Genomic DNA, 61,581 nt, shown 5'->3' on the forward strand with positions numbered 1-61,581 from the left:
ATCTACCAGCTGCGAATGTAGCCACATAAAAGAATCGCTAGTATTAAAGAAAGGGAATAGCCAAAGAGGGATAGCGTCATCGAATACCCTATTATACTTGAAAGTATCACAAATATTGAGAAACCGTTTAATGTGTTGATTTGGAACCTTATTCATAGACCATCAAAATTAATGGTTCGATTGTATCATTTGGATAATTTTTGGTTTAATTTCAAAGTTTTTAGCATTAACCGTTGGGTAATTAATGCTACACCGAACAGCATCTAAAATGGGCATCACATAGTCGTGCAAAGTTCTTTGCTCCATGGGTGGTTGTGTGGTGGTTGTCGAATTTCTTATTGTAGATTTACGAAAGGTGCTCTCTCAGTGGAAATGGTATGTCTATTGGATACTGCGTATATGTAAATTGTAATTTTATAGTGTTATAATGAAACACCGAAGTATTCCAATGATTGAACCTAAATGAAGAGGCGATTGAGAAATAACTAGCATACACAATAGAGTCTAAGTAGCTACTAATATGATTTTATAGTACGGCAGTCCAAAAAAGATTACTTTTTCAAAAAAATTAAATATTCTACCCTAAGGACTAAACTAAAAAAAATGTAAACTAAAGGGACTATCCAGCAAATAAATAATGCGGATTATTTGACTTCGATGTGGTTCACCAAATTTCAGACTCAGGACATAAATCGCTTAAATTACTAAGTGACTCCAGTTTATCTTCTGAACTTAATTTTACCAACTTAGAAAAATTAGGTTCGGCTTATCTTCCAACCTCACCGGTTGATTTGAGAGTAACGAATGAGTGTGTAACAAAATTACCTTCCGGTCTCACTTTATCTTAATATTTCCTTAAGGGCTTCACTACCTAAGTTCTTAGCCTATCCATATTAGTCCAATTTGTTACGATTTAGTCTTTTGTCCAAAGAGTTTAGTTTCTCCACATCTCCATCAACCAACCTCCTTGAAGGTTTAGCTACACATTTTCAAAGTGAAGAAAATAAACATTGTAATGGAAAACAAGGCAGTCATGAAAGTAAAGCTTGAGAAAATATATAAGTTGAGATTTTTATGGAAGAAAACTTAAATAGAATGAAACCAAAAGCATTTAACAGAGAAATCTAAAGTAATAAAAAATAACAAGCTTTAACATATTTAAAGTAAAATAAAATAAAATATTTTAAATTAAAGTTTAGGTAGTCTTCAAAAAGAAGTACAGGGACTGGAAATGTAAATGTAAATAAACATTAGCTACAGTGTTAACCAACTTAACTAACATAAAGAACAACAAAAACAAGAGTTAAATGCAGAAAAATAAACTCTAATCTAAAGTAGAAGAAGAGAAAAATAAAATCCTAGAAAAAGTGTAGAGAAAACTAAAGAAAAACTAGAGAAAACTAAACCTAAATTAAGCTAATGTGTGTGTCTCTCCTCCTCAGCAATTTTTGGTTCTTTTGAAGTGATTTATAATGTGTTTTCGATGCCAAAAATGCCCCTACATGGGCCTTGTATGATTGGTGGGTCAAGTAGACAAAGGTTGCCCCTTTTGTCCAAGTTTGTCCCCTTGACGAAGGTGATTTTGCAATACCAAAAAAAGGATATCGCAATATCTTTAGCAGTGTTGAAACTTGGGGTCTTCCTTGGGAGGTGGATGCCACGATACCCAAAGGGATATTGACTCATATTCGAAGTAACCCGTACTCGACCTATCCTATGGCATGTCAACTATATCCAACTTTACCTAAACAAATAAAAGGGTAACCTTTTATTCAATTGTCATAATGTTCAATTTGTATTTAAACAATTCAATTCATGTAACATCCCAAAAATTAGGGGTTAGTAGAATTGAGTTTGTGAATTGAGAGAGAGTGATCATGCTTTAATTTTTTTAAATTATCTATGCATTTTTAGGAAATAAATGAGGTATTGGTTTTTTGGTTAAGTGTTAGTGTAACGTTTCTTGAAACCTAAGTTCAAATCCCTTCTCTCACATCATTTTTATTATTTTTCAAATTTTGTCTTAAACCTTAGTATGTGACATGCCTTGTATTTCAAAATAAATATTTCAAATTATATTAAGAAGGAGTTATTGGTTTGATGGTTAAACATTATTTAATTTATCCTTGAGGTCCTAACTTCAATTCTCTTACCATGCAAATAATTTAATTTTTTTGAAAATAACCACTTGTTTTAATGTGTGGACCATCAAAGCCTAGTTAAACTAGGTATAAATATTAATTTTTTAATAATAATCAGCCTTTAATCCTCCTCATCATTGCCTTAGCCATTCCTCTCCTCCTCTCCTTCTCTTTGATTTTAATTTTTTTTCCTTTCCTCTATTGTTGTCATCGCCTACACCTAGTTTTATCATCTCTTTCTTTTCTTTTTCTCTTTCTTTTCTTTTTGCCACAAGATTTGTTAACATATTTCCCACGATATTTCTATCATTTTTTCTCATTAAAATCAGCCCCAAATATGAAATTTTGAACTCCAATATCAATCCCGAACATTTCCAAGAAAGTGGCATTGCTTTTCTCTCGACTAGCTTGGGTAAGGTCTCTTCTCTCTTCAATTTCTTAATTAATCTTGTCCATGAAAAACATAAATTTCTAGATATGGAATTTTCTAGATTTTAAATTATTTCAAATTTATTTTTCCAAATTTTAATGAAATCTCAAACCGTTTTAAAATTCAGCCCCAATTTTGGCCACCGCGAGTAGTGGTGTGTGCACCTATGGGCAAGAAAAGGGGTTGTTTTGTTTCTTGGTTCTTGCCTATATTTTTCCAGAATTAATTTGAGTTCTTTAACCCTCATAATCAGATTTTAAACCCATTTCAATTAGGGAAAAAGGTTCCTGATCGATTGGGCATTCAAAACGCACAAAAAGTGAAGTGTAAGTGTAATTAAGGGTAACTAGTTTGTTATTTTGACATAGTTTTTGGGTAAAGGTTATAAATTGATTAAATAAAGGAATTTAATCATTAATTAGCTACTGATATTTCAATACATTATTGAATTAGGTCCTGACCCAAATGCCCCAAATCATCCATAAAGGCGAAGAACGATTGTATGTACTATTTGCATCGATAAGTGTAAGGAATCTAACTAGTTTGGATTCATAAAATAGTTATAATTTCAACGATTGGTTTGAACTAATAATTGGGCTTTTGGTGGTTGGTTTAATGGTAAATTGATTGAATTTATACTGAATTTTTGTATAGGTTCGTTTAAGGAATTATTAAGGAAAATTGGAAGATTCGCTAGTGTGCTGCGAGAAAGCGAAAAATAAGGTGTGGATCCTGAACTCATAAAATTGTTTGAAAATGTTTAATATAATGTTATATTTGATAAATTATCTTGTTGATTGGATTGGCTTAATATCCAAATTATTTATTTTTTGAGTGGCCGAACCAGGTATCTTTCGAGCCTTAAAAGACTGACATGTTTGTAAAATTGCTAGTTTGATAGTATGAATGTTTGATTGAGTTTGTAATTGCATATTTGAGTTATGAGATATTAAATGTTTGACTAAATGATATAATGTGTTGAGATATTAAGCTTATGTATGATTTAAACGCATGAGATATTTGTTATATTGAGTACTGAAAAAGGTGTTATTTATGCACAATAAAAATCCGTAAAGTATGTGAAATTGAACGATATTGATTGATACCAACACAATGGTAATTTGAAAGATCGGAACACTATTTCCATTTACTGAAAGTATGTGATTATTGAGGACATGTTGAGCATGTCAAATGAATGTGAAAAGTATTGAGATATGATTATGTATGAGATTGTGTGACATATTGCATATGCATTGGGTTGGGATTTTCTGGTTGACGGAGGAGTTCCGTGGAGTACCGGCGGCATATTAAGTCTGCATTATTTGTAGTCAGTGCACTGCACTTGGAGTACCGAAGGGATTGCCGATTTTATCGCATATTATATGTTATTGGCGATTGTATCGCACTATTTGATATCCGACAAATTTTTTGCATTATTGATTATTCGGTGGTTTTACCACATCGAGCTATGCTCATAATGTTTTGGAGTTTGGCAGACGGGTTCTTGGGAACTTGTGGTGTGTAGTGGATGGTATGGGTAGGAACCTTTTTTTCATTGCATCATGTGCACGACATATTTGAATGTTACCGATTCATGCTACGCATTGTATTTTGTTGTATTGAATGGTATCGAAATTAATGATTGTTACTCGAATGAATGATGACCTATACTCATACACCGTTCGACATCAATTTGATAATGGCTATGTAATGATATGAAATTCCTATGATGGTTCTATTTTGTCCTCTTAATGCTAATATATTTCACTGTATTTGATGTTTTTTCCCGTTTAAATAATTATTTGACTCACACTGAGCTTTTCATAAGCTCACCCCCCAATAGTGTTTAACTTTTTAGGTAAACCACAAAATTAGGACTAGACTCGGCATTTGGAGAATCAATTTGGACCTCAGATTATTATTATTTTAATTAAGTATTATTAAGTCTTTATTAGTTTTGGCTTGTAATTTTTAATTATTTCTGGTCTGTGTCTTGGTAACTGTTCTTTTAGGGATTTTTGTATGCATGGATTACTCAAGCATAATAACCGAATAATGCATGATATTGGAATTAAATAGAATTTGATACTGTTCCCTGGTTTCCACTATATTGCAATGGAATTGTTTTTGAAAAACAAATCGATAAGGCAACTAATTTTCCAAAATGACTTGAAAAATGGTTTTTCCATTGGATTAGTTTAACTTCGAGTTTTTTTTAAAAGAAGAGTGACAAGCAAACAATTTTTCTAAAATAATACTGTCAGCAATAAAATAAATCCTATGCATACATGACCTAATGAATGAATGCTTTTAAGCTAACTCAAAGTACAACTATGGTTTTCTCTAAAATAAGTTTATTTAAAGTCTTAAAAAGTAACATAAGTTAGCTTAGCCATTCAGTGGCTAATGTAGCCTTTTGAATCTAGCCATAACGTCTAGGCCGGGTTTGGGAGGTTACAATTCATATCTCAATTCGTCAATTTATCACATAGCATGTCCTATTTCAAACCAATTCAAGGTCAATTCCATAATTGTAATGCCGCAAAAATCCCTTATATATTTATTTTCGTATGTTTGTGACATAAATATCTGTCAACTTTAGTGGTTATGTGTTCTGGGAGTGTTTTGGAGGTCCCAAGTTCAAGCCTTAGGTTGGGCAAAATTTTCTTTTTAAATGAATAAACTTCTATCTCTAGTCAGTAGGCTTATAAATAAATATTGGTAAAATATGTCAGGATGGGCTTGTTGGTCTGGTGGTTAAGTGGAGTGTAATTGAGTAGGAGGTTTGGAGTTTGAGTCCTTGCACAAACATAGGATTTATTTTTACTGCTTGTGCCGTGAGGGTGTTATAGTTTGACCGAAATTCTGAAGAGTTTGAGTGGGGTTTGAATTCAGTGGTTGAGGGGATTGTGGTGAACGGTTGGGGAGTGAAATTAGGGATAAGGGGAGTTAATTAAGGGATTTAGGGGGTAGTGGTGATTGAGTGGAATTCTATGCTTCCCAAATTTTTACTTTTCAGAGAAAAAGGTGAGCAAATATCCCCCTCCTCCCTTGGCTGAATCTCCTCTATTTTTTCATCCTTCCCCTTCATTTTCTTTTTTACCGATTCTTTTCTCTCCCTTGCAGCCGACTATTTTTTCTCCTCTATTTTTTCCTGGCCATTATTCTTTCTGTGAATTGTGCCATTGGCCTTTCTTTTCTCCTCTTTTTGTTTGTTGTCGACTACTATTGAAAATTTTCTTCTCTCACTGCTTTGGGTTTTTTAGTAGTCCATTTCTTTCTCAAATCCTTGTTGCCGCAATTTGTCATCTCCGTTTTGCCTTTGCGCATTGGTGGTAAGTTTTGTAACTGTGGTGTTATTTGGTTTATGGATTTTTGGTGATAGGTCGACTGTTTCATTGATGAAGGTTAAGGACTAGAACGATTCGGTTAGCATTGGAGCGGTGTGGTTCTACCGTTACTCGTTTAATAGGTAAGGTGATTGTGTTTGGTGAATTAAAGGAAGCTTTTCTATTCTTTTAAGCTTTGAAGATGTGAATTGTTGTCTTATTGGGTCCTTCAGATTTGTCAGTAGCGAATTGTGGGAGTGGTGACCTATCTCGTTCGGATCCGTAGTTTGGGGGTGCTCAATTTTGAAGGTAAGTAACGAATGGATTGAACAAATCATTATCAATATTTTGGTTTCGAGTTAACTAGGAATTAGGACTGATTGTAGGGTTTGGTTGTTGACCATAGGTGCTGAGGATCTCGGAAGTGTTTTTAAGTCACAAACAAACCAGGTGTGTAAACACAACTCTGAAAACGTAAATCGGTGAAAAGCCGAAAAATGTGATTGTCGACGCCACACGGGCGTGTGGCCGCCCTTGTGATCGAACATGGGCGTGTGATCGACGAGGCTGGCCATGTGCGAATCATGGGCCAGGCCGAATTGGGCCGTTCGGGTCACCCGAGTGCATGGGCCCTACACAGGTTAACCACACGAGTATGTGGGAATATTGGGCCAATCCATGTGAACCACATGGTCAAGGCCATTTTGGGCCGTGTGGGCCTCACGAGCATGTGGGCCTACCTAGGCTTGCAACATTGGCCTGTGGTCCCATTTTCACTATTTGACTGCTAAGGTTGCACAGATCGTCCAACTCGACTAACTTACTGAAGGGTCGGTAAGTTTACCTAGACCCCTAATTGACTAAAATGACTAAAAGACTGTTATATGCCTAAATGAGATAGATATGTATGTTTGTACTTTGAGCATGCTATATACCATATATTCTTTATACATGATACCATGACATGACTGTATGATGCATTGCATTGGGTTGGGGATCGATATTGATTGGAGGAAGTGTACGAAAGGCTTCGAGCCTAACTTACTGGCAGCTCAGCTGCATCTACTGTCTAGTGCCACATTTGGTACTACTTTGGACTGTAGGGATGGGTGGGTTGATTATATCCCCACATGGAGTGTAGGGTTAGACGGAGATGGAGTGTAGAGGCTGGCTGGGTAGGACCTGTATACTGTATAATCTGTTTCTGTACTGATTATTGTTACTGTAATGGGCCAAGGCCCAAACTCATGATTGCTTGTGTGCTGAGATGGGCTAAAGCCCAAACTGGTATTGTCTCTGACACTGAAAGGGGATTAGGCCCAGACTGTGATTGCTTTCTGTCTGTTTGCTTTATATGGGATTACACACTGAGTTTTCATAAACTTACCCTTTTGATTTGACTGTACAGGTAATCCCCAAACATAGGCGGATCGGTGCGATAGAGGACTCAGCAGTGGCCACATGACCTATTTAATTCGACTTAGTACTTAATTATATTTTTAATTTTAATTTTAATTTTAATTTTAGGGCTATTTTACTGTAATAATGGCCTCTTTGGATTTTTATTTTTATTTTGAGTTTTATATCGTTTTGGTTTATAACTTTTAGTGATAGGAATAATCGAGTTTTCAAAATGAATCAAACGTTTTAACAAAATATACACAAGTACGCAAACTGTCTTAAAAGCTTCCGCATTGAAAAACGTTTTGAAAATTTTCGACATATTAATTAACACGACTTTAAAATTAATAAGAAATTCTTAAAAGTTCCTAAGTGGAAATTGTTTTAAGCAAAGTTACGGTTTTCCAACATAACCTACGGTTTTCAAACACACTACTATGTGACATCGCCAGATTCGGCCATAACATTCAGGCCGAGTTTGGGGTGTTACAATAATTTCATCGAATTACACTATTTTTAATTCTATTCAATTTAATCATCTATCTTGATAATTAGTCAAATTCATACCATTATAATTTTATCACTCATCATCAACTATTAACTCATTAATATTTCACATTGCAATTCATCCTATTCAATTTATCAGTTAACTTATAATTTTCTTTATGATTTAGTTCATAACTCACCTTTTGTACTAAATTGCAAATAATACAAATTACTATCAAACACACGTACATTCATAATTCAAATATTTAATAAATTAAATACAATTATATCATATGAACTTATCTAGTCAAAACAACAACCAACGCCTATTTAAGGACTAATTAGCAAATTTTGTCTTTTCTCCGATTATTTCTGATTGGTCCAATTTATGATCTATACAATTATTCAATTCAATTTATCAATTCTAAACATCTTATATCATCCTATAAGCATATGCCAATTTAGTTTCACTATTCAAATGCCCCTCAAGTTTTTAATTTCATTCAATTTAGTCCCTAAAACTGAAATTGCAATATCTTTAAATTTTGAGTTTTGATTTTGAAACCGACCTCAATTTCAATCTTCTAAAGCCGTATATTTTCAATAATTATAGAAATATTACACCAATTTTAAAATTTATGCGTTTTAGTCCCTAAAACTTAGTCATTTTTCATATCTAAGCTTAAAATCCAACAAATTAACACAAATTTCATCAAGCAATCATAAAAGATAACTTTTAAAAATTTTAACATTTTTTCAAAATTGGTACATGGGTTAGCTAAATCAAGCTTCTATGACCTCAAAAACATAAAACTACAAGAAAAGACTTAATTACAATAACTTACCAAGAACCGAAAGCTTAAAACTCAAAAGAATAAATGTTAGGTTCCTCTTGTTGTTTCAAGAAAAGAAGAAAAGAAAAAAATGGATGATAACTTTTACTTATATACTTATAATTAAACAACTTAATCTTAATTAATTTAACTTTAACTTAATTAATTAATTTTAAACTAAATTAACATGGTTTGTGGATGCTAGATGTATCCACAATTTTTCAAAATTAAAATGTCCAATTACTTAATTGGTCCTCCACTTAATTAAAATCTATAGCTATTAACTTTTATCACTTTTACAATTTAGCACATATACCTTAATTTGTCACTATTTCGAAAAAATTTCCTATCCAAAATTCAGTTCATCTATACAATACTAAGCTTGTTGAAGAGATGAAATATAACCAAGGTATATCTTTTTTATCAGAGGTTGAATCTATCATCAGAAGAAGAATTAAGCAAAAAATTAGGATACATTCTGGGAAAATAAAACTTCCATCGAAGAGAAGCAAATGAAAGGCTTTCATAAAAATTCTCGTAGAATCGAGAATGAAGTTTTCATTCTGTACATGCCAGATCGTGAATTAGTAACTGCATCCAATCTCCAAAAACAAATCCCAATTGTTTTGAAATTTCTAGTTTTGGAATGGGAATATTTACGGAATCCCCATGAATAGGGTCAAACCTTATTCCATGGTATTTACATGAGATTCCTCTTTCTTATTCTTAAGCAAGTCCCCGAGAGGCCTTAGTTGATCCATGATTTATGTTTCAGCTTTCGTTTCCTTTTCGTTTGTTTCAAGAAATATATCGATCAATTCTGATTCTTTCTTTTTCTATTGATTCTTTTCCGATCAAGATGTATGGATCCATGAATCTATGTGTCTATATCTATCCTATTCATGGATTAACGAAAATGTGCAAAAGCTCTATTTGTCGCTGCCATTCTATGAGCCTCTTCTTTTTTGCATATGGCATCGCCACTCCCTTTGGCAGCATCCACTAATTCAGAACTTAACTTGGTAATTATTTAATAAAAATATGTACGGACTCATTTTACGGAAATGAGGTCCTGATACCTCATTTTCCAACACCACCAACTTTAAGGTCATTACATTTGTACCTTAGTTAACTGTCCAATTGAGCAAATTAAAGATCCAAACTCTAATTAAACTTCAAACTAAACTCGTAAATATTAAATAATAATATTTATGGACTTGAACATTGAAAAACGGGCTAGTACAATACATTTCCATTTTTAGTAAATATTCATGATTTGATGTGAACTATCTAATGCAATGAGACATTAATCTTACCTGTTGAAGACAACCTCCAGTTCAATTCTAAAAGCATCCATTTCATTAAATTCATGATTTTATTATTACTTAAATAAAATCAAACCAAAGAAACAACGCATTTATCGTAAACAAAATCTGTTGATTTTGTATCTCTCTTTGGCGACAAAGAAGATAATGAAGACAATGAGCTCCTTTTGCTGCTTCTTTATATTATTAATAATTTATATTTTTGAAGATTTTTTTAATTGTTTAGAATTATTGTTAAGAATTTTAAAAAAAACCAAAATGATATTTTAGCTATAGTTCAAGGATCAAATTAGTAATTAACCACTTAAATTAACATTCCACATCATCATTTAAATGAAAAATTTTAACAGATGGACTAATTTGCAGGTTTCAAAATGTATAAGGGATAATTTGCCCATTTTTCAGTAGATGGACCCAAATGTAATTTGCCCCTAAGTACAGGGGTTTTTTGGTGGTTTTCGTAACATCCCTTAGCCTAGAAACTCGAGTAATGAATGCTACATTTAGCACTAAACATTCTTTACAATGTCAAATATTTATAATTTGGATTTTTATCAAGGTCACATTACACTTTTTAGAGCATAATTAGACTAATAATAAAGTTTAATTCCATTCCAATCTCGTTTCAGGTCTCTTTTGGCCCAACTAATTTTTTTTCAGTTCTATGTTTATATGTCTCAAGACAAAGGCTTGAATGTCTCGAAATAGTGTCATGTTACTATAGAACTTTAGCTTTAAAGTTATCCTATCTCGAGACAAATGAGTGTATATCTCGAGACAAATGGCCTTATGTCTCGAGACTAGACATGACCCTGATATTGTAGCTTTTTAGCTTCGAAGTTATTATGTCTTAAGACACATTTCATATGCCTCGAGACCTGAAACAAGGGACCTAAAAATTCTATTTTTCAACCTCCAAACCATACCAAAACTATCCATGATCATTCTAAACAATAATCAAAGCTCATAAACTATGTTATACCTCATATTTACCGTTCAAAACACATTAAACTCAAATATTAGAAATAGACACTTTCTTTCTTACTTAATTAATTCACCTATCTATATGCCATACTTTATACCGTGAAATTTATTTCATATCCCTTTTCTCTCAAGCCTTAATGATGTGATGTGATGTATCGAGGTCGCTACTTCAAATGAGAACTTCAATTCGATCTTTCACCTACGTGTTGAAAAATAACGTGTTAAGCTCATGAAAGTTTAGTAAGTATCCATGAATTCGAATCTTACCATTACTTTACTTTATTTAACATTAACAAAATTACTATTATAATTCACGAATATATCATAATAATCAATAGGTGTTCAAGATTTACAAAATTCACTAATATTTTGATTCATTATTTTATCATTTCACGATTTAATAGGAACTTTTATAAAAAAAATCACTTACCACGAACTTTTAGCCCATGATAGACGTATTTTAACCAGATGGATACACGGACATATCACAATACATGAAGCACAAAAGTGGTGGAAACAGGGGCTTCGAAGTGCATAACAAAATAGGAGGCTCTGAAGTGCAATATCACGAATAACACAAGAGCTCACGGGTTCCTATGGCATGCCAACTATATCCACGAAGTTCAACACTAGTTTAAATGGGCACTTGAATATCACTAAATTTACAAAAACTAATCACGAATACTTTATTCCACAATTTTCATGATTTCATTTAACTTTCTCATTTCTTTCATTCCAGTTTACTATTTAATATTACACGAACATATAATTTTAACATTAAAATTTTCAAGAGAATCTTCTTTACACTTCCATTTCATTACTAACCACGATCTATATACTAGTATTTATTTCAAAATTTTCACAATTTAGCTACAACTTTTGCACTTATTCAATTTAGTCCTCATTTATCCACGATTTAAAAAACAATTGTAATTTCATTTACAATAATTATGAAATTTATTTAGTAAATTCTTAATTCAAAATAAACCATATATTTTGTGTTCTCTACATAATTTTCATTTATCAAATAATAACACATAAAACTTTCACATACTTTTCAATTTAGTCTTTTTACCAAAAATTCAATATTCACTATCATATAGCACTTTAATCCATAAATTCATCATAATATTTTATTTCACATTTCTAATTTATATGCTCTTCACTTTTCTTATTTCAATCATAAATTTCACAAAGTTTATGATTTAGTCCTCAACATCATGAACATACAATATTTACTATAATATCACCTCAACATCACTTTATGCCAATTTCATTACCATATTGTACTTCAATTAAGCCATTTTTTTAAAGTACTATATTTCACGTATCCAATTATTTTACACTTTATTTTACTAATTTACCAGAACTTTCACAAAGTTTACATTTTAACCTTTAAGTGACAAGAGAATTCAAGGGGATTTACCTCTCTTCAACCTTTAATCACTTGTTTTTCTATTTTTCTTTGCCACTTAAATCACTTCCTCTATTTCTCTTTTCAATATTGTACCACCCCAAACCTAGCCTAGACGTTATGGTTGAATCTGAAAGTGTTACAAAGAACATTATAAAACTGACTTCCTTGTTATTTACAAATCAACGTAGCCGTTGTTACTTAGTAAGTCTGACTTGTTTGGAAAACTTATTGATATACTTATTTGATTTAAAATCTTTGTCCGTTTATGTCTTTCTATAAAATTGAATTTTTTGCAGTGAAGTTTCTTTAAAACATTATATTTTGGCAAATCCAAATGTTTCTAGAAAATCGTTATTTTAGAAAAAAAATCGTTTTATCAATTGTTATGCTAGAAAACCAAAATAAAATCTGAAACCAAAAATAGTCCCAAAATTAAAAAATCTCAAAACCAAAAATTGAACAAATTTTATGAAAATGAAATTTTACGAAAAAGTGGTCACAACTGAGCTTCCGTCACAACGACTCGCCTAAGTCTGAAGATTACCTGAACAGAACAGACAAACAGAGAGTGAGTTTTGGTAACTCAGTGTGTAACGCATATATAAATAGAAATTCAGATTCAATCTCATGGCAGAACAGACATAGATGTAAATCTTTTACAGAATTAGAATTATACAAAATCATATAAATATAGATATGTATAATCCTACCCCCATCCTCTAGACACCAACTCCAACCATCCCAACACACCACGTGGGGTATAAAACACCCACCCAGCCCTACACACCACGTAGTGTCTATACGAAAATTTTTAGAGTAGTCACAGCAATGCTACCAGTATAATGGTGAGATATCGTCACATGTAACACTTCTCCCCATAATACAAATCCCGCCCCATAGCCAAATACAGACAAAATATTAGATATAGCAGAATACAAATACCAGAACATATATCACATGCATACTCGTATAACGGATACTTAACATGCTTATACACAACAGTTCAAACATATCACATTTCATTACATGTATTTATGTATTGTTTATGCCATATTCATATTAACAGATTAGCAGCTTCCATGCTTTAGGGCTTATAATTAACACCCTATGGAAAGCCCATAGTCGATCAGAACAACGTGTACAACCCTAGGGAAAAATTCTAAAATTTGGGTCCACATCCCATGTAGGCCCACACAGCCCAAAATGGCCTAGGTCGTCTGTCACACACGACCTTACACACTGCCCATCACACGACTGTGTGTCGCACTTGGCCGGGGGTGGTGTCGACAGGCCCTATTTTCAACTTTCATCGATCATTATTTTTTTGAGTTTCTTGTTACACACCTTGCTCGATTTTGTGTTGAAAGCAACCTTGAGACCTCCTTAACCTAAAAATAGTAATGCAATGATTACTTAGTGCTCGATTTACGAATTCAACAAGAATAACCGGACTTGACCTCTTAAAATCGAACAAGCACACGAACTTACCGTCACCAAACACAATCACATACACGAACTAAACCGTTTGAGCGAAATCCACTACTTCACAATCTTCTCCTAAACAACACATTCATAGAAGTTATTTTTCCCAAACTACAACACCATTTCACCATTTCAAAATAAATATCCCAAAATGGACTTCTAAAAATCGAAAGCTAAAAATAAACACAACCCCACTTACCAAACCGCGTAAAGAGACTAGGGATTCGAAACGCAACGATGAGCAAAGAATTTGTGACAAAACCAAAGGAAGAAGAACAAAGGGAAAATGGCAGAGAAACGAAAAGAAATGAAAACGTCAGAAAAGGAAAGGAATTTTGGGAAACAAAATAAAAATAATATCCCAACTCCCTATCTAACCATCAACCCCACCAAAACCGACCCACTACTCTCATCCAACTACCTCAGAATTCTAATCCCACCAAAACTCTACCACACAATCTGTACACACTCACAGAAGCAAAAATTAACACCCTTCGCCCACACGGGGGTTCAAACACAGGACCCTAGAAAAGCTAACACTTTACTACTTGAACCAGCAAGCTTATTCTAATATGAGTTGACCAAGATTATGATATAAGTCAAGCCATAAAAATAATGCTAGAACAAAAATAACAGAATTTCCAAATGTGAGACTTGAACCCAAGACCTCAAACACACACACCAATCACTTAATCACTAAAGTAAATAATAATTTATGACAAAATTCATAAAAACAGGATTTTATTAGTCAGGGCATTACAAATATCATGTCAAGAACATAAAACTTTCTTTGAGAAATCTTAACTTTAACATCATTTATATACCTTTCTAACAAAATTAAACTTGAAAACATTATGAAATCGTAATATTCATACCTTGTTCTCTTGATTTCAAACCTTAGTTTGATTTTTTCTCTCTTCCAACATGAACATACATCTTCTTCACTTAAAATCACCTTGCTATGATGCGGTATTCTTGGTTTCACTAAGGATTTATAACGACCCGGTTTCCATTAGTGTCAAAAAAGACGGCTTTAGGACCCTGTTTCTATAAACCGAGTTTGTAAATATTTATTAGAGATATTTACAGAGTTATTGTATTGATGAATTGAAATTTGGTTTAGTGATTTAGCCAAAATTGTGAGAAAATATGGCTAAGGGACTAAATCGTAAAAGTCCAGTCGCTATAGATTTTTAATTAAAATAAGGTTGGGGGACTTAAATTGTAATTATTCAAAGGGCCAAAATGGTTAATTAACCATTTTAAATTATAAGCTAGTGGACAGTAACACATGTATAAATTAAATTAATAAAATAAAGGTTAAATAGTTAAGAAAAACATGATTAATTAAATTAAGCTTAAAATCATTAAGCTAAGTATAAAAGAGAACTTAGTGGAATGAGAGATGATAATTCATCTTCTCCAACCAGCCTAAGAACAAACTAAGAAGAAAACACCGTTTTTGTTAGGTTTGAAGCGTTTGGCCTTAATTCCAAGTAAGTCCCTAGCCATTTTTTTTTATAGATTTGAAGTCATGGGAGCTTAATTTAGCTAGCCCATATGCTAATTTGTAAAGCCTTTAAAGTTTTGAAAGTTTCCATTATTGAGAATTGAATGAAATTGGTGGTAAATTGTTAGATATTAAGTTTAGTTTACAAAAAAGGACTAATTTGTAAAGCTTAATTGTTAGTTTCGTACATTAGGGACCTAATCGCCTCACTGGACCCTGGTGCATAAACACCATGGCTGAGCGAGAATCAACACTAAAACAACAATCAAATTTTCAATGGAACACTCGAGTATTTCAAGGATTGAACCCAAAGGAGTTGGCACTTGAGTGAATTCTAGCTACAAACATACAAATAAAAATTCTAAACAACTACTCGTTAGATACTATAGCAAGTCATTCAAGAGTTTGATTATACTAATTAGTTACCTAAAATTCTCCAATGACTAAATTGTAAAGCAAACAAACTACACAACTATCAAATACGAGCAAATATGATAACATGGAGCGGTTGGTTGATTTCCATGTGGTTGGTTGACTTTCGAATTAGGGATCTAAATTGCTATTACTCCTAAATTGGCTCTATTTTACCTCTCAGCCTCAACTTTACCATATTAGACAAATTAGTCTAGTTTATCTCTCGACCTCACAACTAACTTGGGACTTATCAAATTGCTGCCCAATAAGATCTTCTCTCGGTCTCAGTTATATTGATTTTCCCTTATAGGCGTCAATCCTAAATTTTTAAGTTTATTCGGTTTAGTCTAGTTTCACAATTTAGTCCCTAAACCCAAAAATCAATTACCCAACATTTCCATCAACTAACCCCCATAAGGTTTAGTTACCCATTACCATTTCTAAGCTAACAAACAACAAGGAAGAAATCATGAAAGCCATTAAAATAAAACTCAATAAAAAGATGAAAGTTTTGATTTTTACTTGAAAAAGTGCAAAGGCAAACAACTAGAAACAAACTAAAGAACTAAGAACACTAAAGTTAAGATTTTTGACAAATGAAAAGAAAGAAAATTGAAATAGCATTAAATTAAAGATTAAAATATGATTAAAACAAAGTTTAAGGTACTAAATATGTAAATAAACCTAACCTACATTAATAACTAACTTAACTACCTAAGAAAATGCTAGGAAAATAAAGAAATTGCAGAAAATTAAGTGTTATAGCTATGGAGAAGACTAAAACCTAAAGAATATGAAAAGAAAAACTATGGAAATCTATCCAAAAACTTTTTTCCAATGTCTCCTCTATCTCTTTTCAACCAATTTTTCTTTTTTTAGCAGTTATTCTAACCTCTTTTTCTTGACCAAAATGCCCCTCAACGTGTCTTTTTTATCGGTGCTTCGGTTGGACAAGGATTACCTTTGACGTCAATTTTTCCCCTCACGATAGTGATATCGCAATGCCCAGGTCTGGATATCGCGATATCAAGGATAGTCTTAGAATGGGGAGTTCCCTTGGAAGGCTGGGTATCGCAATACCCAATGTGGATATCACAGTACAATTGTAGGTTGTCTTCATTCTTCTCTTCATTTCAAGACTATTGAGGATATCGTGATACTCATGCTTTGATATCGTAATACCCTCCTTGGTGATGTTTTTGCTCAAAATTGATCGTCATTGAATTCCTACAACACTCAATCGATTATTAGGGTCCAAATGGCACATTTGGCCAATTTGGGTCTCAAAATGAGTACAAAAACACATTAAACACTTGTTAAATGGAAAATATAAAAACTACACTAAACTAAAAAAAATACAGTAATTTACTAAAAAAAGCCCCTTAAGTATAACGAAGAAGTCTAATTTGACAAATCAAACTACGGTAGATCAAGACCAAATTGAATAAAATGAAAAAATGTCATGAAATGTTAGAAGGGATAGAAAATATTAAGTTCCTAATGAGTTATGGTGAAATTGGATTCTAATCCAATGGCATAAACTAAAAGTTATGCTTGTCCCCATTTTAGGGACTAAATTGAATAATTTCCAGAATATGTGAAATTTTGTGTTTGATTTCGATTCGACTAGAATTTGATAATGTGATATGATTTATGATTATTCGTAGCTAACTACAACATCGAAAAGTCGAGAGGGAAGGAAAGGTGAAAATCGTCAACGAGTGATGCATAAAATCTTGGTTTGTACATTTATAATTTAAGGCTACTTTAATTTATTGCATTTTCATTTTATCTATATATGGGAATTTCAAGGTGAGTATGTAGTGATAAATTGAACTATTGGATTGAGTTAAATTTGAATTGTCGAAATAAAGGACTAAAGTGAATAAAATGTAAAATAGCTTGAATTGTTTATAATATGATATGTGTTATCAAATAGGGTGAAAATATGTATTGAATGATATGTACTATGTGACATGTTAATAAATTGGATCATGATAGTAAGATTGATTGAGAAATGGTATGTGTACCAAATTGTAAAAAGGAAATTGAATGTTGATACCCTATTAACTAGTCGGGCTGAGTCGGATATAGTTGGCATGTCATAGGATTAGATTATGTACGGGTTTAAGTGCTTACACGTCAAGATGCACTTTGTGTGCCAGTATGCGCTTTGTGCGCCAATATGCACTTTACGTTCCAATTTCCTTTATTTCGATTTATATGGTAATGCACTTTGGTGCCAGTCTGGTGTGTTGGTTGGACGATTCATGTATCCATCCGAGTCCAAGTTAGGTCAATGGGGTCCATTGATAATAAACTTGATAACTTATACCGAAATGAATTGGCATGATACTTGAGAAATAAATAAATTCATATATAAATTGAAATGAATAAAGTATGTATCTTATTATGTAAATAATTAAAAACGAGCCTAGGGGCCGAAGCATATATGAATGAACCCGTAGACTCCGGAACCGAATTGAATGGCATGGTTATATAAATGTATTGTATGATTGATAATTAGTGAACAAGTTAGAACTGAACATATATGGGCACTACTGAGTAAGTTGGCTGATAACACATTCGTATGTTTATACATGTTGATTGATAATGAAACATGATTGAAAATTTGGTATATGATTTGGTTAAATATTGATAACATAAATGCATGAATTGTGCTAAACCATATTCTTAATGTTAGATTATATATTTATGTCTTGAATTATAAATGTACCATTGAGCCTTATTGCTTAGCGTACAGTTTATTTTCTCCTTGCGCAGGTTCAGGTGTTTCTCGAAGCCTCGAGACTTGAAGTCAGCATTCAAACAATCATTTTCGACCCAACAAAGTTTGTATAAAGTGGTTCATTTTGGTCTTTTGGCATGTACCTAGAGGCTTTTGGCTAAACGTCTCAAATGTTTAAGTTGTATATGATATGATCTTTTGCTAATGATTTGAATTTGTGTTTGGATGTGTTCAATTATTTAGTTTTAGGTCTAAGATTAATGGTTATGCACTTGAAGGAATTTTAGTTGGTTTTGGATATATGAATGGTTGAAGTTAGATTGAGTAGTTAATGTTTAGAATATTACTATTTAGTGTATTTTTCACTTGGAATCATTTGGTAGGTTTATGAATTGATTACATAAGAATGTATATAAGTGATTTTAGGTCCTTTTTAACTTGTAACAAGTTGAATTTGGAAGTAAAAAATTGTCACATTGCGAAAAGGAACAAAGCAAGGTCTTTGTGGCAACATCATAGCTTTGAGGTCACAATGAGCCCTAGCCAGAGAGTCACGTTGCGACGAGGAAACCCTAGAGTCATGACGTCGACTCAAAACTTTTTATTCTTTACATTTTGGTCCATATCGACCTCGGGTTAGCAAACGAGCTTTCGTAAGCTTGTATAAGACTCAGAAATTATTATATATTGTTAATACACATTATGTACTTGTAGTTGAATGTATATAGATTGACGAATTGAATGTTATAAATTGCAGTTTCTCCGACAATGAATATGGCACCTTATAGCTCGAACCGGCGATCGGGTCAAGTATAATGGTGTTACAGGATTTCTATGGAAATTGGTGGTGTCTAGCTTGTATTTGATGGTTATGGTGGAAATGGAGTAATTTGTAAATGAATAAAAACTTTACTTTCATGAAAAGGGTGAGTGCATGAGAATGGAAGAAAGATGATGGAAAATTCTACATCTTTCTCTCCAAATATCCAACTATCTAATTAATAAAATAATCTAAAATAATTTAATATTAAAATAATCAAACCAATCATCTTTCAACACCTTCCTTCTTTAATTAATAACATAATAATTATCTTGATTGAGAAATTGTGATTTTTCCCTTGAATTTTTTTCAATATTCACTTTTAAGTTATTTCCCACTTTTGGAAAAATTACAATTTTAGTCCTTATAATTTCTCCTCTTATTTGATTTGATCCTTATTCACCAATTTATTTCTATTTAGTCCTTTCCACCCTTGGGACATTTTCACTATCGTTCCTTCAACTTTTCAATATTTATACTTTGCCCCATGAATTTTGCATATTCACACTCAAGTCACAAAACTTTCACATCTTTACAATGTAGTCTCTGCCTTAAATTAACATATCACGACATACTTCTTAATTGAACTTTTTTTTTTTTTTTGCATCTATCAATCTTCTCTTTTATCATTTATATTCCTTATTTTATGTCACCAAAGAATCCATTATGCATAATTCTCACTTAATACTACTTTTATAACATAACGATTTTAAAGGTGTTACACTTTTACCCATAGTAGAGAGACTATAACTAGAATTATACCATTATAATCCCATTAAACTTTTCACTTTTGTAAGCTTTACTATAAATCTAAATAATCAAAGGGTAGTCACCCAACTAGTAGTATTCTTTTGTCACCTAACTACTTAATTTGTCTAACAATGGCGACTTTGAAGATTGGCATACTATCAACTTTAACTCTTAATATTTATACTGTAATTTGATCTTTTTGCAATTTTATTTTTCTTTGTAATCCTTTCACCTAAACAACTAAAAGAAAATTTATTAACTAAGTTTGATTGAAACTATACAAAATTGAAAACACTTAAAATCTAAAATAATAATTTCCATATTTTTTTCTTTTAAAATTAACCTCAATGTCATAAAGAAAAAAAATTAAAAAATCAAATTACATACGGTGTAAATGTTGAGGTTAATTTTTTTAAATCAAGACTAAATTAACACCATTTATAAATATTAAAGATTGAAGTTACTATTATGCCAAATTTATAAATTACCATTATTAACTAAATTATGCCAAATTTATAAATTACCATTATTAACTAACTCGTGAAAAAATAAAATTAAATAATTGAATAATAAATAATAAATAACGTAATTTACCCATAATGAAAACCCTATCAACAAAACCAATTTACCTTTTGACATTTCGGCAACGGTATCATGTATCCACTATGACAAAACAATTATTATTTATAGCTATGTTAATTTTACTGTTATTTGATTTTTTTTAAACAAACTTTCCATTTTTGCTGTGAACTGGGAATCTACTTTCTTCTAGAAGTGTTCAATCGGTTAATCGGCCCGAACTACTATTAATCGAATTAATCGAAATCAAAATTATTTTTAAAAAATTTAACCAAACTGAACTTTTTCGGTAAATTCAGTCGGTTAACCGAATTAACCAAAATTCATATGTTTTTTTTTTGCTAAAACAAGTATAAAACATATAAAAAATTAACCGAATTAACCGACCCTCGACTGAATACTTATATATTATAATATTATTTAAGTTCGGTTAACCGATCTATTTCAAACCGAATTAACCGTTAACCGAACTTCTAAAATATTATTAATCGATCCCCAACCGAATTAATTTGGTTAACTAACCAATTAACCAAATTCAGTCAATTAACTGAATTAATTCGATTTTAGCCGAAATTTACACACTCCTACTTTCTTTTTCTTTCTTTTTCTACTTACTTGGAACATATCAAAACCTGTGATGTGATGGAGAATGGAAGGTACTGTTGGAGGGTCCAAAAGTGAAATGGAAAGTGGTTCAACAAGCAACAATAATGAAAGGCATGTAGTTTTCGAGGATGGTTCCTGGTTTGGTCAGTTCAAAAATGGCCCCACTTCTTGGATGGCTAGATACGGGCTTGATCTTCTTAGCTTACAATTTGCTGGCTTGGGCGGTTCGAGATTACCGCCCCAATGCGTTCCCGGAAATGGAAAGACTATTCAATTATTGTTTTGTCTCAACATTGAATTGCCAAAATGATGGCTACTTACATAGCATGTTCACAATGTAGTTGCAGGATTAAAGAACTGTGAAGGCGACCGCGGGTGTTTAGACGCCGAAGACATCCTTCAAGTGAGCTTAGGATGTTTTGTATCCTTATGTCGTATTTATTGGTACTTAAGTCTTGTACTTCACGTCTTTACCATATTTATCAATCTTAAGTTCAGTTTTGTTAATAGACATCGATGCTATTAACGTGTTATCCGGTTGCTCGTTTTAATAGATTGAACAGTGGTGTCCTTGTTCTCCTGCTCTTCAACAAGCTGTCGATTGGTTTCGATGAAGTTGCGCTATTTCCTGCCAGCAATGCTTCATGGACAAAAAAATTGCAATAACTAAGATTTTAAACAAGAAAACATATTGATTAAAAAATAGATCGACGCAGACGTCAACCTCTTTCATTAACTCCAACAAAGACCGGGGTTATGATTATTGAAATTAACCGTTTGCCCTAAGAGAAGCATAATTAAACAATGACATGTATAGGGTATGTCTGGGGACAAACTATCTTGGACTGGTTAAACTATCACAGTCAAGAGCTGGTTAGGCGCCCCAGTTTGATTTATGCAGCTGTGATAACTTACTGCCTGGCTATACTAGAGCCAGCCAGCTCGGCCAGCTGCAAGCCTACGTCAAATTATCCTACATACACATCGATAAATTAACTAACCATAAACCTCAACATTTTTGCCATCACTTATCCTCACTGAGTCAAAGTCAAAGCCGCCCAATCCCCCACCATACCCATCATCTTCCCCATATCCACCGCAATTTCACTACCCAGAACCTCCACCATCTCATAACTACGGAGGCCCCCAACCGCCCACCATCAAGATCACTCTCCGCCCCTCTCTAAACCATAGCCACCACCTTCACCAACACTGCTCAATCATCATTTCACAACCATTACAGCAGAAAAAATCAGCAAAAAAAAGGAGGAAGAGAGAACATATTTGAGAGGTTATATCTCGGGGAAGGGAAGCTTCCCCTGATATCCCGTGTCGATCTGACGGCGGAGGCAGTAGATCGGGGCAAGAGAAAGTCGAAGTCGATTCGGTGTTTTAATGGCTTTCAAGTGGGTTCTGAAAAGATATGACGCGGTGGATTAAAAGAAAGAGGAAAGGCTTTTCCGATTGGTGGCGGCGCAGGAGTACGGCGGCTAGGGTTGAGAAAGAGAGGAGAGGAAGAAAAGAGGAAAAGAGAATAGAAAAAAAAATAAAAGTAATGGCGCGGAAGAGGAAGAAATAAGGGAAAAAGTTAAAAGACAAAGGCGTGGAAAAATGGGAAAGAAAAATATAAAAGTATATTAAATTGGTGGGGCCACAAAGATCATGCGGGGGAAAGGAAAAAAAAAGAAATGGAATTATTACATTAGCCCTTCAACTATTTTTGAGATAAATTCCAATTTTAGTCCTTGTAGTTTTGTGTTTTTCATCAAACCATAGCCTATCCTCACTCCTAGCTCACATTCTGTATTTTAACTCTAATCTAAGTCCCTAGGCAAAGATAATTATGGGAGAACTTCACCACTCAGGCTTCAAGAGGACCCTTACAACATGAAGGACACGGAAGCGAATGAGCCTATAAATGGCTCTCTAGGTATGCCCCCACATCATACATAATGCACCACCCATGATGGCAAACAAAACATGAGGGACAATAGCGTCACCAACGCCTACTTGCTCAATGATACTAATCACGAAAAATCCAACATAAGGTAAGAAAATGAAAGTATCCGCAACGTTTAGTAAATATATTACACTCAATACTTGGCACAAGCAAATAGTGGACAAAGTATGGCGCAGTAACACCTTTCCCATCAATTATGGGGTCATTGAGTACAAAAAATGGAACACAACTTGTACATTAAGGATGCCATCGAGAAGGCCATTCGAAAAGTACATCGTGCAAGCAAAAATGGGTACAAAGTTGTTAGAATTGACCCCTCAAATAGAGTGTATGAGGTTATTTGTATTTTGGTCGGATCATCGAATCGAATCTCAAATTAGATCCCAAATCGAGTTATCATATATTTTATTATAATTATATAACATTAGCTAAAATTCTTTAGATCAAATCCAACAATTGACCATCACCGATATTTTAGATAATGTCATTTATACTTGTACCTAATATTTTGGTTCACCAGATCGGCTATTCGACACAATGGCTATTACACTTTTATTCTCTCTTTACCCGTTACGGGGATTCAACACCCAGCTCAAGAATAGATCATTGCTTACCTCATTTTTTTTTTACTTTTTAAGCCTCAAATATTTTTAATAAATCTCACTATTTTCTGACTCCCCCATGCCATATTGTATGAAGCAATACAACAAAAACCTAACCAAAAAAAAGAGAAAAAAAATAGGATAGAGAAAACAAGTCTTAGGGTTTTGGGCTTCAAACCTAGCAATGACGAAGAGGATAAAAAGGAGAAGAACATATCTTGCAATGGTCACCCTTGAAGCGACGGAAGATGGCAAAACAAATTTAAAGACTATTCTAAGCTAATTGTCGGCCATGGCGGTTGCGAGGCTAGCCAAATTTTGGGTTTAATAGTGATTTCTGGAGGGCAATTTACCAATAAAAGCCCTTTTTTTCAAAATTTACCGAAATGGGCCCATTTTTCAATTATTTACCGGAATGGTCCTTTTCCGGGAAATCGCGCCCACGTCAGCGCGATGTCAGGGTACGCGCCAGGAAATCACGTCCACGTCAGCGTGACTTGCTGACATGGAAGGAAATCGCGCCCTCAAGGACACGATTTCCTTCCACGTCAGCAAGTCGTGCTGACGTGGACGCGATGTCGTCCGCGCGTGAACAGTACCCCAACGGTCAAAAATTTGACCGTTGCCCCCCTAACGATAAAAAAAAACTATAAATACCCCCACCCCTTTTTATTTTTTCACAAACAAATCCTCTCTAATATTTCCTCTCAATTCCTCTCAATTTCCTTCTAAATTTCTCTCAATTTCCTTCTAAAATTCTCTCAAACTCATATTTCATATCAATTTCCTCTCAATTTCCTTCTAAAATTATTTCAAAGCAATATTTAATTTCAATTTTCTCTAAATTTCCGTTTTTAAAATAATTTTAATTTTTTTTATATTTTTATAAATCGTAAACATTTGTACGATTTCATCAATGGCCGGATCATTGACTCGTCTTGATAGGCATCACGTATCGGTGGAACAAATGAAAATGGTAAGTATTAAATTTAATTTTTAAATATTATTTAAGAATTTTTTATTTATGTATTTTTAGATAATTATTAATTTATTATTTGTTATAAAAGTCTGAAAATCGGGTATTGGAATGCCATATCCAGAATATGCATGCTCCTCCATCACCGTTAGTAGAGAACTACCTGCGGGAAGCGGGTTTTTGGCACGTGGCGATGGTAGGCCAGGGATGCAAGTTGGACCCGAAACTGATCAGTGCGTTGATCGAGAGGTGGAGACCCGAGACGCACACATTCCATCTTCTATGCGGAGAGTGCACTATCACTCTAGAAGATGTCAGTCTGCAGTTGGGATTGCCGGTGGACGGGCACCCAGTCGCCGGGTTTGCCCAATCTAGCAATTGGGAGACAGTGTGCTACGAGCTTTTGGGCGTTATTCCGGAGAAAATGGAGGGAGGTAAGGTCGAGATGGGCTGGTTACGTGACACATTCCCTGATCCGGATGAAGATTCAACTGAAATTGAAAGAATACGATATGCTCAGGCATACATTCTTCAATTAATTGAAGGTTATCTGATGCCCGACACGTCACGGAGCCGCGTACATCTAAGATGGCTGCTAAAACTCGTTGATTTTAGAGGAGCCGGTGAATTTAGTTGGGGGTCTGCCGTCTTGGCAACGTTGTATCGGAAGATGTGCGGGGCGACGCGACCGAAGAGAGCAAACATCAGAGGTTGCCTGTCACTACTGCAGTCATGGGCATCGTTTCGCTTTCCATTTCTACGCCCTCGAGTGAACCACCCATATACATTCCCACTCGTAACGAGGTAAACTTTATATTACATTTTACAATTATTATGTAGATTATTTAAAAATAAAAGTATGCTAAAAATTTATTTAATTAGGTGGAACCATCCGGCAAGTTATGCTCGATTACTGTCCACTCTTGAAGATATACGGCTTCTATTGGACCAACGGTCGGAAGCAGAAGTAAGTATTATTGCAAATAGATATTTCCATACATTCGCTAGTCGATTGATATTTAGTATTTAGTATTTAGTATTATGTATATAACTAATATTCCTATCATGTTCATATAGTTTCAATGGACACCATACGAGGATCCGGCAATTCGGGCAGTAATCCCGGAAGAGTTTTTACAAAATCTGAACGCTTGGCAGGTGAAAGTCGAGTTGATAAACTACGCAACCGTGGAGCCGCACCAGACAGAAGAGTGCTGCGAAAGTTTGGATGTAGACAACCAATTCCCGTGGACCCTGAGGTGTTTGACGATCACCACAAAATCGACCTTCGGCTATTAGGTACGGATTGGCCTAGATACTGGTCCGAGTTCATGGAAATGTGGGCAAATCGGTATGAACATCTACCTACTCAGGAACCAATCATCGTTCCGGAGTTAGCGTGCGTTCTAGAATACATGTCATGGTTTAGGATCCATGGCAAGCCGTATTTAAATATTATTTGATGTAATAAAATAGACATTGATTTCCGTATTTAAATATTATTTGATGTAATAAAATAGAAGTTTATTTGATGTAATAAAATAGAAGTTTTTTCAAGTTATTTTGATATTATTTGATGTAATAAAATATAAGTTTACCTAATTAAATGCCCTAATTAAATACCCTAATTAAAAACCCTAACCCTAACCATAACCTAAATTAATTAAAAACCCTAATTAAAAACCCTAACCCTAACCATAACCTAAATTAATTCAAAACCTTAATTAAAAACCCTAATTAAAAACCCTAACCCTAACCGTAACCGTAACCTAAACCCTAATTCATAACCCTAATTAAAAACCCTAACCTAAATTAATTCAAAAACCTAATTAAATACCCTAATTAAAAACCCTAACCCTAACCATAACCTAAATTAATTCAAAACCCTAATTAAAAACCCTAACCCTAACCCTAATCACAACCTAAACCCTAATTAAAAACCCTAACCCTAACCCTAACCTAAATTAATTCAAAAACCTAATAAAAATCCTAACCCTAACCCGAACCATAACCTAAATTAATTCAAAACCCTAATTAAAAACCCTAAACCTAACCCTAACCATAACCTAAACCCTAATTCAAAACTCTAATTAAAAACCCTAAACCCTAATCCTAACCTTAACCCTAACCTAAATTATTTCAAAAACCTAATTAAAAACCCTAACCCTAACCATAACCTAAATTAATTCAAACCCTAACCCTAACCTAAATTAATTTAAAACCCTAATTAAAACCCTAATTAAAAACCCTAACCCTAACCCTAACCCAAACCTAAATTAATTCAAAACCCTAATTAAAAACCCTAATTAAAAACCCTAATCCTAATTAAATACCCTAACCCTAACCTAATTTAATTAAAAACCTTAAAACCCTAATCCTAATTTTATTAAAACCCTAACCTAAACTCTAATTAAATACCTAACCTAACCTAATTTAATTAAAACCCTAATCCTAATTTAATTAAAGACCCTAACCTAACCTAATTTAATTCAAAACCTTAACCTAAATTATTTAAAACCTAAACTAAGTTAACAATGTTACATTCACGTAATGTAAATTTGGAAAAATGTTTTGACCGGTATTAACAATTAATAATTTTACATAATTTGATAGTTTTACTAACCATTAACACAATTTTTTGACTTAATAATTTTACATTCACATAATGTTAGATTTGGTAAAATGTTTTGGTGGTACTAACAATTAATAAATTTATACTATTTGATAATTTTAGTAACAATTAATACAATTATCAATTAATAATTGAATAAATATAATTTTTTTTTAAAATTACATTCAACTATTGCGATTAGGGCATGATTGACTTGTATGGCATGGATTCCTATACCATCCACACAACTTCTGTTGACTGGCTGTTTCTCGGATATCCATAATGTTACGTATTCTACTCAAGCAAGGTCGACCCTTTGGTTTGCGACACAATTCTCTATCCGGTAACAGCTTAAAAGGAGCAAGAGATATGGGTGGCCACTTACGTTCATCTGGGACCGGTGGGAAAACGTGTCTCCATACGTTGTACATGTTTTCTAATTTGTACACTTCGTCCACATAACTCATCGGATCCAGACGGAGTTTCTGACAAGCTGCAATAACATGAGCGCATGGATAACGAAGTGCATCAAACTTCCCACAGTCACAAGTCCTGTTTCGCAAGTGTACACGATATTGTCCGCCAACAACACCTTGGTGCGGTCTGTCAAACTCTGTCACGTGAAACCATAAATTGTCTCGATCGTGACACACTGTGTGCATGGTGTTTGCCCTCGCCTTGGCCTTGTTAATTTTTTAAACTACCTTACTGTACAATACATGGCCTCCCTGCATCTGGCCTGCATAACTTGCTGCTCACTTTGGAAATAGCGCCACCAAACGTAAATATGTCTCTTGCACAACCGATGTTATCGGTAGATGGCGCGTTCCTTTAAGAATAGAATTTATGCATTCTTCCAGGTTCGACGTCATATGGCCATATCGTAGGCTGCCTTCGTATGATTGTGCCCACTGTTCGAAACGTATGTTACAAAGGTAGTCCACCCCTTCTCCATTTTGGGATCGTAAAATTGCCAACATCTCGTGAAAACGATCTTTATTTATTTCATACCCTGCCAATATAAGATCATAGCGAATAATTTATACCACTTCTACCAATAAAACTAATTCAAATTGACAAACGAAATAACACAGATATAGACTAAATACCCATGTTGGTCACTTGTCGTCGTTCGTTCTTAGATGGATATTGCCTGTAGTAGTTCAAAGCAACGTGTCTTAAGCAATATCTATGGTGTGTGCACTGCCACAAGCTTCCCTCTCGATCAAATGCAGCTAGTATACGGCGCCCCAATCTGAAATAACACAGATATCAGGTTGGGGGCACACATGCCTCCTTAACCTAGAGAGAAAGAAATCCCAGTCATCGGACGACTCACCCGGTGTTATTGCAAATGCAATTGGAAGAATTCTCCCACAGCCATCATGTGCCACTGCAAGCAATAGCCGATAAGTATACCTACCGAATATGAAGGTACCGTCAATTTGTACCAGCGGCTTGCAGTATGAAAATGCGTCTCGGCATTGCTTAAAGGTCCAAAACAAGCGTTTGAACACTTGGCATCCACGTAGCAATCGGCCGTTGTAGTACGCATGTTCTGTTTCAAGGTCTGTGATGACACCTGGGACGTATCTCTCTAGCACCTAGCACCACTGCCAAATTTCATTATATGAGGCGTCCCACCCACTATGCATCTTCTCCAACGCCTTTTGCTTAGCTATCCAAGCCTTGCGGTAAGAGAGCGTGTACTATATTTGGCTACGAATATTGGCAATTAACACCGGTACTGAAGCCCTAGGATCTGCTTTTATAGTGGGCAATATCAAGCTAGCTAACATAGCTGAATCCATTTTGGGATGATCTTGTGAAACACCTACAAAGGGAGTACATTAAATAATGCAACATTGCATAATAAAAGTATTATTCAGATACAGTCAATACTGTACCTGCAGCGCATGTGTGTGGACCTTTGTACTTTTTTATCTCCCACAATCTTGTCTTTTTCCTTAACGAGGCGTAGATTTTCCATGAACATGTGCCGTCTTGCACCGCACACTTCACCTCAAACTTATCAGATTTTGATTTAACGACGTGGTATTTAACGCCGTTTTTGATGCTATGTTATTTCAAAGCACCAATAAAACTATCCTTGTTGGTAAACTGATTACCAACTTCAAGTTCACCGAAATCTACCCCCGAACTTGTACGATCACGCAACCGGTGTGGTAGATTTGGAAACTCTAACGCATCATCTGCAAACAGGTCGACATTATGCATGTGGGCTGGAGGTGAGTATGCTCTGAATCGTGGATTTTCTTCCTCATTTGAACTCCTTTCAGCATCTTCAGCTTCTGTTGGAATAGGCCCCGGTTCAGAAAATAAGCCAACTTCTGCACCATCCGGCCCGGGCTCTCGAGGTGGATCCACATCGGAGTCATCTTCTAACCCACAATCATCTGCAGCGTACGAGGTCCCTTCACCAGTTGACATCATAGGGAGTATGTCATCCCTTCTTCTGGGCATTTGATAACGTCCCCAATTGGATGTAGATTGCCACCCACTAGAACTTGATGTCGTTCCCCAGTACGTATTTCCAGCATCAAACGTCGAGCCACCGACGTACATGTGTTGGGGATTCGCATTCTACACCGCTACCGAACATGGGTTGTTCCGTATTTTGTAACCCGCTAACCGAGTGTCGACCAGGGGTCTTGTATACATCTCGAACACCGGTCGCAAGTACATCAGTTGGCGACGTAAATTGTACATATAACTCAATATAAGCTGCTCCACTAGCAAGATGAGTCTGCACCATTGCCTCCAAGCTACGAGCACCTTTTATGTCGAACGAGTCATATGTCACCGGATCAACAGATGGACAAAATCGATACGTGATAGATAGAAATTTCATCGGCGTCGTTCCGAAAATTTTATGCCTAATTCTTTTACAAAGTTCTGTCAAATCTATGTTCTGGTTAAAAACCAATCACGCCGTATTATCCGACAAAAAAACAACATCATTCTCGGTGTGGCAAACCTCACCATCGTAGTAAATAACAGCACTAATACGTTCACTCATATTTGAAACTCTAACCTTCTTAGCCTTCCTAAATTGTTTCTACTGTGACTTATGCATTCTGAGAACATTTGCTGCCTAATTTATAGCCTCAGCCCAAACATGCTACTGTAGCAAAAACGCGTCCACGATGGCGCGATTTCACAAAATTTTCTCAAATAGCATCCTGCGAGAAGCGATTTTACACTATTTGCTCAGAAATGTCAACTCAAAATTATTTCTTCCGGGACCTACTGTAGCAAAAGCGCATCCACGAGGGCGCGATATCACAAATTCTTCTCAAATAGCATCTTGCTACAAGCGATTTTATACTATTTGCTCAAAAACGTCAAAAAAATAATTATTTCTTCCGTGACCTACTGTAGCAAAAGCGCGTCCACGAGGGCGTGATTTCATAAATTCTTCTCAAATAGCATCTTGCTAGAAGCGATTTTATACTATTTGATCAGAAACGTCAACTCGAAATTATTTATTCGAGGACCTAAAAACACTAAAAAGTCTTAACCCTAAACCCTAAAAGCCAAAAAACATAACGTGGGAAAATCGGCAAAATCGCGTCCCCCGGAACATGATACGTGGTGCCAGGAAATCGCGTCCAAGTCAGCAAGTCGCGCTGACGTGGACGCGATTTCCTGGCGCATACCCTGACATCGCGCTGACGTGGACGTGATTACGTCAAAAAAATAATTATTTCTTCCGTGACCTACTGTAGCAAAAGCGCGTCCACGAGGGCGTGATTTCATAAATTCTTCTCAAATAGCATCTTGCTAGAAGTGATTTTATACTATTTGATCAGAAACGTCAACTCGAAATTATTTATTCCAGGACCTAAAAACACTAAAAAGTCTTAACCCTAAACCCTAAAAGCCAAAAAAACATAACGTGGGAAAATCGGCAAAATCGCGTCCCCCGGAACATGATACGTGGTGCCAGGAAATCGCGTCCAAGTCAGCAAGTCGCGCTGACGTGGACGTGATTTCCCGGAAAAAGGTCCATTACAGTAAATAATTAAAAAAATGGGCCCATTTCGGTAAATTTTGAAAAAAATGAGCTTTTATTGGTAAATTGCCCATTTTTGAAAACAATGTTGCTGGAAAGAAATTACGTGAGAGAGCGAAAGAAAAAGTGAGAAAGTTTATATAATAACTTTTTAAAGTTAATCATAATTAATTTAATTAAATATGTAAAAATATCAATAAATATTATTTATTTCATTAAAAATGATAATGCTATTTTACATAAAAATTATTTTATTTATTATAATTATAATTATAAAATTAAAAAAATTATTTTATTTTATAATTATTTTTATTTTATTGATAAATATAAAATTTTATAAGATAATAATAATATAAATAAATTCCACCAAAATTAACATAATTAAAATATTAATTTTAAGCTCAAGGTAAAAGTGTCAATTTCAATATATTTCTGGCCCGTTGTACAATATTATTTTATCTAATTAAATAATATGTCCATTCCATTCAACTCAACCAAATTAATGTTATACTTATTTTATTTTATTGTAAATCTATTTTATTCTATTATCACATAATAGTATTTCATTACAATTTTATTCCATTAAATGCGGATTGTATTTTAACAATAAATATCAATATTTAAAAAATGAATTTGGCTTAAATTTCAATAATCAAAGCTCTAACTCGTCTTGGATTGGTCTATTTTCTAATTGGGTAATAATTATTTTATTATATTTTTATATATTGAGTTATTTATATTAAAACTTAATAACAGATATCTATAAACTATTATGTAAATATTAAAAAGTGTGAGGTCATTTATTTTAAAATTTTAATAAAAGGAAAAACATATTAAATTATTAAATATAAATGAAAATAATATTTTTGTAAAAAATTTAAAAATATGATGAACAAACTTAAAAGGATTTAGCTCAATCATTTACAAATATGAAATTTATATTTTAGACTATTGTTTAGTAAGCACAAATTATACTAATGGGACATTTAGTTCACGAAATATAATATTATCTCTAATAATAGGATTACCAAAATGTAAGATTACTTTCTCGTTATCGCTATGCTACATTGCCATGTTTGGTTTAGTTGATTAGAATGTAATATTTTGTTATTTGATTGACGAAATGTAAGATTACCTAAAAGCACATTTTACTAAATTATTCTCATAGAAGTTTTGTTATTGTTGCATAAAAGTTAAATCTTATAGTATTTTATTTTATTGATAAATGAATGTATTACTCTAGTTAACTAGTGTCATATCTGGGCAATTTACCAATAAAAGCCCTATTTTTTCAAAAATTACCGAAATGGGCCCATTATTTAATTATTTACCGGAATGGTCCTTTTTCGCGAAATCGCGTCCACGTCAGCACGATGTCAGGGTACGCGTCAGGAAATTGCGTCCACGTTAGAGCGAGTTGCTGACGTGGACGCGATTTCCTGCACCACGTAGCGCGTTCCGAGGGACGCGATTTTGCCATTTTTCCTAGCTAGGTTTTTTTTGGCTTTTAGGGTTTAGGGTTCAGGCTTTTTAGGGTTTTTAGGTCCTGAAAGAAATAATTTCGAGTTGACGTTTCTGATAAAATAGTATAAAATCGCTTCTAGCAGGATGCTATATGAGAAGAATTTGTGAAATCGCGCCCTCGTGGACGCGCTTTTGCTACAGTAGGTCACAGAAGAAATAATTATTTTTTTATATTTCTGAGCAAATAGTATAAAATCGCTTCTAGTAGGATGCTATTTGAGAAGAATTTGTGAAATCGCGGCCTCGTGGACGTGCTTTTGCTACAGTAGGTCATGTAAGAAATAAATTTTTTTCGACGTTTTTGAGCAAATAGTATAAAATCGCTTCTAGCAGGATGCTATTTGAGAAGAATTTGTGAAATCACGCCTTCGTGGACGCGCTTTTGCTACAGTAGCATGTTTGGGCTGAGGCTATAAATTAGGCAGAAAATGTTCTCAGAATGCATAAGTTACAGTAGAAACAATTTAGAGAGGCTAAGAAGGTTAGAGTTTCAAATATGAGTGAACATATTAGTGCTGTTATTTACTACGATGGTGAGGTTTGCCACACCTAGAATGGTGTTGTTTTTTTGTCGGAGAATACGGTGCGACTGGTTTTTAACCAGAACCTAGATTTGACAGAACTTCGTAAAAGAATTAGGCGTAAAATTTTCGGAACTACGCCAATGAAAGTTCTATCTATCACATATCGATTTTGTTCTTCTGTTGATCCCATGACATATGACTCGTTCGACATAAAAAGTGCTCATAGATTGAAGGCAATGGTGCAGACTCATCTTGCTAGTGAAGCACCTTATATTGAGTTATATGTACAATTTACATCGCCAACTGATGTACTTCCGATTGGTGTTCGAGATGTATACACGACCCCTGGCTGACACTTGGTTAGCGGGTTACAAAATACGGAACAGCCCATGTTTGGTAGCGGTGTCGAATGCACATCCCCCACAAGACACTCTGTCGGTGGATGAGACATATACGTCGGTGGTTCGACGTTTGATGTTGGAAATACGTACTGGGGAATGGCATCAAGTTCTACTGGGTAGCAATCTACATCCAATTGGGGACGTTATCAAATGCCCAGAAGAAGGGATGACATACTCCCTACGATGTCAACCGGTGAGGGGACCTCGTACGCTGTAGATGATTGTGGGTTAGAAGATGACTCCGATGTGGATCCACCTCGAGAGCCTGGGCCTGATGGTGCAAAAGTTGGCTTATTTTCTGAACCGGAGCCTATTCCAACAGAAGCTGAAGATGCTGAAAGGAGTTCAGATGAGGAAGAAAATCCACGATTCAAAGCATACTCACCTCCGGCCCACATGCATAATGTTGATCTGTCTGCAGATGATGCGTTAGAGTTTCCAGATCTACCACACCGATTACGTGATTGTACAAGTTCGGGGGTAGATTTCGGTGAACTTAAAGTTGGTAACCAGTTTACCAACAAGGATAGTTTTATTGGTGCTTTGAAACAACATAGCATCAAAAACGGCGTTAACTACCACGTCGTTAAATCAAAATATGATAAGTTTGAGGCGAAGTGTGCGGTGCAAGACGGCACATGTTCATGGAAAATCTACGCCTCGTTAAGGAAAAGGACAGGGTTGTGGGAGATAAAAAAGTACAAAGGTCCACATACATGTGTTGCAGGTACAGTATTGACTGTATCTGAATAATACTTTTATTATGCAATGTTGCATTATTTAATGTACTCCCTCTGTAGTTGTTTCACAAGATCATCCCCAAATGGATTCAGCTATGTTAGCTAGCTTGATACTGCTCACGATAAAAGCAGATCCTAGGACTTCAGTGTCGGTGTTAATTGCCAATATCCCTAGCCAAATAGGGTACACGCCCTCTTACCGCAAGGCTTGGATAGCTAAACAAAAGGCGTTGGAGAAGATGCATAGTGGGTGAGACGCCTCATATAATGTAATATGGCAGTAGTGTCAGGTGCTAGAGAGATATGTCCCAGGTGCCATCACAGACCTTGAAACGGAACATGCGTACTACAACGGCTGATTGCTACGTGGATGCCAAGTGTTCAAACACCTGTTTTGGACCTTTAAGCAATGCCGGGACGCATTTCCATACTACAAGTCGTTGGTACAAATTAACGGTACCTTCATGTTCGGTAGGTATACTCATCGGCTATTGCTTGCAGTGGCATAGGATGGCGGTGGGAGAATTCTTCCAATTGCATTTGCAATAACACCGGGAGAGTCGTCTGATGACTGGGATTTCTTTCTCTTTAAGTTAAGGAGGCATGTGTGCCCCCAACCTGATATCTGTGTTATTTCAGATCGGGGCACCGGTATACTAGCTGCATTTGATCGAGAGGGAAGCTTATGGCAGCGCACACACTATAGATATTGCCTAAGACACGTTGCTTCGAACTACTACAGGCAATATCCATCTAAGAGCAAACAAAGACAAGTGACCAACATGGGTATTTAGTCTATATCTGTGTTATTTAATTTGTCAATTTGAATTAGTTTTATTGGTAGAAATGGTATAAATTATTCGCTATGATCTTATATTGGCAGGGTATGAAATAAATAAAGATCGTTTTCACGAGATGTTGGCAATTTTACAATCCCAAAACGGAGAAGGGGCGGACTACCTTTGTAACATACGTTTCGAACAGTGGGCACAAGCATACGACGACGGCCTATGATATGGCCATATGATGTCGAACCTGGCAGAATGCATAAATTCTGTTCTTAAAGGAAGGCGCCATCTACCGATAACATCGGTTGTGCGAGAGACATATTTTCGTTTGGCGGCGCTATTTCAAAAGCGAGCAGTAAGTTATGCAGGCCAGATGCAGGGAGGCCATGTATGGTGCAGTAAGGTAGTTCAAGAAATTAACAAGGCCAAGGCGAGGGCAAACACCATGCACACAGTGTGTCACGATCGAGACAATTTATGGTTTCACGTGACAGAGTTTAACAGACCGCACCAAGCTACTGTTGGCGGGCAATATCGTGTACACTTGCGAAATAGGACTTGTGACTGTAGGATGTTTGATGCACTTCATTATCCATGCGCTCATGTTATTGCAGCTTGTCAGAAACTCCGTCTGGATCTGATGAGTTATGTGGACGAAGTGTACAAATTAGAAAACATGTACAACGTATGGAGACACGTTTTCCCACCGGTCCCAAATGAACGTAAGTGGCCGCCCGTATCTCTTGCTCCTTTTGAGCTGTTACCGGATAGAGAATTACATCGCAAACCAAAGGGTGGACCTTGCTCGAGTAGAATACGTAACAATATGGATATCCGAGAAATAGCCAGTCAAACGAAGTTGTGCGGATGGTGTAGGAATCCAGGCCATACAAGTCGATCATGCCCTAATCGCAATAGTTGAATGTAATTGTAAAAAATTAAGTTTGTGAAATTATTAATTGATAAATTGTATTAAGTCAAAAAATTGTATTAATGGTTAGTAAAATTATCAAATTATATAAAATTATTAATTGTTAGTACCAATCAAAACATTTTTCCAAATCTAACATTATGTGAATGTAAAATTATTAAGTCAAAAATTGTATTAATGGTTAGTAAAATTATCAAATTATGTAAAATTATTAATTGTTAGTACCAATCAAAACATTTTTCCAAATCTAACATTATGTGAATGCAAAATTATTAAGTCAAAAATTGTATTAATGGTTAGTAAAATTATCAAATTATGTAAAATTATTAATTGTTAGTACCGGTCAAAACATTTTTCCAAATCGACATTACGTGAATGTAACATTGTTAACTTAGTTTAGGTTTTAAATTAATTTAGGTTAGGGTTTTAATTAAATTAGGTTAGGGTTAGGGTTTTAATTAAATTATGTTAGGGTTAGGGTTTTAATTAAATTAGGTTGGGGTAGGTTTTTAATTAAATTAGGTTAGGGTTAAGGTTTTTAATTAAATTAGGTTAGGGTTAGGGTTTTAATTAAATTAGATTAGGGTTAGGGTTTTAATTAATATAGGTTAGGGTTAGGGTCTTTAATTAAATTAGGTTAGGGTTAGGGTCTTTAATTAATTTAGGTTAGGGTTAGGGTCTTTAATTAAATTAGGTTAGGGTTAGGGTTAGGGTTTTTAATTAAATTAGGTTAGGGTTAGGGTTTTTAATTAAATTAGGTTAGGGGTTGACTTTTTAATTAAATTAGGTTAGGGTTTTTAATTAAATTAGGTTAGGGTTAGGGTCTTTAATTAATTTAGATTAGGGTTAGGGTCTTTAATTAAATTTGGTTAGGGTTAGGGTCTTTAATTAAATTAGGTTAGGGTTAGGGTTTTTAATTAGGGTTTAGGTTAGGGTTTTGTATTAAATTAGGTTAGGGTTTTTAAAGTTAAGGTTTAGAGTTTTTAAGTTAAGGTTTAGGGTTTTAATTAAATTAGGTTAGGGTTTTGTATTAAATTAGGTTAGGGTTTTTAAAGTTAAGGTTTAGGGTTTTTAAGTTAAGGTTTAGGATTTTAATTAAATTAGGTTAGGGTTTTGTATTAAATTAGGTTAGGGTTTTTAATTAAATTAGGTTAGGGTTAGGGTTTTTAATTAAATTAGGTTAAGGTTTAGGGTTAAATTAGGTTAGGATTTTATTACATCAAATAAACTTCTATTTTATTACATCAAATAATATCAAAGTAACTCGAAAAATTTCTATTTTATTACATCAAATAAACTTCTATTTTATTACATCAAATAAACTTCTATTTTATTACATCAAATAATATCAAAATAACTCAAAATTTCTTTTTTTTACATAAAATAATTTCAAAATATTCAAAATATTTGTACAAATAAATTTAAATCTGCAATCAATGTCTATGCCCGGGATTCGATTGCCACATGGCGACCAGTAAATGATTCTGTGATGGATTCCTCCTTTCTCTAGCTTCCGACGGCGGTTGTTGTTCCTCCGGTGGTGATTCTGGTTCTTCCGGTTCGGCATCTGGTTGCCGGACTTGGGACGATGATCCACCTTCAAAGAATAGTGTATGTGGAGGTGTTTGCATCAGGAACGACGACGGTGTTTGAAACCCATACGTTGGTGGGGATTGGTAAAAAGGAGAGCTCCCCGACGGCCCCCCTTGCGATCCCTCGTGCGCCGCTGGCCTATACATTCGCGGTCCGCTCGGCAAAACAGGAAATGAAGCTGAACCGGGCATTTGGTTCCAACCTGCCATAGAACTCGGGAAAGGATACATATAAGGGTTAGGGTACATATAAGGGCTAGGAAACGCACTTGGCATCATCTGAAAAGGCGGTTACGTGGGTATCATCGGTTGAACTGCTGCGTCGGGTGACTACGTCGGTGCTCTCGTTGGGCCTGGTGATTGCATGGCCGCTGATGATGAGCCAGGTGAATGTCTGGGCCTCGTTGAGGGGCTGCTTTCGTCGTCTTGTCGTCTTAGATTTAGAGGCTCGCGCCTTTCCTTTCCGACACGTATTTGACGCTGCCTCTCATCTGGCATCAATAAATACGGCTTGCCATGGATCCTAAACCAAGGCATGTATTCTGGAACGCACGATAACTCTGGAACACCTCAGGTAGGTAGACATTCATACCGATCTTTCCACATTTCCATTTACTCAGACCAGTATCTCGTCCAATCCGTATTCAATTGCTGAAGGTCGACTTTGTGTTGATCGTCAAACACCTCAGGATCCACCGGAATCGGTTGTCTACATCCAAACTGTCGTAGCACTCTGTCTGTCTAGTGCGGCTCCACGGTTGCGTAGTTGACCAACACGACTTTCACGTGCCAAGTTTGTGGATTTTGTAAAAACTCTTCCGGGGTTACTGCCCGAATTGCCGAATCCTCTTATGGTGTCCATTGAAACTATATGAACATGATAGAAATATTAGTTATATACATAATACATAATACTAAATACTAAATACTAAATATCAATCGACTAGCGAATGTATGGAAATATCTATTTGCAATAATACATACTTCTGCTTCCGACCGTTGGTCCAATAGAAGCCGTATATCTTCAAGAGAGGACGGTAATCGAGCATAACTTGCCGGATGGTTCCACCTAATTAAATAAATTTTTAGCATACTTTTATTTTTTAAAATCTACATAATAATTGTAAAATGTAATATAAAATTTACCTCATTATGAGTGGGGATGTATATGGGTGGTTCACTCGAGGAAGTAGAAATGGAAAGCGAAACCGTGCCCATGACTGCAGTAGTGACAGGCAACCTCCAATGTTTGCTCTCCTCGGTCGCGTCGCCCCGCACATCTCCCGATATAATGTTGCCAAGACAGTAGACCCCCAACTCAATTCACTGACTGCTCTAAAATCAACGAGTTTTAGCAGCCATCTTAGATGTACGCGGCTCCGTGGCGTGTCGGGCATCAGATAACCTCCAATTAATTGAAAAATGTATGTCCGAGCATATCAGATTCTTTCAATTTCGGTTGAATCTTCACTTGGATCAGGGAATGTGTCACGTAACCAGCCCATCTCGACCTTACCTCCCTCCATTGTCTCCGGAATAGCGCCCAAAAGCTCGTAGCACACCACCTCCCAATTGCTAGATTGGGCGGACCCGTGTTGGGTGCCGATCCACCGCAATCCCAACTGCAGACTGACATCTTCTAGAGTGATAGTGCACTCTCCACATGGAAGATGGAATGTGTGCGTCTCGGGTCTCCACCTCTCAATCAATGCACTGATCTATTTCGGGTCCAACTTGCATCCCCGACCTACCGTCGCCACGTGCTAAAAACCCGCTTCCCGCAGGTAGTTCTCTACCAACGGTGATGGAGGAGCATGCATATTCCGGATATTGCATTCCAATACCCGATCTACAGACTTTTATAACAAATAATAAATTAATAATTATCTAAAAATGCATAAATAAAAAATTCTTAAATAATATTTAAAAATTAAATTTAACACTTACCATTTTCATTTGTTCCACCGATATGTGATGCATATCAAGAAGAGTCAATGATCCGGCCATTGATGAAATCGTAGAAATTTTTACGATTTATAAAAATATAAAAAAATTTAAAATTATTTTAAAGAAAGGAAATTGAGAGAATTTTGGAAGGAAATTGAGAGAATTTTGGAAGGAAATTGAGAGGAAATATTAGACAGGATTTGTTTGTGAAAAAATAAAAAGGGGTGGGGGTATTTATAGTTTTTTTTTACCGTTGGGGGGGCAACGGTCAAATTTTTGACCGTTGGGTACTGTTCACGCGCGGACCGAAATCGCGTCCACTTCAGCGCGAGTTGCTGACGTACAGCAAATCGCGTCCTTGAGGGCGCGATTTGTTGCCACGTCAGCAACTCGCTCTGACGTGGACGCGATTTCCTGACGCGTACCCTGACATCGCGCTAACGTGGATGCGATTTCGCGGAAAAATGACCATTCTGGTAAATAATTAAATAATGGGCCCATTTCGATTTTTTTTTGAAAAAAGGACTTTATTGGTAAATTGCCCGTCATATCTCTCTTTTCAAATAAATAAGCTGAAATTAAGGAGGAGCGATAAATTAGAGATTTTCTTTTAATTAAAATGACAATAAAAAGAAAATAAAACATTTATTGTCATTATTAAATATATTGTTTGTTATGGTTTAAGTAAAATTTGACCAAAATGATAAAACAAATAATAAAATTATTATAAAAATAAAATTTTAAATATAATATAATATAATATACCAAATGTTGATTTGGCTCAATTTATAATAATAAATCAACATGGTTAAGATGTGACTTGAAAAATATATTAAAGAATTGAAGCATCTCATTCACTAATAATAATAATTATTATCATTTATCAATTATTAGTTTAGTTTAGTTTAAATTAAATAGATCAAAATCATGATTAAGAAGGGATTATAAACCTAATATTACCAAATAAAATATTAGCACTTAGCAACTTAATGTCTTCTATATCCAATTCCAAACATTGGGACGTGGTTTTCGAATATAAAATTATTCTCAAAAATTTGGTCATGAATGTTGTGCAGGTCGGGCAACAAGATGGGAGTGTTTTAGTAGCAGCTCATGTAAAAAGGAACTTTTTCATTAATTCACAAGTTACATTGCAAAGGTAAAACCTCCTCCTTTCGTGAACACTTACAGCACGTTTGGTTCGCTGTAATGGAATAGAGGCGTAATGTAATAGAGGCGTAATAGGTAATTCTTTTGTTTGGTTGAATGTAATGGAATAGAGGCGTAATGGTATTCTTGTGTTTGGTTGAATGGAATAGAGGTGTAATAGCATAAGGAAAAAAGTTAAAATGACTAGAATACCCTTAGCAGAATTTTTTTAAGGTAGATGATTATTGTTATTGTTATTAAATTTTAATAAGATTATTAATATAAATAATAAATAATTTAATTATATTTTAACATAATTGTTATAAAATATAATTTAATAAAATTGTTAATAAATATTCTTATATGAATTTACTAATAAAATCATAATATATAATACTAAAATATAATTTAAAATAATTATTATTAAATATAATTTAATAATAATATATAATTTAATAAAATTCTTATTCTTATATGAATTTACTAAAATCATAATATATAATACTATAAAATATAATTTAAATAATTATTATTAAATATAATTTATAATCTATTTTATTATTATTAAACTGTAATACATATTTAATGTGCTAAAATATCATTTGTGGAACAAATAATTTAATTATTCTACAATAAAAAATATTAGCAATAATAAATAACTTTAGAATTGTATTTTGCATAAACATAATAACAATGAATATTAGCAAAAGGTTAAATGAGATTCATGAAATTCTATGTCACAATCCATATGTTATACAGTTTTGCCACATCAAAAAGTTAGAACATTGTATATGACATACCATCCCAAATATTACAAACAGAAAAAGTTACGAAAATGTCATCAACAAAACCATAAATTTTAATGGTCAGCAAGAAATCTTCTGACCCATTCCAACCGTACATCAGAAGGTAAACTAAAGAAAATTATCATTTGAGTTGGATGATCTGGAATTTTACTCAATGCTTGAAACCGTTCATCCACAGTTAAACCTTCTATTTCACATAAGGTTGGATATAAATTTGCTGCTTTTTCTTGGATGCCCTGGTGAACTACCACATCGGAGGCAATACTCCTACTGATTTGTTCACCAATTGCCCGCATGTTTTCAGCCAATAAAGTGGCAGCATCATTAACTGAAGAAGAAAAATGACCACTTGCATCAGAATTCTTTTTTTTTCCTCTTTGAAAATGATGAACCCCCTTGGTTTCTGTCTGGTTGCGGCTCTGTAGCAGAAATATCCATGTCATCCAAAGAGACATTAGCATCACAGTCATAGTATTCGTTTCTTTCTTCATTAATATCTGTAGCAGGTACATCCTCAGCATTTATTTCTTCAAGAACGTCAGCGGCTGTTTGAGCGTCTTTCCCAGTCGCTCGATCTTTTGCGTATATGGCAGTAAGTTGGTCGTAGTAAGGGAAACTACGATGTCTGAACTGACCGACTTCTCTATGACTCTACAAAAATGAGGAAATCATATTAGTTATAAGTTTGGTAAAAATAAGATAATTAAGACTTGAACTCATTCTTACCTTTAAATAAGAGTCCCAAACTGCATCTTCAGCAACAACGATCTGCCTATGGTCGTCCCAACCAAAACCGCTGTTGTTTTGGCCATTAAGCATGTCATACACGATTGACCAATCCCTTTTTAGTAACCTAATCCTTGACTCGATATTAGGTCTAGCCTTCAACATTGCATTAGGTAAAGCCTTTTCTAACATTTTTTCCAACTCGTTTAAGTAACCGGCTTTGAACCCCGTATCAGCTTTAAATGTTCCAATATTGTGCAAGTCCACCATGCAGGAAACCAATGCTGCATGTTCTTCTGGAACCCATTTTCTTTTGGTTCCTTGAGATGATTGGGAAGGAACATTTGATTCCGAAACACCTGACATAATTATCTTAAGAAAAAAAACAAATTAAAATTAAGTTTAATATCATGAATCAAAAGGTGAGCACTTTATAAAATTAAAATTGAGTTCAATATCATGAATAAAAAACTCACAAAGAATAAAATTATAACACATGATGAATGAAAAGAAATCAAATTATAATTCAACAAGTTTAGTACAATACAAAAAATACAAAAACACCACCAAAGTTTCACAAACTATATACATAAAATAACATAAACAAATGAACTCAAACTAATTTTCTCCCTAAACCTAACTAATGTCTAGATGCTTGCCATTCATCGAACATTTGGTTGGCTAGTTCCATCCTCCAAGTAGCCCAAGCATCCGATGGATGAATATTGACGATATTCGGTTCATCGTCATCTAACACATTACTAGGTAATCCTTCTCCCACCTCCGCTTCAATAGGATCAATACTTATATGGGTTCGAATAAAATTATGGAGCAAACAACATGCAATAATGATCCTATTGTGCACCCTTACAGGATAGAATGATGGACTCCTAAGTATTCCCCATCTCATTTTTAATAACCCAAAGCATCTTTCAATAACATTACGTGCTGAGGCATGTTTCATATTAAAAAATTCTTGCGGAGTACTTGGCTGATAACCCTGACGCCAATCATTCAAATGATAACCCTTTTCACATGATCCCGTTGTGCATAAAAATCTAAAATATAGGACCTAATCCTTGGTCTATAAGTATGAAGGCTATCGATGGCACCCAATGTAAGTATAAACCAACAGGCGATGTTACAGATTTCCAACCATATTGTCAATGCAATTCCAATTCTTTTACGCCTTACAATTTGTGCAATTAAAGGCAGACGAGCCATTACTGTAAGATATTAATGTGTTCCATATTGTCAAATTTATTTAAAAGGGTCACATTTCTCCAATCATAATTTCAATAACAGTAAACTTAAATTAAATAATTTAATTGCCAAAGAACTTACGGTGATTGTGTGAAAAGAAGAAGCTCAACTGTGGGTGGAGGAAGCAATCAAACAAGCTGCTTCAATAGGAAGCAATATCACACTATCAAAGAAAAATGAACAATACTAGTTTAGAATCTTAACTAAATTATGTACAACAATGTTACAAATTTAACATTAACCGTAGTTTAGAATCAAGTTGATTATATCTAATGATCCAATTAATATATTATCCATATGTTTTTTAATCAAGTTGTTTACTTGATTATATCTAATGATCCAATTAATATATTACCCATATGTTTTTAATCAAGTTGTTTACTTGATTATATCTAATGATTCAATTTTAATATATTATCCATATGTTTTTAATCAATTTGTTTACTTGACTATATGTAATGATCCAATTTTAATATATTATCCATATGTTTTTAATCAATTTGTTTACTTGATTATATGTAATGATCCAATTTTATTTTATTTTATTTACTCATGATTGGATTAGGTTTAATTTATAATGGTTCAAAAGTCGATATATATGTAATATTATTAAAATAATATTTTTAATTTTAATTATTTAGAAATATTTTAAATTAATGAGTAGTATATGAATATACACATTTAATTAATGAGTTGTATATGAATATACACATTTAATTAATCGTTGTACAAGTCTCAGTAATTGCTCGGTTAAAATTTACAAACTACCTCAACTTAAGAAATTGATCCCAAATTCAAATAATTCAATTCCAATAAAAATCGACTTATTACATCAACACTTGCAAAATATAACTATAAAAACATTACTATGGATTAAACCATAAAAACAGTCAATTTTTGGAATTGCAACTATAAAATACCTCTTGAAATGCAACTACGACTTGACATAGCGATTTATGTCGGAACAAATCGGTAGCTAACGATCCAATACCTCTGAAGTTCACATAGAACATCAATTTCTGGAACCTCACTTGTAAGAAATTTAACAAGGGTGCTAATATACAAAAGAATTTACACTTCTAAGCATTTTAAGCAAAGTTACAAACAAAGGAATCACGATCAATCAAGCAGTCAATCAACCAATCAACCTAGTGACGAACAGTAGCATTTTAAGCAAAAAACGAGCAAAAGAAAAGAAATAACAAATAACAAGGGCGAAGCATGCAATTCATTCAACAATATGAGGTCTATATCTATAGGTTCCTAAAATACAAACAACAAAGTTGCCATTCAAATGCCACAAGGATTTGGTTAAAAAACTAAACTCAATCAGAGACGCGATAAGCATATTGTGAACCTTGAAAATATTGTGAACCTCCACAAGGAGGTGGAGTGCAAAAGGCAGAGAAGAATAGAAAACCAGAACCATTCAATCAAAAATGAGTTTTCCATCATGGGGCAAAAGCAGTAATAAGTCTCAATGAAACCCAAGGCACAGGTTTCTAAAACCCTACATAACATCATTGAAAGAAGAAACTATGTTTTACTAAAAGAGTATATACTGAGAAAACAAAAGGTACAATGGTCACCAAGGCTCTAATCAAGCTTTAGATACCCTAAAAGTCCTATAACAACAATAAAGGAAGATATATTTCAAAGAAAGAAATATAACTTTAGTAACATAATTCAACAATAGTGATGCTCATGACTTTCATTTCAATCAATAATTTCAGAGCTCGGTGAAAAAGGTAAACAATAACAAGACTAAGTAGCAAAAGAACTACCCAATGTATCAGCTTCTTCTCGCCATTGGGCACATGCCAAAACCTTTGAAATTCATTAAGCATATGTCACACAGATGGTATCAAAAGCAGTGAAATATTGACTAGAACCATAGTGAATCACTAGGAAGGTAACGTACTTACAAATACCAGTTGGGATTAAACCAGAAAAAGGGTTCACAATATTTTCTCAGACAATTAAAATGTTTAATGGTTTCAAATTAGCAACTAATTATAAACGGATACAATAATTGATGAAATAGACGCAATAAAAGCATCAAGAAGGAAATGAAGCTTCATCTAGCAACAAAAGACTAATTTCAAGTATGACATTGCCAGTGAGATTGACATAGTTCATAAGATAAATGAAACTAAAGACCCATACAACATATCCAATGAGATCATACAACTATTCGATAGCATTACAATTCCATCTTGTCTTTGGGGTTACTAAGGGCCAATTAACGAAAAAAATACAATCCCATTGCGTAAAACCGCTAATAACAATGCATTCATTAAAGTACGCATGAGTATAATCAAGATGCAAATCACATGAGAAAAAAAAGAATGATAATCCTACAATCAAAATGTTCAACAAAGCCCTCAAATCTCATAGCTATATCTGGTCATTCACAGTGTTAACAAACTGGTTTTCATTAAGAGAATTTTATCAACCATCATCTGTGTCAATAAGAAGATAAATAGAATTATAGATAGAAAGAATAGAGAAAGAGAACAGGGAAAGAGGAGAGAGTTATCGACAGGAACCAAAAAGGATAGAGAAACAAAAGGGGAGGAAGAGGAAGAGGAAGAGGAAAAGGAATTGAACAACAAATGATGATAGTAAATGTTCTAAAGCGAAAATCAGTCGAACTGCTCCATTCAATGAGTTTTCCATCATTGGGCAAAATCCACTAAACCAAATCAGTTCTAAAAATAAACAACATTCGGCCGGTGGGAATAATCGGTGGGAATAAATAAATAAAATGATAAAAAAGAAAATCATGAGGAAGAAAATAAAATTTGAGATGAAAAAAAGAGAAGAACCACTTACCGAAACAGTTGGGCCGGAGATCTGAGACGATGGAGTGAAACGGGAGAGGCGATTTCGGGAGGGACGGAGAGGGAGAGGGTGGAGGTGATTTTGCAGAAACAGCTTCTGTTGGGAGGTCAATTTCGGCGATTTCGAAAGGGAGGGAGAGGGAGAGGCTGCAGGTCGATTTTGGTGAGGGTAAAACAGAGAAGGTTTTCGGGAATGCGTCCGTAATAGGGTAATCTTGGTTTTTGGAAGGGAATGCAAATCGGCCAGGAAGCAGGGAATATCGCGTTTACGTCCGTAACCGTATAAGCCCGTAATAGGGCATTACAGCGAACCAAACGCAGGAATTGGTGGGGCGCGAGTAATAGAGGCGTAATCGCATATCCAACACGGTGAACCAAACAAGCTGTTATTCTCCCAACTCCTGTAAAAAGACTTCTCTAGTTTTTTTCAATTTTGATATTGAGCAAATTGATCCTTCTCAAAAAAATTAGAACAATTTAATCTCTGTTATTTTTTAAAGTGAGCAACTAATGATAATTAATCACGGGGTTAATGTTTTTCATTATTTTACATAATTTTAATAGATATAATAATAAATTTAAGCCTCAAAGTTTACACATTCTACTAATTTGATCTTGATTTAATAAATTTAACTCGCAATATTTGTGTAAATGTGTAAAAATCAAGGTTAAATTTATTAGATTTTTAAAACTAAGATCAAATTAACAAAATATATAAATATTGAGAGTTAAATTTATTATTATATCAATTAAAATTGTGTATAATTAACATAAAACATTAACTTTATGATAACTGTTCTTAATTATTCACTTTTAAAATTAATAAGAACAAATTACTTCAATTTTATTAATGGCATCAAATTGTTGAATATTAAAATTGAAATTACTCCACACTACATAATTTATGCGCTTCTCTCCGTTCAAGAACAACTGACTGGCAAGCCCTAGCTACTAGCTAGCCCTTGCATTTATTTCGTCACTCATTTCCCAATTTCCCGCCTTTTACTTGGGTATCTTCCCTCCACAGTCCATCTCCATGGCCGACAAGAAGCGCCGCCGTGCCGACTCTGACTCCGATTCAGCGTCCCAGCCTTTCAAGAACCTTCTCAAATCGGATGCCCAGATCCTCCAAATCCTCAAATCCGTCACCTCCTCTTCCTCTTCTTCCACTTCCAAACCCTTAACCCTAGCCGACCTGGCCCTCTCCGCCACCTGCCGGGAAGTGTCCGACCTCTCACTCTCCTCCGTCCAATCCACCATCGAATCCCTCGTTCTCCAGCTCACCCACCAAATCCTCTCCGGCCAAGGCTTCTCCTTCACCGTCCCTTCCCGTTCTTCCTCCAACCAACTCTACGTCCCCGAACTTGACCGCATCGTCTTAAAAGACAAATCCACCGTCCGCCCTTTCTCCCACATCTCCTCTGTACGCAAAACCACTATAACCGCCAAGATCCTCTCTTTAGTCCATCAACTCTGTCTCAAAAATATTCACGTCACCAAGCGTGACCTTTTCTACACAGACGTTAAGCTCTTCCAAGACCAGGTTCAATCCGACGCTGTTCTGGACGACGTTTCGTGTATACTTGGCTGCACTCGGTCCAGTCTCAACGTAATCGCTGCGGAAAAAGGAGTGGTCGTTGGGAGACTTATTTTTAGTGACAACGGAGATATGATCGATTGTACTAAAATGGGAATGGGAGGAAAAGCAATTCCTCCTAACATTGATCGAGTCGGAGATATGCAGAGCGATGCATTGTTTATTCTGTTGGTAGAAAAAGATGCAGCTTATATTAGATTAGCTGAAGATCGGTTTTACAATCGGTTTCCTTGTATAATTGTGACTGCAAAAGGGCAGCCGGATGTGGCTACAAGGTTGTTTTTGAAGAAAATGAAGATGGAGTTGAAGCTTCCAGTGTTGGCATTGGTTGATAGTGATCCGTATGGATTGAAAATTTTGTCTGTGTACGGGTGTGGATCGAAAAACATGTCTTATGACAGTGCAAATTTGACTACCCCGGATATCAAGTGGTTGGGGATAAGGCCAAGTGATTTGGATAAGTATAAGATACCAGAGCAATGTAGGTTGCCAATGACAGAACAGGATATTAAGACTGGGAAAGATTTATTGGAGGAAGATTTTGTGAAGAAGAACCCTGGGTGGGTTGAGGAGTTGAATTTGATGGTGAAGACTAAACAGAAGGCGGAGATTCAGGCATTGAGTTCGTTTGGGTTTCAATACTTGTCTGAGGTTTATTTGCCATTGAAGTTGCAGCAGCAGGATTGGCTTTGAGCAGGAGAGGTAAGAACTCAGAATGTGGAATTTGTTGTTTAAGGTTTATGTACGAGAACTTGGAAATTTGTTCAATGTTCACTTTTCGTGAAGATAGTAATAGTTGGATTTCATGTGTTGTTATTTTACTTCTAATTATTCGTTGATTGGTATGGGTTGGTAGCTTTCACAATTTCTATATGCAGGAAATTTGAAAGAAATCATATGCATTTGAAAGCCTAAAATAATTCACATTTAGGTTTAGGGCTGTAGGTTACAACAGCAGCAAATATCAATGTCCTCTTTGATACAACTTTGTTTTGTTTCTCGATTATCTTTCTCAAGATAGAAAATGCTTAGGAGAGGAAGAGAATATACAACGGAACTAATACATGAGAAATAGAGTAGTCAGTAGGTACAAATGAAATGACCTCCATTTTATTTCATCACATTCGAGTTAAATATGGTCAGTACAACTATACAGTTGACCTCATCTTTAATCTTGACACTCCTACAGTTCACTCTCTTATTCTCTTTTATATCTGTATTTAAATAATTATTACTATATAAAAAACAATGCACAAAATTGAGTTTTATATATAGACACCTCACCTTCTAATAACATCTGTCCTTTTTTGGAGCCAGTGGTTCAAAGATTTCCTCAGAACCTTTAACCTTTGCAAAATCACAGGTCTCCTGGTAGAAGATAAGGGCTTTGATGATAAACTGTTCTTTCCAGCTTTTTCCAATAAAACTGTATTTGCACCAGGAGTCTGCAAATCTACCCATCCATCCTTTTTAACTTGAGGTTCAACCAAGAGTACCTCAAGCCCCAATTCATCCTGCAGAAGTTTCATTGCTGCATCTTTCACCCCAGATATTACATTGGCTGCTTCCTCACGCTTTTCACTGACTCCTAAGATTATCAACATATCATCTCTTACTGAATGCCCTGCAATTGAATTTAGTGAGAAGCATCAAAATATGACTTTGAAATACACTACTTAATCGTGTATTTAGCTTTACGTGAATCAACTATCACAAAGTTCAGATGTCAGATGCATTCATATATGCAGTGTTAATCTGCCTGATTGAAAAGGTAAACATACTGTAACCATTGGTTAAAGCATTTAAGTGAAAATATTTTCTACCTTGGACGTAGTTCTCTTTGATCATTCGTAAAACAGCAAGAACAACTATCCGAGCTTCAACCTGTCCATAGTTTTACACACACACTCATGAGAGATCAGATCAGTTGTCGGGAAAATACAAAATCATGAAAAAGATTACCTTCAAGATTCAAGTTCTCTAAAATATTTAAGATGGCTTAGGGCAAAAAAACAACTATTTAAGATGACTATTGATTCAATCAAGCAGATTTGTCTTTATTATACCTTAAGAACCTTTTTAGCGAGGTATGCAAGTAGTGTCAATCTAGTTCATAAACTTGACATCGCCTATAGTCAACCAATTACATGGTGACGTGTGGCACCATATTAATGATGTTGTCACTAAAAATCATATTGATTTACACAGTTGGCATCTACTTGTAACATCACGGAAAAGGCATGATAAAAAAATAATTCAAAAAGAAAAACAAAAAACAAAAAGAACTTTTCGTTTGGGCTTCTTTTTTCCTTCAGTTCTTGGGTGTTTGTTTTAAATTAAAAAGAAAAAAGAAAATTGGGTGATAGGAGAATGAGAATGAGCAGACATGATGGATGTTTTAAAGCAGAGAGACATTAAGGTGGAAAACACACATGGCGGAGATGGTTTCTGATAAATTTCAGTTTATTGCTGAATTTAGGTAATGTATGTCACATCTGGATGTCAAATGTGTAGCTCAAGTGGATTTTCAATGACGACACAGAAAATATTATATCACATGTCATTATGTGATTGGTTGAATACTTGAATGTCATGTCATCATCTTCATTTAATGATATTAATCTTATGAACTCGATTCAGTCAAGTGAACTGCAGCTATCACATTGCTCACTTACAAGTAAAAGGAACATCCTTAAAGAACTACTTGAAGCATAGGAACCAAATATGATATTAACTCTACTGAGAACATCCACATTTATGATGCTTCAATTTGCATTAGCATTTAGCAGTAATCAATCGTACCTTTGTAAGTCCACGAAGGTCAACTGCTGGGCTTTCTGCCGTGCTCATCTGCAGGTGCACTGCAATCTTTTCAAGCAGTAGACTGTGAGGTCTCTCTAGGTCAGTTCTTTTGCAGGAACTTAACCCTTCTTGTTTCTGGTTATTTTCGTTTATTACACCTTCACACCATTCTTCAATGAGTTCCTTGAGATAAATGTCATTGGATTTGTACCTGCAATGGATAACCCTTAAAGACTGAATCTTATCATTGCTTTGCATAGGGATATTGTATAGCAGCGATAAATAATGCGATGCTACAGCTTCATCAGAGAAAGGTAAAAGGCCCAATAAAGGAACTTTTTGTTTATTTGATTGAATTAAGGAACAGATGAATCAAGTGCCCTATTTTTTGTTATAATTTTGAAATTTTCAAAAACATGCATCTTTCACCCAAGCCACAACCTAGACCTATGTCGGTATTATTCTTCATTTCTCTTTGGAATACCCATGTCCACCACCTGCATCTGACATATATTTGAACTTAGTTATGGAGATATGACCCCCAAAGATCCTCTAAATATATGGAAAACTTTGAAAAAATTTGAGAACGCCTGTGTCCAACACATCCATATTTGCTTAACCTAGACCTAGACTAACCTTGTAAAAACCCTTCAAACTCCATTATATGATATCAAAAAGTTTAAATGAAAATTGACGAAGTCCACAATCCATTAGGTCCAAAGAAAATATCAACGGCAAGCACCATATAATGATCATGTTGCCTATGAAACATGGGAGTTCACAAGGCAATCTGCAATTAAACACCTACACATGCAGATAAGGAATTCAGAGAAAATGCTAAAAATACCCCGCTTTCCGCATTTCCTGATATACAGCAAGGCACTGTTGTACTTCATGCAAGGAACCATATTTGCTACGGGCTCTTAAAAGTGTATTATACGTCACCTGTAAAAAAAGGCGCAAGGTATAATAAATGGATTTACCATAACTGTATTAAAAATAATCAGAAGTGCCTAGTTCCATATTTCTTTATTGAGCATTATAGAAGAATGATTTTAGTGCTTGAAACATGAAAGAAGTTGAGTTTTTTGCTAAAAACCTTCTTTGACAGCCGTTTACAGCTATATACAAGGTGATTTCATATGTTGACACATTGGGATTCACACTTACGCATTCTTTCAATAATTTCTAAAAATTGAATAACTGATATGCATCGTTACAGATCACTTACCAAATTAGGTTGAACACTATATCTCTTCATTTCTTCAAATAACGAAAAAGCTAACTTCAACCGTTTGCTTTCCACACAAACCTATGATACAAAATAGTATGAAATATCAAAATCCAACAACAGCCAATTTGAGATTATGTGACGGGAAAATGTGCATCCGTGTGTCCAAGGCAGCAATTATAGAATAACCAAGTTTATTACATATTCAACAGAGCCCTGTACCTTGATTGCTGTTGTGTATGCAACAACATCCGGTTTAATTCCAGTCACATGCATGGTTTTCAAGATCTGCACTGAAAAGAAAAAAGCCATCATCAGAGAAAGTAAGCAGTTGCATAGAACATTTTTCAACAGAAAATAGTAGACTCAGGCCAATGATAGGCATTGTGAATGAACACGTGGCAACAAAGTTTTGTCTGGATCCTAAAGGATACAACCTGAAGCAATAATGTACTAATGTTTGAGAAACAACATAAAATGGAAGAGCAAAATAGGATATACTCCTTTACAAAAGGATACCTAACCTGAATTGCACCTTCAACATTGCCTGAACCTCCACATATATCGATCAAAATCGTCCAGCTTACATGATTAGGTGAAAGGCCAAGAGACTTCATCTCATTCATTAAAGCTTTTGCATGATAGTAGTCAGTACCACATGCCTTCATTAAAATATTATATGTTGCTGTAGTAGGTTTGAAAGAAAACTTCTTTACGGAACTCGGATTATGCAAAGTAGTTATGTAGTTTGATGTAGTAGAAACTGAAGATACGCTGTTTACTTGTTTTTTACTTAACATACTATCTATATTACCCTCCTGGCTTCCTGTCCAGGAGCGGAAAAGGCGAAAAGCTCGGTCATACTGGCTAGCCTCAACACAAGCATGTAGAAGAACATTGCAGCATTGTGAATTAGGTTCACATCCAGAGAGAATCATCTCTTCAAATAATTGAAATGCCTGCACAACTAGACCTGCATGGGCAGATGCATTGATCAATGATGACCATGTAACTGTATTAGGGGTAACCCCAGTTGAGAGCATATCTTCTTTAATCTTCAGTGTCATTTGCCATAACCTTGCATCTGCAAAGATCTAAAAGTTTTATGCATGCATTAGTCAGAGAATAATATATCATAACAGGTTCATTGAACAGGTTATAGAAATTGAAACTGTTTCTTGGACAGTGCAGGAAGCTATACTGCTTTGACCCTTTGTTTTCCTTTTAGTACCCGTTTCCAACATATTTTCAGACACAGGCTTGGGCATATAACCCTCCAAATACATCGAAAAACTTAGAAAATTTGAAATATCCGTGTCGAACATATACCCGTATCCGACAGTTGCATTCGAATCCAAGTAACATAGGCAGCAAGAAGTACCTTAATGATTGTGCAATAAGTAAAGACATCCAACTTCAGCACTCCTGTTGACTCCAGATCCTTTACTTCGTTGTATATATCTTGGGCCAAATCAACTCTGTGAGCAAGACAGCATGCCTTTAAAAGGATGTTATAAGATGCCATATCTGCTGTGATACCAAGATTCTGAACAAAGAAACACAATTTAATACATGATATTTGCTAATATATATGCAGCATAAAGTTGCATATGCTGTAGTTCTATGGAATGTTTAAATAGGGAAAGTTCATCTCCAGTCTCCGCCACAACTTTGGACACTAGATCATCAGATATGCAACAATTAGACATATATCAACACTTTCCATTAAAAATGACTATATCTATACTGTATATTCAGAAAAACAGTAGGTCAACACATAAGATGAAAAAGAGAAAGATTAACCATAGAAGCAAAGAGAAGGAGATGGGCATACTTGCATGTCCTTGTAAAGATCTAATGTGTATCCCAGATCATGAGCATTGACGTTCATGAGACTGTTGAATACATATATATTTGGAGTGACCCTTTGATTGACTAAGTCCTGCTGCAAAATTCATGCAAAAAGTAAGCCAAATCTCATTGGAATATAAAAATCTAGAAATGTGACAAAACAAGGGATGATTTTGCATGTAAAGGCATTGAAATCTAAACCAAAGCCATGATGATCGAACTCTCCAAACTGCAAGCATATTTAATCAAGCAAGTTACAACCACATTAGCAGCAATAGGAGTTTGGGCTGCGGAGGATGGTTAGAATCTTTTTGCGGGACTTAAGGCAGAAATCACAACCAAATGAAACACTTGGAAGAAAATTTCGTAGAATTTCAGAAGGCAGATGAGAAAATACCTTGTAAATATTTCTAGATTTCATGTAATCACCACAAAGACCACAAGTGTCAATTATTGCACGGTAGAGATACATATTAGGACCACTCAAGTTCTTCTTGGACGCTTCATATGCTGTCAATGCAGATGCCAAATCCCTCTTCTTTCCAAATTCGCATATAATGCTACAGAACAACATATGGGCATGTGGCAGCAGGCAAGAATACCTTAAATGTAAACATTCCAAGAATTAGAACAGGCCAATCAAAAATTGTAAAAAAGTGTTCATCTTTGAATTCATTGAAGCTACAGAGTTTGATAAAATTGAGACCTACAGGGAACAAACATAAAGGAAGCAAGAACTCATACCTTATTGCCAGGTTTGGGTTTCGTTTATCAACACAGATTTTTACAATGTAAGATGGATTCACTAGTTCCTTGATTGTGAACTGAAAACCTGAATCAATAAAACATCTGTCAAGCAATACAAGGAACCTCTAAAACACAGAGTAACTAAACACACACCTAAAATCTTCCAAGCATGAGAAACTCATTGCACACAAGCACTGATATCTAGTACAATTGTTTGTTTGTTTCTAAGGAATTATGATATGATTTACATTTGGGTATTAATGAGAATAAAGCAGCAAATGCTCATTGGTCAAAGGTTACCTCTTAGAGCCTCCAACAAATCAACAGCTTCCTCCACTTCGCCAGAACCCAAAATCCTTTGAAACTCCCTTTTCAACGAATCCAAACCAAACTCATTAACCAACTTCAGAGGAGCAACCCCAAGCTTCTCAACTTTCCTCAACACTTGAACAACACTTTTAACTTTCCCTTCTTGAACACTCGAAGCAATCCCTTTAGAAACAAGCTCAACACTCAACATAGAAGCGAAACGCGAAGCATTAACCCCCGAAGCAACGACCATCTCCACCGTCATCGAAAAGTCCTCGAGACGGCCATCCTCCGCCAGCTTCGAAGCGAGGTCGGCGTAGTACTTGAGCGGGGAGTCGCGGCGTGAAGCGTGGTTCCATCGGGCGGTGGAGGAGAGGAGAGGGTAAGGGTGTTGATGAGAGTGGACGGTGGAGATTGAAGGAGAGACGGGATGGCATTGTTTTCTTGAAGGAGAAAGCTTGCGGAAAGAAGAGTTGGTTTTCTTGGATGAAGAGCGGTGGCGGTGATGGTGGTGGAGATTGGTGGGAGTTGGAGGGCTGGAAATGGAGGAACTGCCAAGGATGACGACAAAATCCTTCATTCTTGGCTAAGGAAGTGAGGTTACAGTTGCGGTGAGTTCACTTGGCTGCTCTTCCATGGATATTCTCTTTGGTATGGATTGAATTTGAAAGGCAGGTATTTTCAATCTTTAGTGAACGTTTATGAGCCAATTGTTTTGTGTTTTTCCCGTAATAAATTCCGTACATAAAAATAAATAAGGAATAAAATTAGGGTGGGTGATGAAATTAAAAATTAGGGTGATTAATTATATCTCAACTTAATTTGAAATTTTCTAGTTAAATTAAAATAATAACTTTATATCTTTGTAATTACTATCACCGATCCGATCATAATTAAATTTGTTATTAACTTTCAATCTCATAATTTATTTATTAATCTTTTATATCTGAGATTGCTTCTTTACTTGTTTAGTTGTTTCAACTATCTTCCGATTCTTGTCACTATGTATTTTAAAATTAAAAATATATTAAAAATAAAAAATATGAATTTTAATAAAATTTATCTTAAAAATAAAATGTGAAATTGATACAACATAAAATTTTAACACGAATATTTTATTATATCATTAATAATTCAATTTCAATAGAAATTTATAAAGATTCAATATGATCAAACAATTCAATAATGTAAATAGTATAAAATGTGAAATTTAATTTAATAATATAAATAGTATATATAAATAAAATTATTATTAGGTTTAGGGATTTTTTGGATGATTTTGATTTTTAATTTGGGGGTAAAAGTTTAGGGGAAAATAAAAAGTTTTGAAGATTTAGGGAGTAAAATTTTGGGGAAAAAGTAAATGGGGAGTAAAACTTTGGGAGAAAAATATTCAAAAAAAATTTGGGGGAAAAATGGTTTGGAGTAGATGGGAGGTGAGATGGGAGGAGAGTAAAAGTTTTGGATGAAAGTAAAAGAGTTTAGGGATTTAAGGTAAAAATGTAAAATATTATAGTTTGGTATTTAGTTTATTTGAATTATTTGAGTTCAAAAATTCAACTAGATTCGAACTCAAAATTCAAAAAAAATTTTGAGTTGACTTGAATAAGTTAATTTGTTTAACTCGAAATTTGAAAAAAAAATCGAGTTGAACCAAGTTTTGTTCAGCCTAAATAAAATAACCATCACATGAAAATTAGAAAGAAAAATTAGTTGTTTGGATTGAAATTTGAAAAAAAGGAAAATAATAATAATAATATTTTGAAAACTCGAGAATTTCGGGAAAAAAGATTACACCTTTTTTCGTCTTTTTCTATAAAATAAAGATATTTTCACAGTTAAATTTCGAGTAGAAGATTTGCATGTTGGGGAGAAGACTGTTGGTGTTAAAAGTTTGAAATTGAAAAGTTGACCGAACAAAGTAAATTAGCTAATGTAAGTAAATATGGTGGTGTTGTTTAAATTTGGTTAACAAATATTTATTTTTTTCTATAATTTTTCTGTTTTAATTTTATATTAAACATGTGAAACAAAATTCTTTTGGAAAGATGAGTAAATGAATTAAAGTCGTTATTTATTACGACAGTCTAAATTGTGACATCAAAATTGGAGTTGTTTTTGAATCTGTCCAATCTACAAAATTAGCTTTCAACCGGAGCATCAAACTGAAAGAACTTCTATCAAGAATTAAAAGAAAAGTCTCGACTTCAAGTCAGATGTTCAAAAAGTTTGAAGCCAATGCTAATGTCCCTAGAAACAAATAGAAAGGAATTGTCATTAAGGAGGAACCTAAAAAAGGCAAGAAGAAGGGTGTCCAATGTTGTGAATGTCACTAATATGTGACTGATATGCTTATATCCAATTTTAGTGTGCTAACACTCTTAAAAGAAGAAAAACTCACTTTGTGTGACCTAGTGCAATGAAAATTAATCTTGTAGCTCAGATTCAAAAGATAATCATGTTTGAAAAAATTCGATTCAAAAACAATTTTCTTGCATAGAAAAAAAAATAAAAATTTTGAAAATCGAGCCGTTTTTTATATTTATAGCAATAAAACTCTTTCCAAAATAATACATGTGCTTTGAGCGAGACAGACCCTAGGCGCTCTAGGCTTTCAACCAAACAACTTTCTTCACTATTTTCATACAACGAACTGCTTCAAGTGTGGGCCCGAACAATTTTAAATCAAACACAAAACCAAAAATAATTTTCTTCATTTTAGTAGAAAAGTAGATCTCTCTATAAAAAAACCAGTAGAATTGTTATTCTCGGAAAATAGAATTTATACTTAGAAATAAAATTTCACTATTTTCAAGAAGAATAATAATATCTCAAAAATTGTGTTTTTAGCCCTACCGGTGCCATCTATTTATAGGAGAGAGGGGCGGCTAATAGGGTATGCCTCCCCTCATATGTATTATGATGGGGATTCATGCCTCTTTTTTTTGTTTTAATTATATGTGCTTCTTAAATTTTAACCCAACACTTTATAATTTAATCCAACCCAATGCATGTTTTTCAATTTCTTAAAATAAATATTATCTATTAAATTAATTAAATAAAGTAAATTTTCCAATTAAATAATTTTCTCAACTCAATTCTAATTTCGTTAATATCATGGCAACTTTACCGTAAAAGAATTTATGAGAAAATATATTTAACTTTTATATTCAACATATTCAAAAGACCAATTAAATTAATTTCATGTACAAACTTCAATTAATTAAATAATAATTCGAAAAAACTTAAATTAATTCTCAGGTCATTTCCATACTTAGTGAAAAATCACATTCATTTCTGAAAGTAACTCATTTCTATACATTTATGTTCACTTGATTCAACATGCAATTCATTTCTGGTTTCAACGAGTTAGCGGAGGGACCGATTGGACATATATGATTAGGACTCAGATGATATATAATTAACTTCTAGTTTTTTGACTATTAATTATAAACTCATTTAATCATAAACTCATTCCACTATAGTATTGTGACTAAGCTCTCCCCAATTACATACTATTACGAAAGCTACTCGATCAGTGCTCATCTAATGACATTGTCATAACTGTGTTACCCTCATAGGATATCTTTAATTTCTTTGTGTCACACCCAATTTTCTTTAAGTTCGGAATTTAGGAATAATTGGGGGTTAAATTGAAAGAAATCATAAGATTGACTGCTTCCACTGAAAAATCAAGAAAAATTTAGTGACTGATTTGGACATAGTTGAGTTCTAATTCTAGTTTAGTTGGATGAAAAACAACTGGTTCTTTAGTAGGAGACAAAATGATTACAAATGGATGAGTTTTATAATGTTGATAATCATGCGTGAAGGGCTATAAATAACTGAGAAAATAATTCCCGGGGTGAATTCTTCTCAATTCTATTTAATTTTCTTTTCTTCTTCATCTTCTTCTTTGGTTGCTCCAATGAAGAGATAATTACGAGAAGCTCTGCATGAAGCTGTGATCATGAGGTTTGAGTAGGAAAAATAAAGAATCCAGTGAGCTAGTAAGGTTCTAAGTCCTTCGGTGTTTGTAAAATTAAGAAATGAAGTTAAGAATTTTCAGAACCTTTGAGGGGTTCTGTATGTTTCTGAAAACTAAGTTTTTAAGTTGAAATGCTAAGTTTAATTTATGAGTTTGGTTGTCATACTTAGCTGTCAGGAGAATGGAAGCTCTGGCATTCGGAAAAGCTAAGCTGATGAGGCAAATAAACATCAGGTGAGTTTTATAATCCATTCCTAAGATGTTGTATGATTAGCATGAATCTGTGTTGAGTTCAGAGAGAATTTTATGATGATGTATGATCTCTGTTGATTGGAAATGTGATATGAAATGAAATTGGTTATGTTTTTATACTAGTGAATTGTGTTAGATTGAGATAATGAGTTTGGGAAATGGTAGAATTGACATGATGACTTGCTTAGCTCATGCATTTTAATGACTTATGTTATGATATAATGATTGAATTATAGAAATACCCCTGAGTTCATACTTAGCATGTGATTTTGTTTTTCGTGCGCATATTAGGTTATGATTTTGTTCGCTCGTCAACATTAGCATCCAACAATAATCCTGGAGTAAAAAATTTGGTGATGTTTTGCTTGTAAATGACATGTACCTAGGAGAGTCTTATGACTGTACAATGATATAGTTATGGATGGTGTCTTGGTATATTTTAGTATGGTATATGTAACAACTCATTTTTCAGTAGTGTTGAAAATAGTGGTTTCGGGGCCACAAATCTCCTTAAATATTATTATTTAATACTTGCAAGTCTAATATAATAATATAATAAATTTTTATTTCATAATTTATGTTATTTGAATGAATAATTAGGTCCAAATGGTATATCCCTAAAGTCAAGTGATTTTTAAAAAGGAGGTATCGGACCTCATTTCTATAATCGATCCCATAAATATTTTATTAAATATTTACGGGTGTTATTAGGGTCATATTAAAATTTGGTTAAGAAATTTTAACGTTTAAATAGTTAATTAGGTAAAAAGGATTAAATCGTAAAATTTGCAAAAGTTGGTTTCTATAAGTTAAAGGTACTAAAAGGTTAAATTAATACAGTTACAAGGGTTTTTATGACAACTGTGCCAAATCTTAGTGGCATGCACCGCTAGTGCTTTGTTTAATTAGTTTATATGTTATAATTTTATAACAATAATTAAAAAGAAACTTAAATAAAATAAACAAAGCACATTATTTTTATTTTTTTTGTTCTCATCTTCTCCAAGCTGAAAACACCATTTTTGAAGGGAGAACTTTCATCCAAGCTTATCTCTTATGCATGGTATGTGTTTGATGCCCGTTTTTAGTAATTTTTATGTTTTTGAGTTCATATTAGCCTAATTTAGCTAGCCTAGAAGTCAATTTGTAAAGTTGTTAAAAGTCTAGGGACTTTCCATGAATGAGTTTGAAGTTTTTTTATTTTATTTTAATTGATAGATTATTAAAGTTGGTAGTTAAATATAAGTATTTTGTTAAGTGATTCTTAGTGATTTTAATGTTTAGGGATTAAATTATTGAAATAGTAAAATTTAATGAAATGAAGAAAAATATAATGTTTGTGAACTTAATAAGAATCGACTAGTTTGGTCTTTAGTTAAAAATGATGAATTTGCAAGTTTTGAGTTTAGGGACTAAATTGCATAAAAGGTAAAACATTGAGGGTAATTTTATAAATTTCTCATTGATAAGGGCTATAAGTTGTATTAATTATAGTTTGATAATGAATATTAATGCCTTGGTGTAATTATATGTTTCATATGTCTATAAATATGTTATCTAGTTATGTTTGTGGTGGGTTTAGAGAATTAAATGGTTATATGAGTATTTTTTGAGTATTTGATGTTGTTTCATTTGGTTCAACAGTTATTCAGGTTTAAAATGAAAAGGTACGTACATGAAATGAGCTACGTTATTGAGAATATGGAATGGAAAATGTAATATGTATAATTGGAAGGAAAAAAAGTAACAAATGGATTATATGATGGATGATTTATATATCGAAATCCTTTACATGATATGTGCCATGTTTCATTGGTTGATATGCCCTTACATGTATCTACTAACTATGTGAAGTGTTATGGATAGGAAAGAAGAATATCCATATGATCTAATGAGTAATGTTTAATGGTTTCATCGTTTTGTGTTCGGTAAGTTTAAGTTTTCGTTATACGAGCTTACTAAGCACTAGTTGCTTACGTAGTTGTTTTTCTCTGTCTTGTAGGTCATTGAAAAGCTCGATCGGTTGGAATCTCGTCAGAACACCATCACACTATCCATTCGTCATATTGGTAGTTCTGGTTGTTTTGGTTAACAATTATAAATGGCATGTAATAGGAGTTTATTTTATG

General features: G+C 34.3%; 3 protein-coding genes across 4 annotated transcripts; 1 reads left to right on the forward strand and 2 right to left on the reverse strand.

Moving 5' to 3' along the window:
• Positions 1-41,756: 41,756 nt before the first annotated feature.
• LOC105785531 (uncharacterized protein At2g29880-like) lies at positions 41,757-42,935 on the reverse strand. Its single transcript, XM_012611626.2, has 2 exons — positions 42,570-42,935; positions 41,757-42,494 (listed from the first exon to the last, which is right to left on the reverse strand). The coding sequence occupies exons 1-2, from the start codon at positions 42,933-42,935 to the stop codon at positions 42,198-42,200; spliced, it is 663 nt and encodes a 220-aa protein (XP_012467080.2). The 3' UTR covers positions 41,757-42,197.
• Positions 42,936-47,576: 4,641 nt separating this feature from the next.
• LOC105768154 (DNA topoisomerase 6 subunit A) lies at positions 47,577-49,093 on the forward strand. Its single transcript, XM_012587918.2, has one exon. The coding sequence runs from the start codon at positions 47,712-47,714 to the stop codon at positions 48,963-48,965; it is 1,254 nt and encodes a 417-aa protein (XP_012443372.1). The 5' UTR covers positions 47,577-47,711; the 3' UTR covers positions 48,966-49,093.
• Positions 49,094-49,360: 267 nt separating this feature from the next.
• On the reverse strand, positions 49,361-55,917 carry LOC105768153 (pentatricopeptide repeat-containing protein At5g02830, chloroplastic). Of its 2 annotated transcripts, none has more exons than XM_012587917.2 (12): positions 55,204-55,917; positions 54,901-54,988; positions 54,554-54,758; positions 54,140-54,247; positions 53,687-53,851; positions 52,830-53,399; positions 52,528-52,593; positions 52,306-52,386; positions 51,922-52,019; positions 51,075-51,285; positions 50,096-50,156; positions 49,361-49,896 (listed from the first exon to the last, which is right to left on the reverse strand). In XM_012587917.2, exons 1-12 carry the CDS (start codon positions 55,790-55,792, stop codon positions 49,553-49,555), a joined length of 2,586 nt encoding a protein of 861 aa, XP_012443371.1. In that variant the 5' UTR covers positions 55,793-55,917; the 3' UTR covers positions 49,361-49,552. The 2 variants fall into 2 exon arrangements, with proteins under 2 accessions (XP_012443371.1, XP_012443370.1); XM_012587916.2 differs by having other exon boundaries at positions 54,140-54,250; positions 55,204-55,916.
• Positions 55,918-61,581: the final 5,664 nt, after the last annotated feature.

The sequence above is a fragment of the Gossypium raimondii genome, chromosome 4 (assembly GCF_025698545.1).
Source record: "Gossypium raimondii isolate GPD5lz chromosome 4, ASM2569854v1, whole genome shotgun sequence".
Lineage (NCBI taxonomy): Eukaryota > Viridiplantae > Streptophyta > Magnoliopsida > Malvales > Malvaceae > Gossypium > Gossypium raimondii.

Coding starts and splice junctions, on each gene's coding strand:
- LOC105785531 (XM_012611626.2), bottom strand. CDS start 42,935: ATGTCAGGTGTTTCGGAATCAAATGTTCCTTCCCAATCATCTCAAGGA. Junction 42,495..42,569: donor TTTGGGACTCTTATTTAAAG/GTAAGAATGAGT, acceptor TCATTTTTGTAG/AGTCATAGAGAAGTCGGTCA.
- LOC105768154 (XM_012587918.2), top strand. CDS start 47,712: ATGGCCGACAAGAAGCGCCGCCGTGCCGACTCTGACTCCGATTCAGCG.
- LOC105768153 (XM_012587916.2), bottom strand. CDS start 55,792: ATGAAGGATTTTGTCGTCATCCTTGGCAGTTCCTCCATTTCCAGCCCT. Junction 52,020..52,305: donor ATAGTGTTCAACCTAATTTG/GTAAGTGATCTG, acceptor CTTTTTTTACAG/GTGACGTATAATACACTTTT. Junction 49,897..50,095: donor CAAAGAGAACTACGTCCAAG/GTAGAAAATATT, acceptor ATTCAATTGCAG/GGCATTCAGTAAGAGATGAT.